Source organism: Mauremys mutica, chromosome 6 (genome assembly GCF_020497125.1).
Source record: "Mauremys mutica isolate MM-2020 ecotype Southern chromosome 6, ASM2049712v1, whole genome shotgun sequence".
NCBI classification, from domain to species: Eukaryota; Metazoa; Chordata; order Testudines; family Geoemydidae; genus Mauremys; species Mauremys mutica.
The window spans coordinates 54,572,667-54,633,614 of record NC_059077.1 but is presented as its reverse complement, the minus strand read 5'-3'; the positions used below and the strand labels follow the sequence as shown (position 1 = coordinate 54,633,614).

General features: G+C 41.5%; 4 protein-coding genes across 8 annotated transcripts in view; 3 read left to right on the top strand and 1 right to left on the bottom strand.

The window, feature by feature from the left end:
* Window positions 1-10,477: 10,477 nt before the first annotated feature.
* On the top strand, window positions 10,478-14,650 carry LYSMD3 (LysM domain containing 3). The gene is given in 3 exon segments (XM_045022207.1): window positions 10,478-11,003; window positions 13,633-14,182; window positions 14,185-14,650. Coding segments are annotated over 3 exon segments (912 nt in total). The 5' UTR covers window positions 10,478-10,745; the 3' UTR covers window positions 14,289-14,650.
* An 8,108-nt stretch (window positions 14,651-22,758) lies between these two features.
* Window positions 22,759-40,039, bottom strand: POLR3G (RNA polymerase III subunit G). 4 transcript variants are annotated; one of them, XM_045020190.1, is made up of 7 exons: window positions 39,720-40,039; window positions 38,664-38,793; window positions 33,923-33,985; window positions 31,509-31,559; window positions 27,287-27,357; window positions 25,266-25,443; window positions 22,759-24,523 (listed from the first exon to the last, which is right to left on the bottom strand). In XM_045020190.1, the coding sequence occupies exons 1-7, from the start codon at window positions 39,837-39,839 to the stop codon at window positions 24,495-24,497; spliced, it is 642 nt and encodes a 213-aa protein (XP_044876125.1). In that variant the 5' UTR covers window positions 39,840-40,039; the 3' UTR covers window positions 22,759-24,494. The 4 variants fall into 4 exon arrangements, with proteins under 4 accessions (XP_044876125.1, XP_044876122.1, XP_044876123.1 ...); XM_045020187.1 differs by having other exon boundaries at window positions 25,315-25,443; XM_045020188.1 differs by having other exon boundaries at window positions 25,315-25,443; window positions 27,287-27,354.
* A 140-nt stretch (window positions 40,040-40,179) lies between these two features.
* Window positions 40,180-49,826, top strand: MBLAC2 (metallo-beta-lactamase domain containing 2). Its single transcript, XM_045021849.1, has 2 exons — window positions 40,180-40,681; window positions 46,999-49,826. Exons 1-2 carry the CDS (start codon window positions 40,219-40,221, stop codon window positions 47,382-47,384), a joined length of 849 nt encoding a protein of 282 aa, XP_044877784.1. The 5' UTR covers window positions 40,180-40,218; the 3' UTR covers window positions 47,385-49,826.
* A 7,527-nt stretch (window positions 49,827-57,353) lies between these two features.
* Window positions 57,354-60,948, top strand: part of CETN3 (centrin 3) — a 20,342-nt gene continuing 16,747 nt past the window's right edge. The window contains exon 1 of one of the 2 annotated variants that reach the window (XM_045022015.1): window positions 57,354-57,519. In XM_045022015.1, coding sequence (XP_044877950.1) covers window positions 57,503-57,519 — 17 coding nt within the window. In that variant the 5' untranslated portion in view covers window positions 57,354-57,502. Of the gene's footprint in view, window positions 57,520-57,812; window positions 57,832-60,948 lie in introns of those variants that run through there. The other variant, XM_045022016.1, reaches the window with a different exon arrangement.

The following is a 60,948-nucleotide window of genomic DNA, read 5'->3' as shown; positions in this document are numbered from 1 at the left end:
GACATTTCGACTAGGCGCGCTGCGGCAGCCACAGCACGCAGGCAGGGAGGTAGGCCTTGGGCCACAGGGTCCAAAGTGGCAGAGAAATAAGCTACTGGGCGGTTCTTTTCTCCGTGCACCTGAGTAAGAACTCCAAGTGCACATCCAGATTGTTCATGGCAGAAAAGGGTAAAAGGCTTAGAATAGTCTGGCAGCCCCAAAGCGGGGGCAGAAGCTAAACCTTGTTTGAGGGAAACAAAGGCAGAGTCTGCTTCAGGGGGCCATGGCATGGGATTAGGCACAGAGAGTCGAGTGAGTTCCTGGAGAGGTTTTGCAAGGGAGGCATATTGGGGAATCCATTGCCTGCAAAATCCAGCCATGCCCAAAAATTTTCGGACCTGGCGTGGGGAGCAGGGTCGGGGAAAGCTAAGGATAGCCTGGACACGGGTGGGAGAGAGCATACGGGAACCCTGGGAGAGGAGAAAACCAAGGTATGTGACAGAGGCTTGACAGAGCTGTAGTTTAGAGCGAGAAGCCTTGTGACCTTTGTTTGCTAAGGCAGTAAGGAGCACTAAAGAATCAGTTTTTGAGGCAGATAACGAGGGGGAACAGAGGAGTAGATCATCCACATATTGGACTAGAGTGGACCCGGATGGGAAAACAAGGTCAGCTAGGTCTTGGGCTAATGCCTGGGAAAAGTAAGATGGGCTTTCCGTATACCCCTGGGGAAGCGTGGTCCATGTATATTGCTGTCCCTTGTAAGAAAAGGCAAAGAGGTACTGGGAGTCAGGGTGAACCGGAACAGAAAAGAAAGCAGAGCACAAATCAACAACAGTAAAATGAGTTGCAGCTGGTGGGATAGAAGCCAGAATCGTTGCTGGGTTTGGGACAACAGGAAAGGCGGGTATGACAATACGATTAATGGCTCGGAGGTCCTGAACAAATCGCCATGATTTGCCATCAGCTTTTCGAATTGGGAGGATAGGGGTGTTACAGGGACTGGAGCAGGGAACAATAATGCCTTGCTCCCGCAGGGCAGTTATGACTGGAGCAATGCCAGCCTCTGCCTCAGGGTTTAAAGGGTATTGAGAAAGGCGAGGCAGGGGTTTGGAGGAGTCCACAGTAATGCAGACGGGGTCAGTGTTTAAGCGGCCCACCTCAGAGGGATGGGTTGGCCACAGAGAGGATGGGACCTGCGAAATCAGGTGTTCAAGGGATGGGACCAGTGGGCAACAAGGGACTGGAGTGGAAAGGGAAGTTTCAGACAGCAGGGAGGCTACAGAATCACTCAGAGAGGACTGGGGAATTTGTAAATAGACCCCATCCGGGGAACAGTATATGGTGCAGCCAAGCTTACATAACAGATCCCGACCCAAAAGGTTTACCGGAGTGGAATCAGAGAGAAGGAAGGCATGATCCGCAGAAAGGGGACCAACCTGGACTGGTAGAGGTTTTGAAAGGGGATAAGAGGTTGGGACTCCCGTAATGCCCACAGCGGACACAGTTTTTCCGGAGCGGGGAACCGCAGGCAGATCAGTAGTACGAACTGCAGAGAGTGAAGCTCCCGTATCAACAAGGAAAGGGAGAGAAAGATCATTGATAGTTAACACACACTCACCCGTAGGAGTGAGTGGTAGTAAAGGAGTTAAAATTTCCTGAGGTTCCCCGGCATCCCATCATTGCTGTGAGACAAAGTAAGGCTGGGGACTGACTGGCTGTGCTGGCAGGGGGTCTAGCTGGTTATTTACAGAATTACCAGGCCGGCTGGGACATTCGTTCTTCCAATGTCCAGGCTGTTTACAGTAATTACAAACATCCCCATAACCCGAAAAACCAGTTCCTTTGCCCCTCCCTCGACCACGTCCCCGTCCCTGGTATTTTCCCTTTCCCCGGAACTGTTTGCCCTGCCCTGAATAATGCTGTATTTGCAGGGCCATTAACTGTTGAGCTGATTGTTCCTCCTTTCCCTTTAAAGTACGTTGGCAATGCTCTGCCACTGTTTGCAATTTGTCCATGGTTTCAGTCTCCCACCCAACACTTATTCGTTTTAGCATATTGCCAATAGCAGGTAGGAGGCCATTAACAAACGCACTAGCCAGGGCGCCCTGTCCATTTCTGTCTGGCTGTTGTATACCAGAATGTTGCAGAAAAATGTCAGTTAGCCGAGTGCGATAGTCGCCCGGGTTTTCTCCCTGTCGTTGCTTACAGCCATTTATGACCATCCAGTTGGTTTTAGGAGTCCATACCTGAGGGATGGCTTCAAATAGATTTTTAGCTCGCTCTTTACACTTTTTCCGGTAATCAGTATCAGGACCAGTGTCTGGTAAAGTAGAGTGGCGGTCAGCAGTGAGCCAATTTGCTGCTGTGAGCCATTTTTCATGCTCACTTGGGGCTGCTACAAGTAGCTTGCACAGCTGCAGGAGGTCTGCCTCAGAGGGTTCATAGGTGTCACATACTAACAAAAATTCCTCTGCAAATTTGGTAGGATTTTCCCGGGGCTTTGGAAAGCCTTTTACAATTGAAAGGAGCTCTGTGCGAGTCCAGGGTTTATAGCTCCAAGTGGGACCCCCTTCTCGGCCCCCAGTATGCAGGATTCGGAGGGGAGCCTGGACATTTTTAAGGCCCAAGCGCGAGCTTTTACGGGGCAGAGTGGGTTCAGAGGAATGGGCCTCAGCCGTACTAGATGATCCAGACAGGTCTGAACTGGAGATCTCTGGGAATTGTTCAGGAGCTGAGAAATCTGGTGACGGTTGTTCCTGAGCTGGGGCCGTGGGTGGCTGTCTATTGATCCGACGCAAGGCTGCCAGGCCAATTAGTGCGTCTTCCTCATCATCGTCCCCGGAATCTAGCAAGGGGTTTTCTTCGTCTTTTCCCACCCGGAGACAGGAGTATGAAGGGGGGTCTGCTCGGAGAACAGGATAAAGGGGAGCGCTCGGTCTAGTGGTGGGAGAGGAGGTTTCCAATAAAGCTTTTAACTTATCATTTGAATCTTTGAGAGAGGCGAGTTTCGATTCTGTCCATCTACGATTTGCCTCTTCCCACCATTGCATGAAACAGTCAACCTCTCCTTTTGCCAATTTAGTTTTAGATTGGCCGAGTTTGTCTTTTAAGACGTCTACTCGGTCCTTGTCCCAAGATCCTAACAGTGGCCACTGAGTTTTGGGATCTCCCTGAGTTAGCCTAGACCATTTTTCCAGAAATTTACAGGAGTCCGGACCCTTCCTAAAATGCATAAAATGAGCCGGGGTTCCTTTAGGGAACTGCCCCGACTTAGACGTCTGGTTACCCATACAGGAGGACTTTACACACCAATCACACAAGAAGGAAATTCGGGTTCGTCAGAGCGATGCCCGGTGCCACACACAAAAGGAGTCCACAGGCTACTGCCTCAATCGCCCTTGCTTTCACACCAGGGGCTTTACCCAAGGTGCGGTGCGGCTGCGATTGTGCAGATTTCACTCACTCAGACCGCGGGGACAGGAACCCCTTGGTCGGCCAATCCCCGGACGGAGACGGCACCCAGACTCAAACACTCCACAGAGAGGACGGATAGACACAGAGACAGGACAGTCCTCAGTCCGGACAAAACACAGATATAATTACCTGACCAGATTCCTGATGCCAGATCCTGGGATCCCTACCAGAACAGAGTGGGAACCAACAGGTTCGATGGCGTAGACTTCACTGTGGTTGTGCACCCTTCCGTTCAGAAGGAGGACCGCTTGGGCCAAATGCCCAGGTGCCGGCTGCCACGGTCGTCCCACAAAACGGTCAGGGATCACACAGCCCCAGTGAAGACGGTTGCCATCTCGGTGGAACCTCCAAATTGTCAAAGTTAGAATCAAGACTCACAATTTGTCAGACCACTCTGTTTTTATTAGCGCAGCGCTCCGCCAATATCATGCAGATAATGTGAGTGGCCATGCAAGACCCAAACAGTCTTATTTATACAGATAAAAGAGCGGGAATCAAACAAAGGGACAAAGGAGAAAACAGCAAAATTCACCTGGGGCATAGCATGCATATCCTACTTCCTTACTAACTCCTATCGATCTAAGGCTAATGCTTCACCAATTGCCCTTAAACGGTGCAATTGTTCTATGTTAATGTCTGTTTTCCTGACACCTGGACTCCAGCATTCCAGCGACTTTCCTTAAAGGTACAGACAGCATTTCTTTAATCCTATCTATTTTTGTAACATAATTCATTCTACTTTCACAACTCCCAATTTTGTCCTGAACATGCACAATTTTCCATTAACACTGCTAGCATATGACCTCTGCAGTGTGCCACTATGCTTGCTTTAAAATGGTGCAGAATCACTCCTGCACTGCCTGCGCCCTTCCTTGGACCCTACTCATATTTCTCCTATCATACACTTCCACAGTGCACCTGAGAATATGGCCCATTATATTTATGTTCTTTTCCACAATCTCTCTCTTCCTTGGTATTGTACCTTTACTGCTCTGGATAGAAAATCTCTGTTGATGCTTGCTACTTCTGATTTTTCTTATTGACATAATTTATCTTAAGAGTTTCTAAATGGCTTAGGATTACTATAGAGAATCCAGAATTTTGTCTGAGCCATCCTCACTTTCCTGAGGCAATTTCACATCCTTTAAGCAATGCTTCCTGGAAAAATCTATTGTCAAAACATCATTACATTGTTGTGATTTAAACATCGCACTGTATTACGACCTTATTTTACAATTCTGATGGTGCCCCCCATAAGGCTTTATGGAAATATGCTTATGAATATATATGACATAACAGGAATATGTTCTGTGCTACATATGCATGTAACATATCTATGTAAAGGTTATGATCTACTGAATCTATTAATCCTCTTTGTATGCATGCATCATTTTTGTATTCAAAGTTATGAATATTGACTGTGTACTGGCTTGAATTCTAAATAACCTTAGTAGAGCATTTGGTCAGTTCCTGGAGAAAGGAATTTGCAAAGTTAAGTGCCCAATCAAGAAGCACTTAAGGAACAATGCATCTTTGAATGCTCCAATCCACATAAGAAGTCTTCCTGGAGACATTCAAGATACCATGTGGGCAATGGCTTCTGCCTGTAAAAACTGAGAGTCATGCATGGACATGTGACTTCCCCAGGTGACTCCAGAACTCCATCTTGGAGCTGGACTTTGCATAGGAGAGAGGCATGGGCGCCAACTTATATGGGCTCCTGGTGCTAAAGCACCAGGAATATTCACAGTCGGGCTCTGCTCCACCAATATTTGGAGCTAGGTTTCTCCCCTGCTTGGAGCGGCCCCCCGCCGCCACAGCCGGAGCTTCCCTGCCTGAACGTAAAGAGCAAGCGTGTCTCTCCCTTGCTCCAGCTGCTGCTGCTGCCTAAGGGCTACAGCATAAGAGCAGTACTAGCTGCTGCTGCTGTAGCACCTCAGGAGGGGAAGGGAGGGGAGTGGAGGGGAGAGGGCCGTGCTTGGCAGCCCTCCCCTCCCCCTACCTGGAGGAGACGCGAAGGGGACTTCCGGCCAGGAGACAGACATCACTCACCTTAGCAGCTGCTGGGGCTTCCGTGAGTGTTTGACCCTATGATTCCCCTCCTGCCCCCGCCCCCACTCCTACTCCTGCCCAAAGCTGGGGAAGGGGCAGCCCCATCCCCTACCACCGTCCCCCAGTGAAGCTATGGTGAGGGGCAGCAGGCTGCAGCAGGGGTCAGGGAGGCAGGAAGCCATATGTGAAGGCAGTGCCCCTCCCCTCCAGCACCCACCCACCACAGGGCAGATGGAGGAGGGGGTTCATAGACCTACCTGAGCAGCTGGGGCTTGGGTGTATTTTGTGACAACTTGCCCTCCCTGTCCCCCCACAGCCATCACCCTGCAGCCCCCCCCCACTCCTGCCCCACGCTGGGGATGGGGAAGCCCCATCCCCTACCCCCAGTGAGGCGCAGCAGGCTGCACAGGGGAGGAAGGAAGCCATATGTGAAGGCAATGCCCTCTCCCCCAGCACCCACTAACCCACCCACCACAGGAGGGATGGGAGAGGGAGGCTTCCTAGACCTGAGCAGCTGGGGCTTGGGTGAATTTTGTGACACCCTGCTCCCCCTCCCCATAGCCACCAGCCTGCAGACCCCACTTCTGCCCCATGCTGGGCAAGGGGCAGCCCCATCCCCCATCCACAGTGAAGTTATGGTGAGGGGCAGCAACACGGAAGGCCACCTGTGATGGCAACCCCCCCCAGTACCCATCATAGGGGAGGTGAGTGAGCTTTCTGGACCTGAGAGGGGCCCTAGGACCATGTGCAGTGACTGTGGTGCAGAGTGAGTGTGCTATGGGGGGCAGGGGAGGAGAGGAGGGGTCCCTCCCCTGGAGCTTGCTGCTGCCAGTGGTGGTGGTGGGGAGTCCTCTTTGGCCCTAGCCCTGGGGCAGCCTGTCTGCACCTCAAGGTCCTCATCCTCAGCCCTGCCCCACCCCAAAGCCTGCACCCCCAGCACCGAGCACACTCCTGCACTGTGAACACCTCATCCCCAGCCCCACCCCAGAGCCCTCACCTGAGGGGAAAAACATGCAACTTAAATTCGGTGGTCAGTTTGGAGTATCATTGTGTTTAGCACAATACTTGATTATTTTACACCCTTCAAAGTATATAACTGGTTGTATACAGGTGTTACGAAGTGGGAATGTGCTTAATGTTTTCTCTGAATACTGTGTGAGTGCCTCCGTTTCCCCTATGCATTTCTCAAGGATCTAGATGGTGGGATAAGGGGGTGTGATTGTTGTAGAGCCCTAGAGTGCCAGTGTGATGCTGTCTGCACAGAGAATGGCCGAAACCCTGTCTCCGGGCAACTGATGGCCTGGGCTGCTCTCCTGCAAGGTGCCAACTGAAGGTGTTGGAGAACAAAGAGATCAGGTGGCCTCCTAATGCCTGGAAAAGAGACAAAGGCCAGAGGAGAGAGTGTCAGTGCCTGTGCGGACTTCCAGGAAGCGCATGGTGTGGAAGGGGATGCTGGGATGCTTTGGAACTACTCCATACAAAGCCAGTCAGGAGTCAGGGAGAGCCTCCTCTCTCTGAGCATACTATCTGCAGGGCAAGAAGCTTACACCTTCCTGGGTCTGAACTCAGAGCATTCAGCATGCCCTTCCACACTGTGCACTTTCCGCAGCGAGTGTGCTCAGGCAGGTCCTGGGGCAACCAGAGGTCCCTGCATCCCAACTCTGCAGTCAACCGTGACTCTCAGCCAGCCGGTAAAACAGAAGGTTTATTAGACCATAAGATCACAGTCTAAAACAGAGCTTGTAGGTACAGAAAACAGGACCCCTCAGTCAGGTCCATCTTGGAGGGTAGGGAGCCTAGACCCAAGTTCTGGGCCTCTCCCCATTTCCCCAGCCAGCTCCAAACTGACACTCCCTCCTCTAGCCATTGTGTCTCTTCTGGACAAGGAGGCCACCTGATCTCTTTGTCCCCAACACCTTCAGCTGGCACCTTGCAGGGGAAACTGAGGCACCCACACAGGATTCAGAGAAAACATTCTTCTTGCATCCGAAGAAGTGGGTATTCACCCACGAAAGCTCATGCTGCAAAACGTCTGTTAGTCTATAAGGTGCCACAGGATTCTTTGCTGCTTCTAGAGAAAACATTAAGAACTTTCCCACTTTGTCACAACAGGTGCAACAAAATATAATACCGTATATTGAAGCAGGCAAGTGCTGCTTCTGACTTTCCACTTTTAATTGACCCTTGTAATCTTGTGGTGCCGACGCGTTGTAGCTTCATTTTATATCGGCTTACAGGGCGGGAGCTGGAGGGCGGGCACCACCACTTTTGGCACCACCAAAAATTATACAAACCTGCCGCCTATGGAGAGAGGAGGGGGTCTCCACCCACAAGAGAAAGTCTATTTAAGCCTGTGGGAGACCCCTCCATTTTGGTCCTCAGCTGGCTAAAGAGAGAGCCTCCCTACCCCCAAGGATACCTGAAAGAAACTGGAACAAAGGACAGTCACTACAGGGGGTGTGTGTGATTGCTGGACCCAGACTAGCAGGAGACTAGTCTGTAAAAGGAAGCTTACTGGAACCGGTGAGGTGTTATTTGTATTCAGTTTTCTTAGACATAGACTTACGTGTTTTATTTTTATTTTTTACTGGGTAATTCACTTTGTTCTGTCTGTTACTACTTGAAACCACTTAAATCCTACTTTCTGTATTTAATAAAATCACTTTTTACTTATTAACTCAGAGTACCAGTTAATACCTGGGGGGTAGTATCTCTCTATCAGTGTTATAGAGGGCAAACAATTTGAGTTTACACCGTATAAGCTTTATACAGAGTAAAACTGATTTATTTGGGTTTAGACCCCATTGGGAGTTGAGCATCTGAGTGTTAAAAACAAGAACACTTCTGTAAGCTTCTTTCAGTTAATTCTGCAGCTTTGGGGTAAGTAATTCAGATCCTGGGTCTGTGTTGGAGCAGATGGGCATGTCTGGCTCAGCAAGACAGGATGCTGGGGTCCTGAGCTGGTAGGGAAAGCAGGGGCAGAAGTAGTCTTGGCACATCAGTTGGCAGCCCCAAAGAGGTTTCCGTGATTCAACCCATCACAACAATGTACTACATTGCAATGTATTTTATTTATATTTAAATAATTAAGACACCTATACAAGGCTCTAGATGACCTAATATATCATTAGAATTCTAATAAAATAATGAAAATGACCATTTTAACAGGAACTCTGCTAATCAGTCACCTACAAAACCTCTTTTCCCACCTTTAACTAGGACCCTCAGCCCTCTCTAAAAACCCTATAAAATAGTCATGATGTTGTGTCACATTGGTATTATGCATTGAAGTTTATTCTGCAAGGCAAATTCCAAAAAGGAAGCAACTCCAATTTGTGGACATGTTCAAGGAAAGAATAGCAATACATTATTTTTGTTTTGTGCATCATCAGACTAACGATGATGAAGCCACTTGCTGGGCTGGGCCTGACCTCCTATGTGGCACTCAACACTGACTACATGTTGCCAACTCTTTCAATTGTATCATGAGACTCAAACAACATTTTTCTTAAAGACCTGTGTCTGAAGTCATGTGACTACTTGAGAATTTCACTTTTCTTTGGAAATTCCTAGCCCTCCTTATTTTCCTGCAGAGAAAAGCTTGAAAATGTGAACCTTAAAGGCTCAAAATGAGAAGACAAATCAAAAGTTATTTTATTGTTATCCAAAATGTGTTATTTTTAAAAATCTCATGATTCTTTCATCAGCATTTTTGAACACTTGTGGCTGGCAACATTAGATTGGTTTAACATGTACCTCCAATGTCTGGCCCAACCCCAATCTTGCCAACTCTTGTGATTTGAATAACACAATTTTGGCCCCCGCTGAAGGCACTTTAGTGATATAGACCAGAATCTCCTACCTTGGTGTCATTTGGGAACATGGTCTGTCTACCCTTCCCCACTTTTCTACCTCCTGTGCAAAAGCAGCCAATCAGAGCTAATGCAGGAGCTGGGCAGAGCTTTCTCTCTCTGCAGAGGAGTTTTTGGGTAGGGGAGAGAGCAAAGGGAGCAGCCAACACCATTTTCACAAGAGAGGCAGAGGGAGCTGAAAATATCCAATAGCTCAGGGAGGCTTTATTCCATTTTTCTCACCATAATAAACTAGTTGGTCATCTTGATGCCCTCCATCTTCACCCCTGCAATCCCAGGTCTGGGAAAGGGGAGAAGAGCCCCACAATCTGCCTCCTTCCCCAATTCAGACCCAGAAAGGGATGAGAAGCACTAGAGCAGGGCTTCTCGAACTGGGGGGGGGAAAAGACATCTCAGGAGGGTCACAAGGTTCTAAAATGGGGGGTTGCAAGCTGGCAGCCTTCACCTCAAACCCTGCTTTGCCTCCAGCATTTATAACAGTGTTAAATCTATTAAGAGGTTTTTTTAATTTATAAGGTGGAGTTGCACTCAGAGGCTTTCTGTGTGAAAGGGACACCAGTACACTGTACAAAAGTTTGAGAACCACTGTACTAGAGCTGCAGACTAGAGGAGCAAACGCGTTACTGGGGCATTGCACAGTTCCCGGCTGGGCTGGGGCACTGGGCAGACCTGGGACCCCAGGTTAACTCACTCGAATCGTTCAGGGCCGGGTTGAGGCTGGAGACTCCGCACCATCCAGCAGCATTTTTTTTAACATGGGCATAACTTTGCACTTTGCTCTCGGGTCCAGACAGCGCGCCTGCTTTGGGGCCAAAATCACCCCACCCCGACTGGTAGTTCCTGCAAACCCCCAGGATCCTGGGGCCAGTCTCGTGAGCTCTAGGCGCTCGCAGTGGGCCCCGCTGCCAGGCGCCCTGTCCCAGCGCTGGGCGAGGGGAACGCAGGCCCCCCGGCCCCCGCCTGTTCCAGTCCTGTGGCGCTGCGCTAGGTGTACGGTCCTCACTCAATGCGCATGCGCGGCTGGGCCCGACGCGCAGGCCCCTTTAAGAGCGCCGGGGGCGGGGCTGCTTTGCAGACGTGGCGGTCGCGACAAGCCGCCCCGCGCGGAAGGCGCCGATGAGCGGCCGCCGCCCGGCGCCATTGCCATGAAGAGTTCCTGGGGGAGCGGCAGGTAAGTGCTGCCGCCCGCGGAGAGGGACCGGCACGGCTGCCCTGCGCCCCCCGACCCCTGGCACCGGCGGGGGGGGCAGAGCCTCCGCCCCGCCCCCCGTGTCGCGCCACAGGTGGGCGAGGGGCGCTGGGCGCGGCTGAAGGCTCTGCCCCGGGCGGCAGGTGTTTCTCTGCTCTCCTGAGAGGCGTCCCGGGCGAATGGCCGGGCGGAGCCAGCCCCCAGCCGGAGCCCTGCCCGCCGCGGGCAGCAGCCGCGCGCACCCGTTCGGAAACGGTCTCCAGGCGGACGGCGAGGCGCAGGAGGAGGACGGGGAGGTGTCGGAGCTGCGCCCCAGAGGGAGGGAGAAGGTCCGGCGCAGCACCTCGCGGGACCGGCTGGATGGAATTGTGCTGCTAACGAAGGACATCCAGGCAGGCGAGACTCTGAACGCGATAGCGCTGCAGTATTGCTGCTCGGTGAGTCCCGTGTACAGAGCGGGTCCCAGCGCGGGTTGTACTTTTGCCCACGAGCCGCTCAGGCCCAGCGGGACACGCCGAGTGTTCCCGACAGAAACCACACAACACGAATGCTAAGCTGCGTGATAGTTAAGCCCCCGGAAATCAAGAAATGTCCAAGTTAAGGCTGACAAGGTGAGCGAGGTAATATCTTTATTGGACAGCTTCTGTTGGTGAGAGAGAGACGCTTTTAAGCCATACAGAGCTCCTCTTCGGACCTGGAAAAGGTACTGGGAGCATTAAAGAAATGCTACAAAATATTAGTATATGCCTTACGGTGTAGAAAAAGGTTTTAGTGTTTTCAACTATTGGTTTAGCTATAATCTTGAATGTATGTATAGTAGCACCTTTCATCCAAATGGAACCTAGAATGTTTAAAAACTTTACTATGTGTAAAATATGCTGACATTTCACATCTTTGAACTATAGCTCCCTCTGGGGTGATATGTGACAGCTCTTCAGCAGCACATAACACAACAAAAGGATTTAATGTTGTAATACGTGTATTGTCACGTTTTCATTCCAAATCTTCATACCACATTTTACAGATTATATTCTTGAAAGCATTTCCTGGATGTTATGTATTTTGGAAAAAAGTGTGGTGTGTTTGAGAGAGAAGGTGAGGCTGCATCTGAAGTCTATCACAGTGCATAGCCACAAGTGGGCAGACTTATAATAGAGTAACCTGTATGGAGACATTTCTTGATTTGGATGCCGAACAGCAGTGCTCATTAAATGTTTTCATATGGTACTTTTAATTTTTTTCTAAGAAAAATAGAGAAGAGAAAATAAGTAACTTTGCTCTCCAGGACTCTGAAATTCTGAAGACCAGCCATAAATGGGTATTGGCACATGTAAATAACATCACTAGGAGCTTACCTCCCTCCCTGTGCACCTTAGGAGGGCCAAGAGAACGCTCTTCTTACATGAGCTGTAGGGTGCTGCTAACTTTGCAACATCTCCACTTTTAGGATTTTTACTTGGATGAGTAGTGTTTAGCTTCTTGGCACTCTTGCATAGTCTACTAGTATTGAGCCAAGCCAAGGGTTTCTGCAGAGCTCTTGCCTCAGCTAAAGTGAACCTTCAGTACACTTCTCACTTTGTAGTTAAACTAGCTGTACATGTGTGGTAGTATAGCCTTCTTGACCAGAGTAGAGAGAAACTTGTACAAAATCTGAGCTACATTTGCTCATGCAGCTTTCAAAAGCTCGTAATTTGGTCAATAAAAAACAATTTTCTAAGGAATGCTCAGAGGTGTTCTTATATGGCTTTTTCATGCAAAATGTAAACTTTCAATTCTCTAGCCATTTTGACTGTAAAACAGTTTTAAAAAAAACTTGGTGAGTGAAGCAGAAACCTTATTTACTTGTTCTCAGATGTTTTGCTCTTATTCTGGGTGGGTGTGGGGGGCAATTGGTGGGGAGGGAAGAGAGCCTGTCTACAGAGACCAAGCCTGTAAGATGAAAAGCTTTAAATCAAATGTTCAGATACTTAACTTTTTAACTGAAATCTTTCTTTTTTTTTTGTTTTTAAACTACCCCTTCTTTAATCATTTTCTCTCCTCTCCCTCTTGTCTCTACCCTTCACAAGCTTATTTTTTGTAGCTGTTTGTAATGTAACCTGTACTGGAATATTTTTTGTGAGAGTTAATAAGTGGAGCTCTTAAATCTGTAGGAAACCCTGCCCTTTCTCAAAGGGGGGAGGGGGAATAGGAAGACTTAATGCCCTGAGTTATGCCTATTGTTGCACTTGGGAATACAGAGGCAGAGATGGAAGAACTATACTAGATGAATGAGGGTAATTTTGTAAAGTAGGAGAACTTCTATCTACCTAGATGTTCCCGAACACGGGTCGGCAACCTGTCAGAAGTGGTGTGCTGAGTCTTCATTTATTCATTCTAATTTAACGTTTCGTGTGCCAGTAATACATTTTAACATTTTTAGAAGGTCTCTTTTATAAGTCTATAATATATAACTAAACTATTGTTGTATGTAAAGTAAATAAGGTTTTTAAAATGTTTAAGAAGCATCATTTAAAATTAAATTAAAATGCAGAGCCCCCCGGACTGGTGGCCAGGACCTGAGCAGTGTGAGTGCCACTGAAAATCAGCTCACGTACTGCCTTTGGCACGCGTGCCATAGGTTGCCTACCCCTGGTCTAGAATAACCAAACCACATCTGACAGTAATAGTATGTCTGTTTGCAAAACACTTCATAAACTAATGGTTATCATTTCTTTGAAAGGGAGGGAGGAGTATTATTTCCATTTTTATAAATAGTTATTGAGACACAGGTTGAGTGACATTTTTCCCCCCAAGTTCAGAGGGAGTCAGTGATTATTTGCATTAGAATACAGTTCCTGCCTTCCAGTCTGTACTTCAGTTCTTGTCTGTTTCAAAAATTTAGCTTGTATTTGGAACTCTTTGATTCCATGTCTTGCATCAAAATATTTTCGATTGGGTTCCATTTATAATGTGGGATTTCCCTTTTTAGGGGTGTACACTGTCACTCAGCGAGGCTAGAGTTCTTCTTCAGGTTTAATAAACCTTTCATGTTGTTTAAACTACATTGCTTTAATTTTTTATTTCCAGGTTGCAGACATCAAGAGGGTTAATAATCTTATCACTGACCAGGATTTTTTTGCGCTGAGATCTATCAAAATTCCAGTGAAGAAGTTCAGTGTATTGACTGAAACGCATTGCTCTCCAAAAGGCAAGCAAGTTTCAAGACCTTTATCATCTACTCAGTTTTCCCCAGAATTCCAAGAAACATCCCCAGCTTCTGATTCATTTTCCTGTAATGAGACTGTTGGCAACTTCTTGAAAGAAGTGGATCGCGATATAGAACAAATAGTAAAGTGCAATGATACGAAAAGAGAGAATCTTAATGAAGTTGTTTCTGCCTTATCCGCACAGCAGATATGCTTTGAACCTGATGCTAAAACCAAAAAGCGGAAAGATCCCTATTACGGAGCAGACTGGGGCATAGGATGGTGGACAGCAGTGGTGATAATGTTGGTGATTGGCATAATAACTCCAGTTTTTTATCTCTTATATTATGAGGTTTTAGTGAAAGTGGACGTTAGTCACCATTCTACAATGGAATCTGCCCACTCACTAGTCACAGCACCATCACAACAAAAACAAATGGAATAAATCCAGCAAACATCATGGATGTTGAGAGTGAGGAGGAGCTTCAGCATTACAATGGAAAGTCCCAGGAGACTGTTGTTCATAGACATATATAACATAACTTTCACATGAAGAGAGAAACAGTATAGAATGCAAAATGCATCTGGAATGGAATGCAAAGAATAGATATTACTGATGTATACATTCCTTCTTTTTGGGCAGTATTAAAGTACAAGGATGCTTTGCTTCCTTTATTTAAATAGTTGTGGGAACCTGCCATATTTACATAGGAGATAATCCTTCTGTGGGTCACTTAAACTGTCAAGCATGTTGACAGATGACATTACCAGGTTTAATGTGAGATTGTCATGGTATAAATGTGTATGTAAACAGGTATTTTTGAAAGGCTTTGCACTTTTTTCTATTTAAATATAACCTGTTTTTGTTTTGTTTTTTTTTAATTAACGATTGCTGTTAAGATGCAGTTCTGACAAACATGAGATAAATGAGTACAATTGACTATAATTTGCTATCTGAAAGCATCTGCTTCAGCATGTTTAATTTTAAAAATAAATATTGTTTCATGCTTTATTTATAATATATTTAATGGTATATCCCAGTTTGGCTGTCAACTGAAGAGAACTACTTCCCACTTCATAATGTATACCACTGAATACATATTTAGTGTATGGCTGGTGTAAATTCTGTGTGTAAAACCTTTTCCATATATAAAGTTCAAACCACTTTTTTCCTTAGATCAGTGTGAAACTTTCTGAAAGGAAAATGAATGTTGGGCTGAGAACTACTGTTGACTAGAAAGATGTACCAAATTAAGCTTAGTAGACTGATAGAGCACTGCTTATGTTGGACTTTTTGCACTATAACTACTGTCTTATGTAATAGACATCAAGTGGTGAGATTGCAAAGACATTTAATAGAAGTTTGTGAGGTTTTCACAATCAGTGCACAACCAAACAGTTTATTAAATTCCTCCTTTGAGTATAAGCAAACTTACTTTACTACAAGTAAGGCCCAGTGTTCAGACTGGGTCTCATTTTCTGCTGCAATCCAGTCAATAGGCTCATAAGCCCTCTTTTTAAATGTACTTCAGAAGCTTGTTTGAGGTCACTTTGTGTATAAGTGAGCTGTGCTCTGATGCCTAAACACAATCCAGTTGTTGAGACAGAAGTTCTTGTCCTGTGTAATAATTAGCTGCTTATATTTGAATAACTAGAAATTTGGCTAAATAACATGCCTTTTTCTGTTCAACTACTTGTATGGGAAAACAATCCAAGGGATGTAGCATTTCCTTCCAGGGCTCCTTACCTTTTTTGTATTATTAAGAAAATGTCACTCTCCTAATTACATCTTACAGTGCAGAAAACTGGTTTTCCTTGGTTGAAACAGCTGGTGTTTTCAGGTGTCTGAGTGGATGCATATGGTAATATGTACGAGGGCTTCAGAAGCACCACTCTTTTTCGACTCACTCCCACAACACTTCAGAGGGAAACCCTGTGGAACCTAAAAGAGAAATTTGGCTTGCGGTGACGGTGCAGCTGCTGGCAGTGCCTTACTGCCCCCATGATCCTTGTCAGTCTCTTGTGTTCTTAAATTTCTTCCCCTGAAGAAGGCTAGTCCCTGCATTTAAGCAGTCACCTAATTTTTTCCTAAGAAATATACAGCTAGAGAAGAGGAAAATTAGTTTTGAACTTCCTAATTTTTGTTTAAAGAGGAAAGGGAAGCTAGTTATGTATTCCTTTATAGGGATTTATTAAAATATGAATTAAGATAGTGCCTATAACTTACACTAAATCTCATTATTTGCCCCTGAAGCAAAGTTATCACTGTTATCCTCCACTCATGATTATTTCACCATGTGAGTAAATGGATAGGCTTTGGCAGCAAAAGAGACTTGAGTGAAAAATACTTCTCTTCGATGTTATATTTTGTATTTAAAAAGCATCTTGTCCAAGTGTACAGCATAAACAAGTGACTCTGAGAAACGGACATACCTTTTAAAAGATGGAGTACTTACAAACACTTTATTTAGAAATTCTGATGTCTTACAGATTTTAAGGAGGGCAAATGCAGTTTATTGTTAAATGAGGCAAACATGGTTAACTGGCTGTATTTTTAGTTAAAAATTGTAAAACTTGACAATACAAAAATTGCATTTTAAGGCTGAAGTGGTCTAAAGTTTGATGGCAGGTGGAAGTACACTTTGATCCTGTGAATTTTTATTTTGGAGCTATTCTGAATTGTTTGATAAAGTGGCTGCGCTCAGAAGAATTTGATCATGCAAAATTTCTTCCAGAGAAGACCAAACTAGCTATACAAGTAGGAATTATTTAACATTTGTTTTAGGAATAGTTCTAAAATCTTTTGTTACAAACATAATAGGTCAAAACATTAAACAGTTGAAGTTTAAAAACAGTTGAGATTGCTTTAATCTAGGATTTCAACATTACTTTGAAGGTGCCTTAATAGAAATCATATCTATGTAGGATCTGGAACTCTTTAAGCATAGAATACAATTCTGTGCTCTGAGCAAACTTAGGCTTGCTCCTTTTGCTTGCCTTAACTAACCTCTTGCCCCTATGGCAATGATTACTTTTGGAATTACAAAATGTTAATGCTTTATGATATCAGAGATTGGTCCTTTTAACGCAATAAAAAACTCAAGAGAATTATTAACAAGCTGAAAACATGAAATTAGCTTGTTTGGGATTTTCAAAAGATACTGAAAATAACTAGTATGCAATGTAAGTGTGACTGCATACACACATGAGCAGACAAAAGAAAATGTTAAATTGCTAATATTTTGGTAATAGATTATAATCAGATTTGGTCATATTCTAATTCAAGATATGAATGGGTTCTATACTGTTAAAATATAAGAAAAGAGACATTGCTACTTATGTTGCTCTGTGGCATTATATACTAAGAGCCTTTGTTTAGCTACATCTCACACAAGTCAAATTTGTGTTTTTTATTTTAAGGTCTGAGAAGACTTGTGACTTATTGTCAATGAGTTCTTAAAAAAATGTGTACTGCAGCAAAGGTATAAACTTTATCTTTTAAAGTATTTTTTGAAAAAATACTTAAGAAAAAACTGTTTTGAACAACATTCAGTTAGCTTATATAACATTTTTAAGAGCAGAAAGTTAATTTGATCAGAGTCTGACATAGGTTTCCCTTGAATATAGGACTCCTGTTTAGTACTAAAGGGAGTTGCTTGCATGAATTTGTTTGCTTCTCTGTGGGCAGCCTTGTTCTGTTGCAATTGTACTATCTTTTCGAAACTACGATGACAGATACTGCAGTATCAGTTATTTACCTGTAGCAGTAAACTAGCTGATTGCTCTTTGTGATAGAAGTGAAGTGGTAAAGCCAGATTCCTGTCAAAACTGTTTTAACAGCGAAGTTGGAATTGTAAAGAAATTTATTACATGGTGCATTCAAGTGAAGAATCATGCTTTAGATTAAATACAAAACATGATTTGCTCAGGAAGTCAATTTTTAATCTAAGTGCATATTGCACTGTTGGCACATATGTAAATGTTTTATTTAAATCTGATATATTTTTGGAGTACACTACCACAAATGGTCTTTGTATAACAAAGTATTTTATACAGGATCAAAATGTAATTAGATGTGAAATAATGCAGTGCTGAAGATGTAAGCCTCTTATTAAACCTTTTGTTCCTTTTACTTGCTTCATAGTTTTGGGAGAGCTCTGAGCATTCTAATAAAATATTTTTGTGTGCAGCGAAATGTGAACTTGACAGCATGTTCTTGTCCCTGCATCTGCTTTCCTGAGGAACTTGCACACTTGTCTCTCAAGCTGATATTGGTTAGCCTATATAAAACCTCAAAGTAAACTCCTTAGGTTGGTTAATATCTGTGTTTATATGTTGTGTAGATCTCAGTCCAATATTCACATCTATTGGTATGACATTACAGTATGGTTATTCACCCTCTATTGTATGAGTAGACTCTCAATTTCAGATAAATGACTGCCTTTGACCTACCTAAAAACCATGAGGTGAGTGAGGCAGTTTTAAAAAACAAGCCCAAGAAAAGTAACCCCAGTTATTAATGAAGCTAATTTTCAGATGCCAACACTTTCACAGGCTGGCAAAACTACCTTTCCAGTGGTATACTATGCTACTTTCACCTGCCACTGTCCTAGGAATTTGCAGCTGAAATCCTATTTAACTTTGTACAATTGTTATCCAGAGTCAGAAGTTTTCTTAAACCCAAGTAAACAATGTTTGTTCACTCTGCTAACATTGGGGAATATTAATCATGTTCTAAATAGTTAAAGGGACTGTGCCAATTTTGGAATGCTATCTGAAAAGTAGTTCTAGGTTTCATGCAGACCCTGAATAGTATAGTTTAATGCTCTCATCTTCATCTTTCCCTTTAAGAGGTAGACATTCACAGGTATGCTGCTAAGTTCAATTCTTGTATCAGACCCTGTTCAACAGAGTAAACAATCAATATAATTTTACCAAACTTTATTCTTAAAGGGCTGTGCTAAGGTATGGGCATGCTTGAAGTGGTTTGCTGCATCGTTGTCTGTATTCACCACCAGCCATGGTAGCTGCTATAGCCATATTTCTCCACATTGGGGGGGGGGAGTTTGCAACATCTCTCCTCCCCCCCCCCCAGTTGTGCAGGGATGGGATGGAAGGAGGCCTGTCTAAAGGGAATGCCATAAATGGCTCCAGGATCATCTGAGTACATGTGGTACAATGCACAGATAGCAAAAAGCTACCACTAAGTTATTGGTGCCTTGAGACTGGTCACTGAAAGGCAGCTTTGGGTTCAAGGCTTGACTACAGAAAAAAATGGAAGGAAGGGTATCCTTATACTTAAATTGGCTAACAAAACATCCTTGATCAGCACAATTATATTGTTTTCTCCAAGTCACTGGGACCTGAGCAGTGTGTGTATGGGAGATATTTGCCTGTAACATTACACCTCTTCTTTCTCCACATTCTGAAAACACACTTTTATAAATGCAGTTTAAAGTACTATTTCCTGTGTGTCTTCTTGTTGGTTGACACTAGTGTGATTCCTGGTTGCTGGCAGAGTCTGGAATTGTTAGGAAATAACTTCTATCTTCATGGTGATGTGCAGGAGACAATGGTGTTGTAGAGTACATAGTGACCTTTACTGATGACCCCATTCCTGTACACTCAGAGCCTCAAATACCCTCTGGCAAACCTGGTACCGAAAACACCAAGAACAAGACAACTTACCCTGAGCTGGGTTCAGCTAAAGTCTATAAATCAAGACTATCTTTTTAGAAGATACGTGACAGCTCAAACAAAAGTTATGAGCTTGATCTGGTAATTAGTGGATTAGATTCCATGGTCTATGCAGAAGATCAGACTAAATCATAATGGTCCCTTCTGTTCTTAACTGTCCATGGAAATGGGGGAACCTACCTGCAAAAAGGGTTATCTGGACAAGTATGAATTGATGTCCCAAACATCAGAAGAGAGCTGAAGAAGCTCAGCTGCTGCCTCTTGAAGCCATTCTCTGCTCTTTCTCTTGACTAACCATATATTTTTTGGTGGAAAGTCATTTTTGAACATGTTAAATCTTACTGCCTTGTGTTGGACAATGAAATAAGGTGGTTTCTTGGGGTTTGTCTCGCCCATTATATTTGTATACTCTCTTCTGATTACATTGTATCTCACTATTTCCTTATTCTGTGATCTTTGACTGCATTTGATAAAATCCTACCTTACTTTTTTCACATTTCACCTAAGGAAGTAGTAGTTCCTGGCATAATGGTTTCATAAATCTACCTTAACAGAATAATAGGGCTGGAAGGGATCTTGAGAGGTCATCTAGTCCAGTCCCCTGCACTCACAGCAGGACTAAGTATTATCTAGACTAGTGGTTTTTAACCTAGGGTGCATGCACGCTCTAGGGGTATGAGATGCCCTTTCTGGGGGTGTGAGATATGCCAGCTTTTTTTAGAAAACACAAATTAAGCACAGGCACATAAGTACAACTACTTAGTTTAATCAAACCTATGTATTTATTAACATACATTTTTAACAATTACTGTAATATACAAACAAAATTTTTTTCTAGTTTTTAAGCTAATTGTAGTGAAATTATTTCACTATAAAATAGTGTACGGGGGTATTTCTTGATGCATGCGCCAATGATGTGGCATATGTTTATATATAGTTATGATACATCTAGGTTTAAAGAACTGACCTACTTCAATGATTTTTGATAAGGGGTATGAGAACATATTTTGAGAACCAAAAGGGGTGCAGGCTCCAGTAAAGATTCAGAACTACTGCTCTAGACCATCCCTAACAGTGTTTGTTTGTTTTTTTAAGAGCAGGTTAGACAAACAAAAAAACTCCAATGATACAGATTCCAGAACCTCCCTTGGCAATTTATTCCAGTGCTTACTCACCCTGACAGGAAATTTTTCCTAATGTCCAACCTAAACCACCTTTGCTGCAATTTAAGCCAATTGTTTCTTGTCCTATCCTCAGAGGTTAACTCCCCTCTCAGTCTTCTCTTCTCCGGACTACACAAACCCAATTTTTTTCAATCTTCCCTCATAGGTCATTTTTCTCTTCTCTGGACTTTCTCCAGTTTGTTCACATCTTTCCTGAAATGTGGCACCCCGAACTAGACCCGCTACTCTAGTTGAGGCCTAATCAGCAGAAGAATTACTTCTCGTGTCTTGCTTACAACACTCCTGCTAATACATTCCAGAATGATGTTTGCTTTTTTTTACAACTGTGTTTAGGGTGACCAGATGTCCCAATTTTATAGGTACAGTGCCGATATTTGGGGCTTTTTTTATATGGGCTCCTATTACTCCCCACCCCCTGTCCCAATTTTTCAGACTTGCTATCTGGTCACACTAACTGTGTTACACTGTTCACTCATATTCAGGTTGTGATCCACTCTGACCCCAAGATCCCTTTGTGGAGTACTCCTTCCCAGGCAGTCATTTCCTATTTTGTATGTGTATAACTGATTGTTCCTTTGTAAGAAGAGTATTTTGCATGTCTTTATTGAATTTCATCCTCTTTACTTCAGACCATTTCTCAAGATCATTTTAATTTTAATCCTATCCTCCAAAGCACTTGCAACCCCTCCCAGCTTGGTATCATCCACAAACTTTAAGTGTACTCTCTATGCCAGTGGTCCCCAACCTTTTTGTCTGGCAGGCACCAGACGAAGGACCATTGTGGCGGTGGAGCATCCGCTGAAATGCCGCCAAATTTAAGCGGCATTTTGGCGGTGATGCCTCTCGATGACCCCGCTTGCCGCCTACAAGCGACGTCATCTAGAGGCGTCGCTGCTGAAATGCCGCAGAAATTCGGCGGCATTTCGGTGGATGCTCCACCGCCGGCCAGGACACGGGTGCATTTAATGCCCTCACAGGCGCCATGGTGCCCGCGGGCACCACGTTAGGACCCCTGCTCTGTGCCATTATCTAAATCACTGATGAAGATATTGAACAGAACCAAACCCAGAAGTGATCCCTATGGGATTCCACTCAATATGCCCATCCAGCTTGATTGTGAACCATTGATAATTATTCTCTAGGAACAGTTTTCCACCTAGATATGCACCCGCATTATAGTAGCTCTATCCAGGTTGTATTTCTCTAGTTTATTAGGATCAGCTGCAGAACCTCTGGAGTGTTCCAAAGATGGTGACTTTATTATGGCATCTGCTCAGCTTCTCTCTTCCTGAGTTGGTGCAGGAGCCCACATGCAAGGATGGGTAGAGAAATAACTGGACAGGCCCTGGCCATATAGAGGCAGCCTATTTGCATAAATGCAGTTTGGGTGCAGACCATACTATAAAAAATTTTAAAACCCACAGACTTTAGTCCTCAACTCTTCATTATTAGTTATAAGAAAATTAACTTCAATACAAAGTCCTAATTAATGACCAGAGTAAATTTCTGTTGCCATACAGCATAGTATTTAATACAGAAATAAGTTGTTATACATTGTTTTGCTATATCTTCCTACATAGCAATTTAATATTTAAAAATAATCAAGTTTAAAATATACATTTCAGGTGTGCTCTGCATTGTATTTAGTTGTCTCATCCTTTGGAATTGCTTCACATTTTGTTTATCAGAGCATTTAAAGTAACACAAGAAAAAAATACAGCCATGCCCTAAATTACACAACTATTAATACAAGTAAATAGTTTTTTCTGGATTTTATCTCTCTATTGTTTCAGAGTTAGCACTGAGGTAAAGTATTGTTTGGCAAATGTGTGCCTCAGCCATCAAGAAACAAACTTTAAAAGCTTACAAGATTATTTTTTTTTAACTAATAACCAGTTTTTCACTGGATGAGAACACATTTTAGTTCTCAAAAGCTAAAGAGCGAAAAGAAAGAGGACCAATATGATCAGCTAACACAGGTTCCAATTTGTGCAGAGGGACAACAAAAGCATAGGTTAGAGCCTTTTAGTGACATTTCCCAGATTAATAATTATAGAGGAAAAAGTTTATTTTCAACTTTTCATTCATTTTTATTAAATTTTAAATTAAAAAATCTGAAACCTGCTTCCCCCGCCCCCCCAATCCTCAAGTCAGCTAAAATGGTAGATTTATCCTCAGCATCTCCATCTTTGAGAGTAGTTGTGAGTCCAGCTGGGAGTACTTCAGAGAAAAACAGAAGCATGAAGGAAACAAAAAGCAATAAGAATAAGCTTTACATTTCCTTGAAGATTGGCAGAAAGGAAATTTACAGCCTATTCTATAAAACCACATGCTTCTCCTTTTATGAAGACAGCTCCTGTGGCTACTTCAGAAAGGCATCAAAGGCCATAACTGAAACAGTGACAATTTCAGCTGATGCTGAGATTTTAGGATCCAGTGCTTTCTATTCATTTTGAGTGAATTTAAGCAAAACATAACAGTTTTTAAAAAATTAGACCTATTAAGTTGCTTAGGAACACAAAAATATTAGTGATACATTTGAAAATGTTGTACCTACCAACTATTGTTACAAATAACTCCTAGGATTACTGTAATGGAAAGATTAGAGTCACAACATATTCGTCCTCAAATATAGAATATTTATAGAATTCATGGTATTGTTTTCACCACCATCACAGTTTACCGTAGCATATTACTCTTCTGTTATATGTACCTTTCTTTTACTATCTGATTTTTTGGCTGTGCTGGGAAGTAAATTAAATAAAAACTATTTCAGATTTACGTAGCAGGTATTTTTACGAACATCGACTCTCAACAGTACTATGAGGTAGGAAGTAGTATTTTCCCCCATTTAACAGCTGGGGAAACTGATGCAGATATGTTAAGGGACTTGTCCAAGGCCACAGAGAAGAGCCAAACCTAGAAATCAGAATTTTCTGGTTTCCCACTCCCATGCTCAAACCTCAGTCACAAACCCTCTCTAAATGAAGCTACTAATTAGCCCCAGACCTCACTTCCAGCAAAAAGTAATTCATAAAACACAATCTAATCTCATTTATTAAGTCTCCTTACACCCAGCAAGCACTGATTTGAAAGATGCTCCCTATTGGTCGAAGTGCTGAATTATGAAAGTCTGTTTATTAGAATGCAAGAGCCTTTCAAAATTATCTCCTTACCTTGTTAGTCCACAGTACCAAAGTACTTTTAGGCTACTTTGTTCATGAAAGTGCTCAGTGTTCAGTTATATTTCAATCCCCTGATTACAGAAATTATTATAAATTCCTTTAGAAAGTCAGCAGCTAAGTAGGAACAGCTTGTGTTCAGAAAGGACCAAATCCTGGTTCACTTAAGTCAATACAAGTTTTGCTACTGACTTTAGTATCCTCTGAAGTATGACTTCAAATCCGGAACAGGATTTGATTCCACCCATGCATAGAATGGAGAGAAGTGCAAATGCTTAGGCACAATTCAGTCAAAATGCATATTCTTTTCCAGTGCAGCAGAGGCAATACAAAGGCATATATAGTACTCTATAGAACCATGAGTTCTAGAGAACCTTGCAGTGATAAACACCTGTCTCCAAAGCATTTTGGAAGAACAGAATATGGCAGCTAGGTCTCCCATTTTTCAACCCCGTTAAATAAATCAGAAAAAAAATGCCCTTTCATCTGAGGGTGAACTCAGCACTCCAACTCCAATTAGCCGCATCAAGAGTTGTGAGTGCTCAGCCCACCTACAACTGGGTCCAAATGGTTTAGTGGATGTATTAGAAGGCCAGGGTAGGACACAATCTAATACAAATAACTAATAGGTTGCTTCATCCATATTGTCGTCACTGCCAGCACCAAAGTCATCGCCATCTTCAAAATATGAAGCAATGTAGTCGTTTTCCTAAATGAAAATACATTATAGATCAAAATACTTTGTTACTACTGATGTAGATGAGACAATTAAATGCACCATTACTAAACAAGGCACATTGCCTCATAATGCTAATCAGGAGAATACAGTATGATTTTGAAAGAAGAATATGCAGGGGTACATCCTCCTTTCCAAGTTTGATGAGAAAGGAAAAGACCTACATTTTCGGATGTTTAAAGTTTGATTGTCTATACATGGACACACCCATGGTGCCTCTAACACTTTCTTTCTTGGAGGAGCTACAGTTACCTAAGGCAATGAGCCATTTGGGTCACACGCCAATGCAGCTCGAGATACAATCTCGAGCTTGTTTTATTATTATTTTTTTTTAAATCTTCTGTTGTTTTCAGATGCCAACAGCCACCATAATATTGGGGAACTAAGACAAGCATGTCACGAAAAACTGTCTTAGGTCTCTGTAAAAGTATCACTATAAACTTGCAGCACTTTATCAGTGATACAGATAAATAATGACATCGACTGTTAGTGACAGGACTCACTCCTAACTGCTGAAACAAGATTTTGCAATATTTTGGTGATATTAACATATCTAACAGAACCTATTAAAATCAATCACAGCACTAAGCAGCATAATGTGCAGCTTGTTCACGTAATAGTGCCTCTCTCATACCAACTTTTCCTCTAATGCAGAACAGCTAATACCTTTGTTGGTACACTTGGTTTCAGTCATCATTCGTATCATCATATTTACCTCTAACAAATAGGGTCTGTTTTGTTAGAGCTGGAAAAGGAACCTGTACCTCTTCATGTTCCTCTTCATCATATTCTTGTTCATTTGCTGCTGCTTCTTCTTCTTCTTCACCCTCTTTGTCTTTTTCTTTCTCCTTTTCCTCATCAGATTTTTCTTCATCACCTTTCTTTTCCAACTCCTGTCACAAGTTAGAACATGTTAAGGAATCTAGCAACAACATATCCTCCATGCTATCAAAATGCAGAGTTTAGTTTTGTTGTATTGAAACTAATAATAAGGCAACTAACCAAACAATGGTGTAGAAATAACAGGCAATCATGTTGCTTAACTAAGTGCCAGGATTTTCCTAGGACTTATTAGACCAAATACTAGCCATTATGTTTTTAGCACATTTGGTGCAGTACTCCAGTGCTGAGTTCCCTTCCCCGTTATCATAGGGTAAAGTGGTAATTATTTGAGCCAGCATACATGGTGCTTTATAAGACAAAGAACACCACATAACATCTGCTCCAATGTGCTTATGTACTAAATCAGACAAAAAAAACACAGCAACTCTGCTTCTCAACTTCTTAATACCATTGTGTTCAACACATACTTCGACAATTATGGTCAAAATTTCCTCCCAATTTGCCCAGCCATTGTGTCCCCTCCACACTCCTTCTCTTCTCAACTCACCATATGGGTTTATTTGCAACATTGGTAGGTTGAGAGGGCACTGATAGACCTCTCCTCCCCTTTGGGGAAGGCACTTCAACCAAGTTCTCTTGTTGTCTCTTCAGAGAACCCTTTTGTTCAATTAAGCCACATCCCCTCCCAGTGAGAATGAACAGCCAGACATCTTGTTCAAAGGGCCAAAAAGCAGCACTGTATAGAGGGGAATCACCACAAAGTTTGGTGACAGAGACAGTCCTCATCCCATCTCTTCAGACACCATACAGTCATGTGTCAGCAAGGCAAAACTAGGCCAGAGAAATGGCTAAAGTGTGAGATGTCCCACCCAATGTAGGATGATTGAGATGTAACCGCTATTGAATTCTCTTCCTGCAGCTTTACTCCTGGGAGAATTCTGTGTCACTGCACATACACAGAATTTATGTCCCCCACAGATTCTTTGTTTCCCTGCAGAAAAGTGACTTCTGATGAGGAAGCAAAGGGAAGCCAAAAGAGCGGACAGACACCTCTCCCCAGCAGTGCAGGCAGGTCAGTTCAGGTACCTGGAGCAGCCAGTAGAGATGTAAATCACCGCTGGGAGGGGGTGTGGGTCTGGCCAGTCATGCATGTGAGAGTGGCACACTGTCCCTCTTGCTCGCTATTGCGGCATGCTTGGTGTGGAGGGGCAGGGCTTTGGGGTGTTTCTGAGGAGGTAGGCATGGGGCAGGCTCTCTCCACTCAGGCAGAGCGGAATGTAGCAGCCTGCCTGCTTAGTGAATTGTTGCCATTGTCCTGTGAATTCCCCCCAGGAGTATAAAAGAGGTGTAAAAGTTTTAAGGCTCCTTTATATTGCCAGAGTGGTGTAAAGGACAATCTGGCTTATAAATGCTTATGCTTATGGTCTAAATTTTGGACTGAAAAAAATTTCCTATAAAAATTTGCTCCATGAACTGTTTACTACTGACCTTTTTGGAGATGGTCAGAAATCAATATAAATTGTGAATTTGATTCCCCAGCTTCACTTGCTCTTCAGTTGCCTATGATGTAACACTGAGCATATGGCTACATCTATCTGTTGACTATTAACTAGAAATAAAGGATCAAACCTAACTACATTACTATTAGGCAAGGGGCTTGGGGATTTCCTCCAATGCTCCCCACTCCCAATCTCCATCCATTGCGGTGTAGTTTAAATAAATTACCTAAATAATTGAAACCAGAGTGTTTTGACAGACAAAACATGCAGAATTTTAAAATATTGTGCACAGCATTTTTAATTTTTTGGTCCAGAGTTCCCTCGGTAGTAAGCCTGTATTGCATAACAGAGGCTATACAGAGAAACTGCATCTTTTGCATCAAGTAGGTCATACCTCAATTTTTTTCAACACATCCACATTACTTTTGGGTGTGGCAACTTTTGCTTTTTTCGTTTTTCCACCTGCTGAAGTAAAATAATAAGTTACCTAATGCACCTTCTTAATTCCTACGTAGATAATACACATTGCTGACTGTTAGATATTACAACACTGTTAACATCTCTCATGGCAAATTAATGTAATGTCTGTGCTCTATCCTTGCTTTACAGTTGCAAATCCTTTACCCTGCACTGAATTGCAATAGCCCAATTTATGTAAATGTTGCACTTTTCCCTAATTAGGGCAGATCTGAAACTCAGCTTTGAATAGGCATTTGTCCAAATTATGATATTACACTTCAGTCAAATAATTTTCAAACATATATTCAAAGCTGGTTAAGAACGTACAGAAGAAAATATGTATTATTGTCATTTTCTATCATCTTAAATATATTAGAAATCCCCTGAATATCATTTTAATTCTTGTTCAGCATATGTAGCTTTGAGATCATAGTAGGTGTTTGTAGCAGACTGGTAGTCCTCACCTTCAAACATCTTGCCATCTTAACAGCTGTTGATCCAGCTGAGAAAGGGCTAAGTAGCTTCCGCTGACTCCAGGTTGCTTGTTACATAGATATAAGTGAAGTAGGTGTCTCTCTATAGGGAGAAATAACCTAGGGTGTTGGCTAAGCAATCTTGACATATAAATCCTAGGCCAAGCCTGTAAAAAAGGCTTGAGATGACCTTTACTTTATTTCATTCTTTGTTAATAAAACCAAACCCCAAAAAGGAGTGAGCTTTTAATTCTACGTAGGTACGTGGACTTTGTTTTAAACCAGGCTATGGAAGGGCCTTGCCTACAGTATAACTGTAAAATAATGACTCCTAAGAGGCAGGTCCATTTTTGGAACGACAATGTAGACACCGAGCACTTTAGGCCCTAATTTTCAAAAATGTCAAGTCCCATGTGACTATACAAAAGTAATTAGGATGTCAATGGAAAAGCCAAGAATAGAACTCAGATCTTTAGATCCCATGTCCTCTGCATTAACCACTAGACAAGGATTTCTCAAATGGGGATATAGCATTAATTCCTCTTTATGTGATAACCTACAACAGCCAAACTGCAAAATTATAGCGATGGCAGTCATAGTGCCATAGTAGAAAAGGAGAGGAGATTTGTAGTAGGGATTAAACCTCTTTTTCTTGTAAAAAGAATGCAACATAACCTCCCTAGAATTACAAGACTTATTCTTCACTTATTGAATGATGAGGATAGGAAACTTATATAAAGTGTTGGAGGCTGTGTGGTTTTTCAAGTACACTGGAACACAACCGGATCTTGTTTTATCTGGACTAGCTTTTGAGAAAAGACTAAAGACTGACAGAAAGATATATATTCTATTATGTAGGAAGCATTTGTTGTTGACAGTGTTGATGCTCACTTGAATATTTTATCTAGATAGGGATGCTGTGGCAACAAGGAAATATTATTTTTAGCATATCTCTTACAATCCAACACAATACATCTTTGATGCAAGTGGAGCTGCTATGTAATAAATTTATTAACTGTATGTTTACATGATTATGAGGATGCTTGTTTCTGAATATACTGGTTTAGTTTTATAGAGGGCTATAAGGAAAGCAAACAGGAAGGGAACAGAATGGCTTAAGATAAGCCACTTCTCCAAAAACATTTGAGGGCTGTTAAAAAACAATGCCACTAAGGAGAAGGCCTGGGAACCAGAAAATCTAAAGGACTATCGCAGTTTAAAAAGAAACTCTCAGGAGAGGGTTGTTGGAGTTTTTTTTGGTTCTTTTGGGGGGGGTGAGAAAACGGGGGAGAGAAGGAGGAGAAGATTTGTTCAGGAGAACCAGGTGGACACAGACACTCATTGGGGGGGTCTGAAGCAGTTAGGTCTGCCTAGGTCACCATCAGGATGGCAGGGTTTTAGGCATGTAAAACTATTATCTTACAATCCTTTTTCTCTAAATACTTTGTTCTTTCTGTTAAAATAAATAATATGTTGGTTCTAAGGTGACTGGTCACTACATACACCTGGTCACAGTTTCTCAAAGTGCAGAACCAAAGATGCCAAACACAGTCGCACCTGCTGGGTACGCATGGTTGAAACACATCATGATGTAGCAAAGAGCAGGATCTCAGAGGGGCAGAACTGCAGAATTCCACCCCTGGGAGATAAAGGCATGAAGCCTAAAACATGACGGAGTGCTCTCAGACCAGAAAAGGAATAGAGGTGCAACTGCCCTTTAATCATGGCAATGTCATTATCCAGAAGTAAAATCACTCCCAGCAACATATATAGTTAGAATGGGCGAAGCAAGTTGGGTTGGATTCCAAGATAGAAAACTGACTTGCACTAAGAGGGGAAAAACAAACAACCCAAAACTACCACCCTCTTCTAAAAACACACACATTTGACTTGATTATAATGTGTTATCTAGATCAATGGTTCTCAAACTGGGGTCCTTATTCCAGGGATCTGTGAGTCATGTCTGGGGCCTTCACCCTCGCTAATCAACCCCTCCCACTCCATCCTAGTGCCTCTTGCATGCCACAGAACAGCTGTTCAGCGGCGTGCAGGAGGAGCTGGGAGAGGGAGCGGGGACAGGGCGTGCTCGGGGGTGGGGTGAAAAGAGGCAGGGAAGAGGAAGGGTGGGGTGGAGTGGGGGCAGGAAGAGGAGGAGCAGGAGTGGGGCCTTGGGAAAGCGATGGAGTGGGGGCGAGGCCTGGGGCAGAGCAGAGGAAAATTAGAAGCCAGCTTGTTGGTCTGCAAAAAGTTTTAAATAAAAAAGGGGGGTCCTGCTAAAAAGTTTGAGAACCACTGATCTAGATTATTGTTCTCAGAATATGCCAAGATGATATAATGTACTAATGCGTTAGTGGCCACCTTTCTACAAATCTCCGCAGTGTATGTTTTCTGAAAGGATTCTATATTAACTTTGGTACTGTTTTTTTTTTTTTTTTTTAAAGGAATCTGTATCTTTCTTATGCTCACAGAAGTTAAACTGTTCAACTGATTTTTGTTGTTGCTATTAAAGAGAAAAATGGTCACTTTTGGTGTGAGATCAAATGAATAAAAATATGTCTTAATAGGCAGTGACTTTGAGCCTATGTTTATGGTCATCATTTAATGTCACTCTAGCAAAGGAACAAACCAGCAGCTGATTTTCTTAGGATCTGGGAGAGCTAATTACTGGCTCAAAGTCTGTATAAATACAGCACTAATTACACTTTTGAACAATAGCTATATACTGGTTATTCTTCTTTGACGATCTTGACAATAAGAATTTAATTTCCAGTAGAATGCTTGCACTCTACTTTTAGTACCATGCTTCTCAATGAGGCTCTCAAAAGGAAGAAAGCTTCCAGATGAGCCAGTCTCCATGACTACTGCACATTTAAGCTTTGGTGTTCTATTTTATCCTTGAACTGAAAGATGACACACTAAAGACTCGGACAAGAGGTAATGAAAGTAAATAATTATACATAACAGACATCTAGGTACCAGTCAAAGGGTTTCTTTACATCAACAAAACAATAGTTCTCTAGAGAAAATCAGCATAATGGTCATGCATACTAGGGAACACTGAAAAATAAATACATTTCATGACATTTTGTAGTGAAAATTAAACTCCTTTCTCTTTAAGAGCAACCAATACCATCTCTAACTGCTGTTGAAGGATCTAATTCACAATTCTGTCAAAGAGAGCTGAAAATAAACAAAAAAGGAAAAATGGGGAAAAACAGAAGTTACGTTAAATCACATACAAAAACTAAAACAAACAGAAGAGCCAACCAAATCACAAGCAGGAAAACAAATCATGGAGTATGGGAAAACAGTGGTTAAAGATGTTTGTAAACTTCTGAAAGCAACAGCAAACGCATACAAGTATTTTTTAAATCACTCAGTGTTACCCCATCAGCATTCAAAGACATATTGGTATGAAAAGCAGGAAATGCAAGTACACCAGCTCCAATAAGTTCACTATTATTTTCTTAAAATATCAAAATTTAATTTTTTGGTAGTTCTGAAAGCATCCTATAAAACAATAAATAGACCAGTCAAATGTTTAAAAAAAAATACCAAAAAAAACCTAATCAAAATGTTTCAAAAATTATTACCACTGTTTTATTTTCAATCAGCTCTAACAATAGTCTCTCTCACACCTAATTGCTAGGTATTGTGAATGCTCCTTAAAACTACATCAGCTACCTTTTTTGGTCTTTTTCCTTGGCTTCATCTCTCTTGGGAGTCTTCGCCAATCTGCATAAGAAATAATTTTACTATATAGGAACTATTATTTATTTGTATTAGTGCCCAAAGGACCCCATGAGGGTTGGGGTCCTATTGTGCTTGGTGCAATATAAATATAGACTCTGATACTGCAAATAGGCTCAAATCTTTGGTATGCAGCTAGTCCCACTGAAGTCAACACACTAGCTGTGTACTTGAAGTTTAGCCCTATTTACAGAATCAGACCCATATAACAAAAAAGAGTTTCTGCCCCAAAGAAGCAACTGAAGTTCAGACATAAGTGAATCTAATAACCTTTAATTTACATATAGATAAAGCTGAGCTGATCTTTCCATTGCAAACCCTAAATCTTCAGGTCACTGATACCACAAATTTTCGTTGATTAAATGTCTCATGTTAATTCTCAGCCCAAGCTTGAATATTTTGAGGAAAATGTGATGCAAGTCTGAGACACTGAGTTGCAAATAAAGGGGAAAAAATCAGATTTATTTTTTCAGGCAGCTCAAACACAGGTTTGTCAAGTTTGCAGTGGTAAAACATGTCTACACCTCCACAAGGAATACACAATTTAGAAAGGTTGCAAATGCCATTTGACTGGCATTGTTTTAAAATGGAGAAACTGGGTGTGACACATGACCATTCTTTCCAGTTCACTTTAATTGAGTGACCTCAGTTGGCTCCCCTGGGACTCCAGTCACGGTGGCATAGTCTGGCTTGGATACACATTACCACACATTAATTGGGTTTTTGGATCAAAAATTAATTTTGACATTGGAGAGTTTAAGGGTTAAAAATCAGTTACAATGAGTGAGCCAGGATCATATGAAGATCTTGACAGAAAAACCTTTGAAGAACTGTGCTTACAGAGGGGTTTGGGAGCTGTGCCGATACAGGACACAGGGTAAAAGGCATCCCACTGCATATCTAAGCAAAAAACTGACACCCACTGAACAATACTATGCGATGCTAAGAACTGTGTGGGCAGTAAAGCAACTCAAACCCTCGTTGCATAACAAGAAGTTTACCATGTTCAATGACCATGCTCCCTTTGTGGTTACACAAAGCAAAAGGAACCAATTCTAGGTTACTCCTTTGGAGTTTGGCCTTGCAAGAGTTTGATATGGACAAAATTCATATAAAAAGGAAAGAGAATCTTGTGGCTGATGCCTTGTCAAGCTTGGGAGATCCTTGAGGTGTATCCAGGAGCTCTAATTAGCTCCCTTCCACATCAATCTTGCATTGGGGGTCTGATGCATGACCAGAAAGTGTTAAGTGTCCTGCAGGATAAATGACTCAAATTTAACCCGTAAAAACATATAGGTAGATAATGTTTGTGTTTTTACATATATATTGGTAGAGAGAGCAACAATGTAATCAAACAGTCCATGTCTATGCTGTAATCTGTTAATTCAGAGATCAAGAGAACATCTTAACATTTAAATGAACTGTAAACATAGGATATCATTGTATTCATCTCTCTTTGAAACATATAGCAAATCATCTGTGAATGGTGGAAAAAAACAGGCAATTGCCTTATGTTAATCTGTGTGAATAATTACCAGTGATGCTTAGGAAACGGGTCCACTTCATAGTCCACATGAATGCATATTGTTTGCTAAAGGACTACAGGCAGTCACAAGAAAGCCTGAAACTGTATAAAGATGTTTGGGTCCCAATCCTTTTTATCTCAGATATGCTTGAGGCTTCATGCAGGGGAAGCCTGAGCCATACGAACTGAGATCCTAGTCGTGACTGGACCACCCTGAATATAAACCTTGGCCTATGACCTATGAACTATTTCTGAAAGAACTCTTTGCATCTACAAAGCTCACCATCTCTGCTATGAATCTGAATCTCAAGACTGACTCATGGTCTGTCTGTATACTGATCTCTTAACCAATACTCTCGCTCTTTTCTTTTAAAATAAATTGTAGTTTAGTTAATAAGAATTCTCTGTAAGCATATATTTGGGTAAAATCTGGAATATTCATTATCCTGGGAGGTAATGTGTCTGATCCTTTGGGATTGATAGAACTTTTTTATGATGAATAAGATTTTCAGTAATCCTCATCATATTTGACTTGTGTATCTGGGGGGAGGCCTAAGGCTGGATTACTTCGAGGGAACTGTGTTGTTGGGGTTTCTGGGTAACCAGTGAGGTATTATAGAAGCTGTTTTGTGCTGGCTTGGTAAATCCAAGTATTGGAATATCCATCAGCTTTGGGGATTGCCTGCCCCATTCTTTGCAGTTCACCTTAATTGAGTGACCTCAGTTGGCTCCCCTGGGACTCTGGTCACACTGGGCATTTAAGAAAACTGGCAGATTATTCAAGATCCACCCAGAATTTCACTGTTGTAATTTACATTATTACCTGGGGTCCATTCCATGGATTCTTTTCTCATCTGCAGGTACTTTTTACTATATTTTTCAATTCCTAGATAAGAAAAATGTGCAGTTATTGAATTCTATTTCATTTACATGCTATTAACCAAGGCAATCCAAACACTGTATTATATGCTTCTCTTTATCCAAATACACACACACACACACCTTCCTTTTATGCAGATGCACTTTCCATTGTGCTGATGATGAACATGCTTAACTGTACTACTATGAGCATTTCCTTTGAAATCAATGGGACTACTAACATGCATAAAGACTTGTCTACACTTTTCAGCAGCACAACTGCGCCATGGTAGTGCATCAGTGAAGACGCTACCTACACCGATGGGAGGGTTCTCCCATCGGTGTAGGTTATCCACCTTCCTGAGAGACAGTAGCTAAGTCAGCGGGACAATTCTCCCATCAACCTAGCGCTATCTACACTGGGGGTTAGGTTAGTTTAATAGCATCACTCAAGGGTGTGGATTTTTCACACCCCTGAATACTTACCTAATTTCCTTGTAAAGACCAGGCCTCAGCGTAGATGAGGATTTAGTCAGTTAGACCTCGCCTGCATGGAAAAGTTTTACCATTTATACTGATCTAGTATACAGGTATGCTACGTTGGCAAAAGCTCTACTGTCAACACAGTTATACTAGCAAAAAAAGTCCTTTTGCCAGTATAGCTTATTTTATTCAGGGAACTGGTATAAGCTATATCTAAATTATGCCTCCATTAAGAAGGTTTGCTGGTATATTTATACTATGAACCCTGTCTAGTGCAGACAACATCTTATTCTGGTATGTGGCTTTTTTTCAGTATGGCTTAATCCCTTTCCCAAGCAACATAAATTTAACTAAAAAAAAAGCACTCAGTGAAATAAGAATGTCTACATGAAGAGTTATTTTAAATGCAAACTTTAGATTATAATGAAAAACAAGCCATCCCTCAGTAAAAAAAACAAAAAAAAACCCCCAAAACCCCCCACAACACCTGGGACTGGAACTTAGGCATTCTTGACTGTTAGTCCTTCTTTATTACTATAAACCATAATGCCTCAAAACAAAAAATAAATACCCATTCAATACAAAATTAATTTCTACTGCAGTAATGCCTAATGATCCCCAAAAGGGATTGCCCCTTGTATACTAGGTACTGTACTAACAAACCACCCCAGAGAGCTCAGAGTCTAAGATTTACACAAGGCACAGAGTAAATAATGAGACAAATTAGGATGGTGGGAGGTGGAAAGGTAACAGTACATGAAATTCTAAATCAATTACAGACATCCCCTGACTTATGCAATTGTTCCATTCCAGAAAGCCTTGCGTAACTCGAATTTTGCGTAAGTCAGAAACATATACCCGTACATTATGCAAAAAATTCCGAAACTCAAAAATCCTGTTTCTGGCTTATGGAACTTTTTCTGTAAGTGCAAATTTGCATAAGCCAGGTCTTGCATAACCCAGGGAGTGTCTGTACATATATGACTCCCCATCATTTGGGCTTCCAGTCTGTTACCAGGGCAAATGCAATCACTAGAGCCAAATATAGTGGAACAAAAGCTCATGTTTAAAATGTGGAGCCTCAAAGGGTACCTAAAGTAATTGGTGTTGGGTATTTTTTGTATGAACTGTCAATGTCAGGAGAGGAAAAACCAGTGGCTTTGATTTCAAGATGAAGCTCATTATAGAAGAACATTATTGCATCTGTTAACATCTGGGTGGATTTGATTTAAATCACGGTTTTCTACATAAAAGTGCATTCTTGTTGGTTGTTATAACCTTAATACATATTTTTCGCAACTCAGAGATAGATGTAGGTTTCATTTTTAGAAGGCACACAGTTTACATTTTTAAACAGTAATGTATTTTGAAAACTTTTCAGATTAGTTTTCCAGCTATATCAGAAAATTAATGATTGTTTGGTTATTTCATTTATCAAAGGTAACTGAAGCAGATATTTATGAAGTCATTGGGAGGTGAACTAGCTCCAATTCAACAGGTTAACCGTTAATATTTGGAGGATTTTCTTGCCATCTGTGTTAGGAGGAGAACATCACCAGGCAGATATTTAAATTGTTTTATTTAACTAAAACAACATTAAATATTCTGGATTTTTTTCTTCATCAGCAAACACAAACACAAGCATATATCCCTCACTTCTCACATTTATCTTCAGACTTCTTCTCCTTGTCCAGATCTATTCTGCACCCAACAATCTTCTATTCATTGAACTTTCTGAAACTTTTCACTTTTAGAGAGAGGTAAAGGATTGACTCTGTGTACACAAATTTGCAGAGGGACAACAGAGTTGAGATCTGTTATTTCTCACCTCTATATATGTTACCTCTGGAGACACAAATCCACAGTTTGAGAACTGCAAAACTAAGCAGCTGTGATGGTATCTTCTAGACTGAGCACTGAGTCCCATTGGGTAGATAGAAAGATTAATCTAAATCTATACAGAAGCCTGTGGAACCCCATAAGATTGGGTCCCTAATCCATTAACTATTGGAACTCATTTACAAAATGTTTCTTAAACATTATGTCAATATATTGTCTCATACTACAGAATTAGAATTTATAATCCCTATTCCACAATGAGATATCTTTGAGTTATAATGTATCTTAATTAAAACCATCTTTAGATAGGTTTTTTCCTCAAAAAGCATTTTATCAAAAAAATCCGATTTAAATTTAAAAAATCCGATGTTTTTTATTTAAAAACAAAAAACACACTAATGATTTTTATCCACCCTGGCTAATAAATGCAGTAAAATCTGTGTGCACCAGTGACTGATCTTAACCAACCAAAGCTACTAGGCAAATCCAAACGCAGCAGCACAGCTGCTCTTATGCTCTTACTACAGTGACAAGAGGCGGTAGGTAAGTCAATGGGGTTTGGGTTGGCTTAACTACCATTTTTCATACCCCTGAGCAACCTAGTTAGGTTTACCTAAGTTTTAGCTGTAGACCAGGCCTTCATAGTTTGTAAAGGCACCCATCTTCTGGCTAATTAAACTGTTTCAAAAGTTATCATTCATTTTAATATGGATGTACTAAATTCAGGAGAAAGCAGACTGGACAATATTTTTCAGTATGACTGATAGTAATGATAAATAGCAGCCAAGAGAATACACTTGTGTTTTAGTAATATCTTCTCAGTTCAGTTGAGAGATGTTACCCCAGTTCTTACACATCATTGCCCACCATATCCCAAATAAACAAGAATTAAAATTAAGTTCCTGAATCCAACAGCTCAAATCATGTATTCCACAGGCTCAAATGTATATTAACATTACAAAAAATAAAAAAATCATACTAAAAAAAATATTATCCACGAGTGATATTGCCAAGATGCAATATCCTCTCCCACATCTTTCTTTTGCCATCTTTGCCATTTTAAAGCATTTCATAAGAACATTTGATCATTTTAATCCAAGAAAACAAAAAAAGAGTGAAATACTCCTTTCACCAGTTAACTACTTAATGATTGTGTATTTGATAATCAGGGTCAGGTGTGCTGATGGGTCTAACTTCTGTAAGGAGAAACAGATTAGATCATCTGCTACTGCAGGATTCTTACAGCTTTGTCTGTAATATCTGGTGCTGGCCTCCATCAGACACAAGATACTAAACTAAATCGGCCTTCAGTCTGACTGAGTGGGTAGTTTCTGTGTTCCTTAAAGTCCCCAACCAACATCATTTACCATGCCTGGTAGTCAGGCTAGGCTCACAGGAAGATGGTGGAATTGACAAAAAAAGGTTGAATAGAGAAAAAATCCACTGTGAATAATGAGAGCCTTCTGTGATTGCTAGATTTTTGATACTCCTGCAGTGAAACTGGGGGGTACTTGGGTCCTTTGTTTTCCCCAATGCAATTTTCAAACAAACACTTAGAAGCTTTGATTTAAACAACACTAATCAACAAACTACTGAAAAGATAAAAACATATGTATTGGATGTCAAATACAATATGTCAGCCAACACTGAGAAAGACAACAAATATTTTCAAAATTAAATTGCAGTTTTATAGAGGTTTAAAAAAAAGGGGGGGGCAGATACTATGGTCTAGCTGAAACAAGCATAAAGCTGGCAGTCAGGAATTCCTGATTTCTAATTCTATGTCCACCACTGATTCAAGCATTGGTAAATCTCTTCACCTCTCTCCTTTTCAGCTTTCCCATCTGTAATACTACTTATCATATCTACCTATCTTTAAGGGATGTTGTGAAGATTACAAAGGAGCACTGACTAATTTGGGCTGTGATAGAGTAACCTTTAACTGATTATTTACAAATTTAAAAATAATCTGGCTACAGTTTAAAGGGTCCTTATTAGAACCTGGGCTTTAAATATATATATATATAGAGAGAGAGAGAGAGAGAGGATTCTGTGCTCCACTGTTAATGATTATAAGGGCATTTTAGGCAAGGAAGAAATTGACTGAATAAACAGTATTGTGAAATACACAAACAAAACAAATTGAGAAGAACAGACTTCTCCCAAACACATACACTACTTTTTAGTTACAGCAAATGTAGGCATTACTTGTAACTCTCCTAGGTGCAAAAGTTTCATCGCAAAATGTAGTTTTCAAGTTGACATTGTCCCTTTCACTATTCAGTGTCAGTACTACAGATTGAACATATAAAGTGCTAATTATTACATTTTTCATACACAAATACATTTTGCTGTTCTAAAAATTACATTGATGCAGAACAAACCTTGATTTTCATCTTCTTTTTGCATAAAATAAGGCATTTTTTTCATACTTGCTCTAAATTCTTGCTTTAAGGCCAACATATAATCCTCTTCCTCTCCCATTTTCAGAGGCACTGGCTTAAAATCTGTTGGCTGTGTAAATTATTAAGGTGCATTATTATGCTAATATCCATTACATACAACAACACAAAAAGCTGCAGAAAAAATGCTACTTATAGAGGAGTGCAATTATGTATTATGCTAGTTTGCAAATATGTTGTATTGCATTCTGACAATATGTTCAGAACTTTATATAGCATATTTTTCAGTTAAATTGTAAAAAAAGATTTATTTCTTTTTAATGTACCCATCCATGAAAATCTCTATTAGGAAAAGAAGAAAACAAGTATCTAAAACATTTTCTTAACTATTAAAAAAACATAAAATTCTAATTCATCTGACTTTAGATTAGTGAAGCAAGGTGCAAATCATCATCCATCCCACCCCCCACCATCCCTCCAAATGCAGTGCCTCAGGCTGACTTAACCTGCTCTGAACCCCTTGCTGCTATCAGAGAACAACTTCAGCAATACCTCTTCCCAAAATACAGTTGGATCTGTGCTAAACATGATTAATCTGAACAATGTGGACCGATTATTTTGCTTTTTAAAGTTATGTTAGTTACCTCATGGACAGTCTAATACAACTTAACAAATCTGTTGTCAAGAATAAAAAAAAAGTATCTTTCCACTGTGGCCTTGTCTACATTAGAGAACATGGGATCTGTAATCCTCTCACAGTGCAGCTGCACTGGTGATAGCAACAGTGAGGCTGTAGTATAGACAAGACTGTTTATAGTATCATCAGACAATTGTAAAACACCTGAATCCTGCCTACATAGTCTTTGCTGTTGAGGTTTCTACCACTGGGAGCACATGATTACATGGACTAGTTTCTTTCAAAACTGATTGATAGTGTTTAAGTTTTTTCCACACATTTAACCTCATTACCTGAATATGAAAATGAAGCACATTACACAGACATGCAACACGGTCTTAAAATTAAGCTTCTGTACTTACAGGAAACAGTGGAGGGGGCTTGAATGCTACTTCAGGTAGCGTTTCACCTTTGGCAAAGCCAATAGCCTCGATGTTGAAAGTAAATGCAGCACGTCCTCTTCCTTTCCCTGACCCAGCCATTTGGAGTTACTAAAAATATTACACCCTTGGTTAGATTCTAGTTGTATCACAAAAAATAAAGCCAAAATTAAGATTGGAAAAAAGTCAAGGACTAAGAAAAGGTATTTTTAAATTGCAAGACTCATACTAATTATGATCTCCAGCTTGGGAAAAAAATACTTCTGTCTAGAAATCAAACTGGACTCAAGACTCCATTTTTCGTTTTTAATCAAAACCGTGAGGCTGTTTTAAAACTGAGAACTTAAAAGAGATGGGAACACGTGTCAGCCAGCCCCGCCCCCGGCTACGCTGCCGCAGCCCGCAGTGGGTCTGGGCGCCGCGCAGGCTCCTCCTGGGGGGCGGTGGCCTCTCAGTGCGGGGCTGTGGTGTGCGGCCCGGCATGTCGGCGCTGGAGTGGTTCGCGCACAAGCCCCTGGGCGGCGGCATCTACTGGATCCAGGAGCGGTTCTACGAGTCCGGCAACCGAGCCAACATCTGGCTGGTGCGGGGCTCGCAGCGCGACGTGGTGATAGACACCGGCCTGGGGCTGCGCAGCCTGCCCGACTACCTCCACTCGGCCGGGCTGCTGGGGCCGGGCGCCGAGGCCGGGGAGGCGGCGGGCGGGGGCAGGAGGCCGCTGCTGGCCGTGGCCACCCATGTACACTTCGATCACGCGGGCGGGCTGCACCACTTCGACGAGGTGGCGGTGCACAGCGCCGAGGCGGGCGCGCTGCTCCGCGGGGACAACTACGAGACCGTCACCTGGCTGTCGGACAGCGAGGTAGTGCGGCCGCCTAGCCCCGGCTGGAGCGCCCGGCAGTTCCGAGTGCAGCCCGTGCAGCCCACCCACGTCCTGCAGGAGGGTAAGGGACCGCCGGGCGGCGGGGTGTGTGTGAGGGAGAAGAGTGGGGCTTCATGCCGGGGGGAGGGCGAGCCGGGGCAGAGACCGCGCCATAGGGCACTTGCGCTGGCGTCTTTGTAGGGGTGTGTGTAAGGTGGGCTGGGGTGAGTTGTGTGTGTTCTGTTGGGCGTGTATGTGAGCGTGTGCTTGCACACACGTAGAGGTTGTGCTGGACACTTGTGTAGGTCACCAGCACCTACGTGTCTGTCTGTGTGGAAGTAAAGTGGGGCTAAGAGGGTGAGTTGTGCATCACTGTAAGGCAACAGGATGTAGGTGCATCAGTGTGTCTGTTGTATCTGTATAGTACATCTGTACTGATACCCAGCATGTGTATGCCTGGAGAGATGGGCTCTGGAGGTTCATCTGCATGTGCGTGCCTGACTGCATGTTTGGGGAGTATAAAAAAGTACATCGGTGTGTCTGCACTACTGTATGTGGGAGGTGTTCATATGCTGTGTTTGTCTTTAATACACGTCCATGTGTGCACGTCTGTTGTATACCTGCATCAGTTCACCAGTGTTTAGTGCTACCAGATTAAACATCAGCTTATATACAGTGCATCATGTTTATATGTATCTAAATATATACCTCACGTTTATAGTGTTAGTATATTGTATGGGACTCGAATATAAAACATTTTTTTAATATAAAGGGCATCAGTGGATGTGATATGCTGTGTCTGAGCTATATTCATATATGTTTGTACTACATATAGTAATCAGTCAATTTATATGAAGTGAATCATATAATGCATCAGGATGTATGTTTATGGTGCATGTCTGTATAGTACCTGTGCATCAGTGTACCTCAGGTTTCAGCTAAAAGGGCTTGATTCTCTGCAGCCTTGGCTTTGTCAGTCTTCTACACCTGTGCAAAGGTGTATAATGCTACTAGCAGAATGAGTCTGAGAGAATTCTGATTTTGGTATGTTTTAAACCCACTTTTCACATGAATGACTGCATAGGGTGCAGGGTAGTGGAGAATCAGGTCTGTGGTTTACTAAAGGAAATTATTGGTTATCAACTGAATAAGGCAAAAATTATTCTTCCACATTGGTTACAATTCTGACTTTCCTGCATACCACTGGGGAACAGAGGAAAAAAATTATAATGCTCCTCTTTGATCTAGACAGATCCAGTGGGGAGCAGGCAAATCATGAGCTGATAACACTGCCAGGAATGGTGTCACCTCTCGGTTTTGTCTCTTCTGTTACAGGAAGTCTTTTCACTGAGGGTGAACAGAATCTGGATCTAAGGCGAGAATTGTCTATCAGTCACCAATAATTTGGAGAAGATGTGATGATGCATTCTTCCATCATGTACAGCAGGGGTAGTCAGTAGGCAGCCCCGGGGGGACAAAAGTGGATTGTCAGATGCTTTTGAACAGATTTCAAAATCTTTGTATTTACTACTTATTTTCATTACTGGTTTTGTATTATTTTCTCTGGAGTCTGGACCTTGACTATACCTTGACCAAGAAATTTGGACCTTGACAAGAAATAATTGATTACCCCAATGTACAGTTTCATGATGGAAGTAATAATTCAACATTATCTGTTAATATGAAAATTTCATGGTGAATTTTCTTTCAGAATCTCTTTTGACCTGTGCTAGCTTTTGTATTTGGAGTTTGGTTTGTTTGTTGGATGGTCATTGGAACTGACTTACAGATAACAAAAGTGGGGAAGATCTGAGATTCAGAAGCCTCAACTCCCCCTCCTTAATTATTTTATACTGAGAAATCTCCCTCTATCGCATTAACAAAATGACTAATAGGTATACCTATATTTTTTCCCCCATTGATCTCAGAGCAAAGGAAGCGAATTTAGCTTTATTCATTCCTCAGCAGCAAAGAAAACTGGTAGCGAATGTGCAGTGAAAAAATAAGGTTTCAAATCTGTGATAAACTATATCACAGATAGAACAGGAGTATTTGTGGCACCTTAAAGACTAACAAATTTATTTTAGCATGAGCTTTCGTGAGCTTTCGTGAGCTGCAGCTCACTTCTTCGGATATCACAGATGATTGTCAGCTAGGACTATCCTCCTGATGAGGTTTGTTTGGGCTGCAACCTTCACTTTGAAAGAAAATGGAATCTAACCAGATGAAAAGCAAGGAGCTGGTAAATATCTGAAACCAGGGGGCTTCTGAATTGAATACTTCAGCCTACTGAGTATAACTATTTTTCATTTCTGCAAGTAGTATTTAGTTACTGTGATATGATAGTTCTTTCTTAATACTAATAGCAAATGTCTAATGAAATATATTGCCTAGTTTTGTAAAAATTTAAGCAGATTGGAGATCTAATTGGATTTAATTCCCAGACTGTTCTTGAACAGAATAAAAGGAATTGTGTGCAATCTCGTTGTATTTTAATTATGAAGTTTTCTGAAAAGTCTGGATATTATTTTTTCTTTCTCCTCAGGTGACTATGTAAAAAACATACTTGTGGTAAAATATTAAATAAAAAAGATATTGACCACTCTGGAATAGTTGTAGCAATAAAACATTTTAAAATTATTTGATTCTTCCACTGGGTGAAGTAGGGCACTATGTTTCATTTAATAAAACATCCCCCTTCCCACAATGTATTTAGGCAATGGTTTTTAAAATGTGCAAAGGATGTATTTGTTTGTAAAGTTAAAATATCCCTAGTGACCTTAGAGATAATATTACTAGTTTTCCTCCTTTTTGAATACTTTATAGCAGAGAGGGAGAGACATTGGGTGAGTAATGTCTCTGCATAGTTTAATAAGAGAGCTGTTTCATAAAACAAGTGTGTATATGAAAATAATTAAAATTGGGGATTGATTTCTCCTTATTGGAGGTAATAGTTTAAACCATTTAAAGTGTTAAAATTGTAATAAATTATGTTTAGTTGGATTGTTGTGCTGCCCCCTCCACTCTAGCAATACAAACCCTTTATTTCTGGAAAGTGGTGAGTGGTACAAGGTTGGGGAAATCAACTTTTAGCTGTGTAATCACCTGTTGATTACATTGGCTAGCCTTTTCTTATTCTATACCTATTTAAAATCCCACTTAGTATAAGTTATTCAATTTCAACTGTTTTTCCTTCTTGTCTGAATTTGTTGTTAAAATGTGAACACTTCTCTTCTCCCTCTATTTGAATGATTTTAGTTTTAATATTAATAGGTACCATTCTCTTTTTAAGAAACCAGTTCCATGGTATTTGGATTATTTGAACTCCTTGGCCCTAGAACTGTTTGTGATCACTTCCACGCTGATTTTGTGCCTTTATGAAGAGTTGTGTTTTTTTGTTGATTTACAAAAGCTGAATTGCAGATTTAAAAAAACAAACACCCCCCTCCCCCAAAACATCAGAAGCACTCTGCAAAGTTTATTACACTCTATACAGATGCGGGAGTATAGTAAGGCAAATTAAGGGTCTTACCAGTTCTGAAAATGTTGACAGAGTCTCAGGGCAGGTCTACACTTAAAACAAGGTAGCAGTTGGAAACCTTAACTCTGATTTTTCTGAAACAGCATCAATTTAGCCATTTTACATGTATGTAGTACTTTTTATTGATGTTTGTGTAAAATAGCAATGTTATTGTCAGATAACAAATGTATACCATAATATACAAGGTATGCAACAAGGCAGAGTTAACATTCTGTTAGAAACTTTAGCTCTGAATTTTGTGACTTATGTAATTTATCAGTCCTAACAATTAATTGAGGTTAGCTTTTCCATTTACATTAGTCATATGTAATCTCTCAGACTACTAATGCCACCTTAATTTGTTCATCCTGTCTAAAATCTCACTGATTTTTAGCCTGAATTATCTGTTTTATCCTTGCACTTTTTGTTCCTACACTCCTAGTGTACTTCATTTTCTTCAAGCCATTCTGATGATTGTGCCTTAATTCTGCAAGTGCTTTCCTCCTCTTTGAATTCGGGCTGTTACATGCTGTTCATTTCTTTAGCCTCTTCTTTCAATTTTCTTTCTAGTATGATGTTACTTTGGGTCTGGGAAGCCCATTGGAGCACTTCACAGCTCCAACTTCCTCATAGCCAAACTCCCTTTTGAGGATATGTATGTAAGGCCTAGATAATAGTTTAATAGCATGAACACTGATGATTTTATATAGAAGATACAGAACAGCCGCAGTGGTGAACCAGATAATAGTGGCAAACGCCAATAGCCCCCCAAATAACTTGAAACTAACTGGGTAGCAAATTTTCACATAGAGATGATACTATTTCCCTATGCTATGGAAGGTAGTCAAATCTGCTTCGAGTTTTAATGTTGTAATATTGGTGAGATCTCAAACCTTTGGCCTGGCATAGCAACAGTGATAAGTAGGGCCCTACCGAATTCATGGCTGTGAAAATCTAGTCTCCCCCAGGAAATCTGGTTATTGTAAGGGTGTCACGGTATTGCCACCCTTACTTCTGTGCTGCCTTTAGAGATGAATTGCCAGAGCATGGCGACTACTGGACCAGGAACTGGGTTTTGTTCCAGTTCAAGCCACCAAACAAAAATAACGGTTCAAATACTGGTTTGAGCCAGTTTAAATAAAATTTTAGTCTCAGTGGAAATAAATTAAAAAAAGAGTTCAAACTTAAAATGGAAACTCTTTTGAATTTTGACCATTTATTTTTTTAACTTTAACTTTACATGCGTTTTCCTAGTGGTTTTTCGTTGTCAACTAAACAGTTTTTTTTATGAACAATTTGTTTGAGAGAACTAAAATAATATCTTCTAATATTTGCCCGTCCATATTGGATCTTTTCAGTGAAAGGATAAATTTGAGTTTGGGGTATTGGCCCTGCCTCAAGTTGGGCATCTGGAGGGGGGAGTTGCCCCAAAGTTGGGGATGGGTGGGAGGATACCTGGCTAAGGGGGATAAGGGTTGGGTAGCCATTAACTCTCTTCAAGCGCAAGGAAAAAGGTATTATTAACTTCTGAGACCAGGGAGTATTCCACATCTCTCCTCAGTGGACAGTCCCAGAAATGGACCTTCTATCATTCTCTGGATCCACTGCTTCCACATGTGTTGTGCAAGCAGTTCCTAAGCTTCTCATCTTCCTTCCCACTCTTGTGGGCCTCATTCTCTTCTTGTTATACTGAGGGATGCCTATTTGTTATCTCGTTGTCTTGTTTTATAAAGTAAGATCACAGTAATTTTTTAAATATTAAGCCTAAAAAAAATGTGAAACCTTTATTTTAACCAGAAACCCAAATAATTATTTTAAAGTTCAGGTTCAGTAGGTAGGACAAATCCATGGTTCAGGTTTGGTTCTAGTTCAAGTAAAAATACTGGTATGAACTGGTTCTTCCGTTCCCATTCAATTCCCTGGCTAGGACTAGATGTTTTGTAATTTCTCCTTGGTCTTTGGACTACCTAGTGCATGGTGGCATGTTAAACATCCTTCTTATTTTAAATTCGCTTCATCACTGTCATTACAAAGGTCCTGTATCATGATTGCCATCCTTCAGGTTGTGGAAGATGATGGAATTTCCTTTAGAAGAATTAGTTAATGTCACTCTTTAATCAGCAGCTTGTATGGAGGTATTTGTTGAAGTAAGTCATGTCTGTCCCTCCTCTCATAGTCTAGGCTTTGAAGTTGTAAATCTTACTTTTAACCACTTCTTTTAAATTAACTAGAGATTTTTTTTTAAAATGAATAGAACATCAAAGTTCAAATGCTGAATTAGCTATACTGTCTGACCTGTTCTATATCATCAACCTGGGCTTCTGCTGAAACTATCAATGCAATAGCTATTTCACTGAAAAAACATTCATAGCTATGGTGATAGTGAAACAGTTCTTAAAAATCTGTTTCAGTATGAACTAAAATATGACTACTGCAACTTTCCTTTAATTTCATATATCTTAGTCAATACTGGTATTCTGAAATGTAGTATGTTTGGGAGCCAATCTTTCTTCCATTGTAATCATTTACATTGTTCTGTCACTGCAGATCTCAAAATAACTGTGTTGGAGTCCAGCGAGACAGCTCAATAACAATAAATTTTGAAAGACCATACAATCCTCGGTATTGAAAATGCAGGAGAAACCAAAGTTGGGAAATCAGTAGATTTTTAGAATGTATGTTTCTTTCTGCCCAAATTTCTTCATAGTTCAGATCACCTGATTAAAAATTAAGTCTCATTCCATGTTTTCTTTACAATGTTTGGTCTTTTTAGAGGATATATAATTTGCTTACTGCATAGACCTCTGTATACACTTTGGATTTGGCTTACAATGCATAATAAATGCCTGTATTTTCCCTTAATATATTTAAATCTGTAGGGGACGTGATCAACCTTGGTGACCGACAACTGACTGTCATGCATATGCCTGGTCATTCAAGAGGAAGTATTTGCTTACACGACAGAGATCAGAAGATATTGTTCAGCGGAGATGTTGTTTATGATGGATCAATGATTGACTGGCTTCCCTACAGCAAGATAAGTGATTACGTCACAAGTTGTGAGCGTCTTGTAGAATTAGTGGACAGAGGTCTTGTGGAGAAGGTGCTTCCAGGGCATTTTAACACCTTTGGAGCTGAAAGGCTGTATCGTTTAGCTTCCAGCTACATTTCAAAAGCTGGAGTTTGTCACAAAGTTTCTACCTGTGCCATGAAGTCCATTGCAAGTTTAGCTCTTCATGTGACAAATTCTAGAGTCACTTCTTAGTGTCGGTTCATTTTGTTAATATCAGCTATTGTAAAACCAAATGGCTTGTGAGCTAGTGTTGATAGAACGCAAACAAAAGCAGTACGTGTTATTAAAGAAAAGGCAGACTGATAATGAATGAGTCGTAAAGATTCTTATTTTTGCTTGTTTTATTATTTTATAAAATTAACTTCAGCTATAGCTATGCGAAAGCCACCATCTATCTTTTCTTTCTGTTTTTCAAGGCATGTTTGCAGTTGGATTATGAATGCCATTAGACTGCGGTTTGAAATATATTGTTTTATTTTTTATATTATTCTGATGGATACGTATGATATGCCAAAATGAAAAGTTTGACATTCATGCCTGAAACTTAGCTTTTTTTTTTATGTGGTGTTAGGTTAAAGGCTCAATTTGTGTTTAAAGTGTATTTTTAAAATGGCTGAAATGTAATTTAGCTGTTAGTGCTATATTTGAAAAGATAGCTGTAACAATCCGTTGTCCTATTATAAGTACTGAATTCAAAGACCAGTACATTTAGTTTTACTTTTAAGTGAATGTAACTTGAACTGTTTACTATTTGTTTATAAAGTATTTCAGTACATATTGTTGCTTTTTGAAGAAGTAAAGTGCATTGCATTTGAGTCTCTTTTGTTCCTAAAACAGATTAAATGCATCCATGAAAATTGCTAAGATATATAATCATTTCTTCATTAAAATTGAAGTGTTATTTTAAATGATGTTAAACAAGTTAGTTTATAGGTGCATAATTATTTAACAATTTAAACGGACACTGTCTGATTATTTTTATATATATATTTTACCTTCCTAACAAGTTTGACAGTGTTTTGTTTTCAAATTTTGTTTTTCCAGTTTAGCAAATTTATTTTATCCACTTTGTTTAAGTGGAGTTTAAAAATTAACCTACTACTTTGTTTGCAATTGACTTTATATGAAGAGATGGTTTTATGTGATCATATCAAATTATATTTTGGGCTCTGTTCAGAAGAAAATACCTATGGCCTTTCTGACCTAACATAAATTTTGGGAGAAAGAATGATCTGCTATGGAAACTAATCACAAATTAACAAGCACTCTTGCTCAGAAGTTATGGAAGTGAAGATCTTGCGTAAATCATCTCTCCTCTCGTGACTGTTTACTTCATATATTCTTCACCAAAAGCAGCACTGCAAATAGAGTTTAATAAAGGCATGACACATTTATTTAGATTTTAACAGTGCCTATTTAATGTAAGCTGGAGCAAAATTGTAAGTGGGCAGGACAGATCCACCAGACTGTGGCTAGTCAGAGGACAGGTTAGCAATTATATATTCTGGTTTTTGAGGGTTTTTTGAGGAAGAAATCTAAATTCCTTTGTGATTATGTGAAGGAATGTTTACTGTGGATGATAGTTTTTCCCGAACTAACCTCAGAAATGAAGCTATTTAACTCAGTTGCTACTTTTCTTTAATACCAGAGAAGAGAGGCAAAAAAAGTGGGCCTGAAAAGAAAGTCACTCAGTGAAGGGCCACAAAATGAACTTCAGATCATGGCCTCTCTTCTTTTCAGTTGACTGACATTTTCTCTTACCCACATATGCTCATGGCAGTTTAAATATTATTCTGGAAAGCAGGCAGGTGGTCAGTTGGAGAACTGTTGTGTGAAGCAGAAAATTCAGAATGCCTGAAGAAGCATATTGTAGCTACCAAAGAAGGTTGGTTTTACATTGAATTGTCTGGGTGACTTGCAGCAGCTGTTGGAACAGGAGGCTTGTGGACTCCTTGATTAATTAACTGCTAAGAAAGGATGTTTTGTACTGTTTAAACACAGAATTTGTGCTCCAGCATCAACTATTTCATACTACAGAGTCCTTAAATTCTGACTTCACTGGGTGTTTTGCCAGTGTCAAAGAGCAGTAATTATCAATAATATCAGTAATTGTCAGATTTTTTTCCTCCATTAACTTTTGCCTAAATCAGTAGTGGACCCAGTATAAATACAGTCCTTGGAATGGTGTTTAGTAGTCACAGAAAATCATAGTTTTGTGGGTCTTAAAATAGCAACTATTTTTATATTCTAATAAATAACTTGTTAGGCAAGTAATATCCTCTCTATAAAATATCTGGAGGCCTTCCCCTCTCAGACTATATATATTTTTTTTAATTGTCAGAGTTTGATCTTAAGAATTTGACAGTGTCCCTTTCACATTACTTAGATTAAATATATTTAAAATCGGTTAAGTTTAAGTATAGCAAAATTTGGGGTGTTTAGAATTGTTGTTTGTAAAAAGTCTGAAGCACTGTCTTTGTTAATTAAGTTGTTTTCAATATTGTGGAGGTTTTACAGAAAATATTAAACTTGGTCTGTTGTCTGTCAAAACTTTACTGATGTTGACTGTTTTAGGAAAAACTGTATTGCATCTTATTTAGCCATGGATACTCATAATAAAAGTGTTCTATCATAGTGTCCAGTTATAATTTCCATACAATACAATTATATTTAAGAATTATGCAATAAAGCGGTGCAGCAAAATAAAAGATAGGTATCTTATGCAGTCTATAACACATACAGAGCAAAGGTTTTCAAACTGTGGTCTGCAAGCTCCATTCAGGTGGTCTGCAGATAGTTCCCTCTAAGGTGCGTGCCTGGGTGGCTACACACAAGAGAATGAAGGGCCAGCCACCTAATTAGTGGAGCTGTGCAGGCGTAACTCCACTAATTAGGTGCCTGTACCCTGGAGAAGACACACATGTAAGGTGAGGTGGTGACCTTGGGGGGAATAGGAGGTTGGTGTGAGTGGACAGTGGGGTGAGAAGAGCGGGTGGGGGGAATTTGGGACATGCAGGGCTGCGATGGCCAGAGAAAGAGGCGACTTTCCCCACTCCAGGGCTGTGGCTGCCAGGGAGAGACAGCCCTCCTTCCCAGCCCCGCTCAGGGGCTACCGTGGTAGGGGAGAGAGGGAGACACCCCTCCCCACTTCCCAGCCCAGTAGCGACCCCCCTCCTTCCCAGCCCCAGCTTGGGGGCTGCCATGGCGGGGAAGAGAGGGCACGTTCATCGCATTAGAAAGGTAAGACTACTGATATTAAAATGAGTTGTGTGCTTTTACTTGTAAAACAAAAAGTTAATTAAGGTTTTTTTTATATAGCACTTTTATCCAAAGCGCTTTACAATAGTTAGCTAATGGTACAAACAACATTTGGAAAGATCAATAAGTGGTCTGCTGAAGCCCTCAGCAATTTTCAAGTTGTCCGTGGGGGGGGGGATTGAGAATCACTGCTATAGAGAATATAGTAGTTTCAATGTAACATGCATATAAAGATCCCACATACAAAGGCTTTTAGTCTTAGTGTTACAATCTAGCCCTGTACTTAATACAATGTAGTATACATGATCTCTATATACACATAAAAAACCATCATCATATTCAGATTTAAAAAGAAAACATTTACTTAACACTAACACTTAACATCCAGTTAGCACAGGCCCAGTGGGCAGGGGAGAACCCCAGGCACTCTTAAAGAAAATAATTTAAAATTACTGTTACACTCACACCAAAATCCCTCTGACTCATGTTAGGTCTTTCTGGTGTCAGTATAAAAAACGAAGATGTCTGTGCCTGGAGAAAAGAGTCTAGCTGATAATGACATTTTCTTCTGTCTTTATTTAAATGTATATCATAAGGCTGAATTGCATCATTATTACAAACATATCCAATTCCCTGTTCTTCTATACAAGCCTCAAGTTCAATGGTTTTCCAAGTCTGCTTTTGTTTTATTGCCCAGAATTTGTGCTCTATTGATTGAATCACACTGGTGTTGACATTTAACCCAAGTGATACAATAGGGGATATCCATTCAGTTTGGGCATCAGACATCATATATGCAGTTGCTTGGTTCAATTGAGCATTGTATGTGAAGTTTACCATCTTCCACTGAGAATAAATGTGGTTTTTTTTCCCAGCCTCAGTGGCATATTTCCACATTGTTTCTTATTTCTAGAGGTAAAATTCCACTCATTCCATCTCCTATAATATCTTGAAAGCATTTTCCTCTTTCAGTTACCAACATTTCAGTCTCAGGGCTTGTCTACATGTGAAAATTAATCCAGAATAAAAGGGGGTGTGAATATAAAGCAGATTAACTGGTCCTGATTAACTCCATGTGTGGAGGTTTTTAATCCCAGAATAAGAGTGTATTATTCCAAATTACATAAATTCAGTGAATTAACCTAATTTGGAATAAGAATGTCCCCCATGGAACTAGCCTGGAATAATTCCCCATGTAGACAAGTTTGAGCAAGCTGTCCTTGTCACAGAGCCAGTGTGTCATGTTAGTGAGGGTATCAGTTGCATCTGTAATAAATCAGAAATAATGCTGGGTGTCTTGTGTATTTTTGTCAATGAAATAACATGTCTCAGCACCTCTCCGAGTGGTCTCCTGGATTCTGAAGAGGAGGGAGAACAGAATAGTTCCTTGGGGGGGGCCCACAAGTGAAGACTTTGCTGGAAGAGGAGCAGCTGCCCATCGTTACTCTCTGAGCCTGTTGGAAAAGAATGATTGGAGCACTATTGCTCTGATGTCTAGTTCAGCAATGTCTTGCAGTTGACAGTCAAAAGTTGTGGAGAGGTTAGGTATTATGAGATCTGAGATTGTCCTCTCTTCATCCCTTAGTATTACTAGGGCTGTCTCCATGCCATGTTCTGGTCTGAAGTTGAATTGCAGGGCATCCAAGGTGCCAGCAAAAGTCATATCTAGTTGAATCTCACTGCTAAGGATGACATTTTCAGGAGCAGGAAACAAGGCATCTCCAGTGCTGGGTCCTGAACATGTACCACTAGTGATCTGAATGAACCTTAGAGCAGAAAAATAGCTGCAATCAAAGAAAATGAAGATGTAGGAGAGAAGGAAAAGGCATAGGCAGGAAATTATGGATGAAGGAAAATAAAACTTTTCAAAGTTAAATTAAGGACAGAACAGAGTCCATTTTGACTAATTTTGTGTTTCTTAATTATTGTACGTACTGCCTAAGTACTACAGTGATTTCAGTAATATCTCTCATGTCTGAAAAATTGTACTGTGTGGTATTTCAGCATTTCACTTCCAAATGGAACGAGGAAGTGCAGAAGCATGGAGAACTGAAAAATAATTGGAAAACAGAAAGTTCAAATAATGTTTAGTTAAACTGATGTTTGGTTCCAGTTATGGTGATGGTCAGTTCATATTTTATGTAAATCAGTTAATACAGCCTTAAAGAAAATACAAGCAAATTATAGTATCTTATCACTGCTATTCCTTGCCTATCTTCCTTTATAAACACAGTAATTTAGTGTTTATTAGCTACTTGCATTTACACTGGTTAGGCTGTTCACTCATTGAGGGTATTTGTTCACTCACTCATTGAGGGTACGTCTTCACTACCCGCCGTATTGGCGGGTAGCAATCGATTTCTCGGGGATCGATATATCGCGTCTCATCTAGACGTGATATATCGATCCCTGAACGCACTCCTGTCGACTCCGTAACTCCACCAACCCGAACGGCAGTAGCGGAGTTGACATGAGGAGCCGCGGACATCGATCCCGTGCCGTGAGGACGGTAGGTAAATTGATATAAGATACTTCGACTTCAGCTACGTTATTCACGTAGCTGAAGTTGCGTATCTTATATCGATTTTCCCCCATAGTGTAGACCTGCCTTAAGATTCACCAGTCATTTCATAACAAGTGACTGAATAAGTGACAGATACATGCCATCTGGTGGTTTACCTGCATCTGTACAGTTTAGAGCTCTACCATCATTCTCCTTTTTTTAGGAAATATTTTTCCAGCGTTGTCCTTTGATAAGTAGCAGAACAACAGTAACATTTAAAAAGATACTGAAAGGGAGCAGATCCCTCTGAATAATATATCAAAATAACATGAAAATGAAACTACATGTGAAGTTAGAAATTTCAAGATTTGACTAAATAGCTGAAGAATATTTCTCTTCATTTTCAAACCATCTTATCACTGTGGTATCCAAGAGCATTTTCAGTGATTTGTTCTGAAAAATTAATATATGGTTCCTCAAGCTGCTCTCTTTCATTGGCTGCCAACAACAAGCAGGGGCTATTCCAGTAGTTTAGAGGTTAGCTTCCATTCTGTGTGTAAGAGTGCATGAGTAAGGGGGGAAATATTAAACAAGGTAGTAGAGAATAAGGAAAAGGAGGAAAAAAATAGGAGAGGGCACAGAAAAGGCCACACTCAGCAGGGAGGGAAGGCTAGGATAGAGGGCAAAGCAGAGAAAAGCAAAGTGGGGAACAAGATAACAAAGACCACAAAATATAAATGGAAAAGAGACAGGAGCAGGATTTGCCTACAAAGGGAAGGGAGGCCATGCCCATGCAATAGTAACAGAGATGCTCTAGGAACACAGCCTGTGGTGAGTATGTGATGTGGGAGCTGGAATGGAGATCCACTACGCACATCCCATATACAGTCCAGCAAAGATCCATTAGCTGGAAACAAACTTATTTCTCTACTGAGCTGGGCTGGATTCAGACTGGTGACCTAGAGGGGAAAGGCTCTAATATATTAGTAGTGTTCTAAGGCATTGAGCCCTCCCATAAGTGAATACTTAAGAAGGGGTCCTCACTATTGCTGACCTCAACATTTTAAAAATCATGAATATAAAAAAATGATTCCGGTCTATTGTTTGATTTCTGAACTCTTAAAATTGTCTCACATGCATTGAGGATGGGCAGGAGTTCAGAAATCAGAAGATATATATGTATAATTTTTGGAGTCTGGTTCATGACTTTTAAAATGTTGAGGTTGGCAACAGTGATTACAGTGTTGCCAAGTCTCTCAATTTTATAGTGACGAGGACCATTTTGGTCCCCACTGTCAGAGCTTTTGCTAGAGGACCCAACTAAACTAAATCAAGACCCCATAAGCTAGGCACTCTTCAGCCACATAATAAAAGAGAGGCTTGGTTTATATGGGGAGTTTAAACAGGACTAAACTGAGTTAATCTGATTTGAAAACACCTGTGTACACAGGATGCAATTCATTATAGCACACTGACTGCATTTATCACATTCTGGAGTCCTTTTGAAGTGTACTAACTGCTGCAAATCAAGTTAATTCGGTCTATTGTTCATGTGTAGGCAATGCTGCTGCAAACTGCTTGGGCAGTCTTCCAATTCTTATCCTACCCTACTTTTCAGGTAACCATTATTGGCCTCTCTGTTTACCTGCGTGCCCTCCCCTGTTCTGGGGTCAAGTTGACCAGATGTTCCCTCCCCTGTTTATAAGTTGGAGTACAGCCAGATTTTGCCTATTTGCTCCTGGATTCCATTTTATCACAATAGCTGTGATAATATTCCAGGAGCCCTAAAATATGCCTCAAGCAGCTTCTTGAAGCTGTGTTGAGACCCTGACCAAGACTGAGTAGGCAGATCCTGTGAAGGGAACCTTGGCATGTCTTTTTATAATTTTTGTAATAATTTAATATTTATTTTTTAATTTATTATGTTATAGTGTTGTACTAGCTTCTGTTCGAGGTGCCCCATAGCTGCAGCTATTCTAGGTGGATGCGAGCTAGAAGATTTTCTGAGGCCTAGGTCCCTGCCTCGCTCGCTCTATCAGCCCATGCTGTCTATTTGTCCCTCGGTCTTACATTCACCTTTTTAAAATGGTGGATACGCTGGCCAATAATTGGCCTCTATCTCATGATGAAGCCCCAATTAGTGACCATTTTCAAGACCCCACTCTGGAAGGCACATGCCTATGTATCTATTTTTATTTCCCCTTCCCTTTGCTTGGCAAATGATATCTTCACCTCCCCCATTTGCCACCTCAAAATGGTGGCTGGCAGTATATCACAGTTGCAGCTTTTATCTCCTCCCTCCCTGCAGGGGATTCAAATAAGGAAAACATTCTTTTGTGAAAATTGTAATGTTAACTGAGGCAGTGGTTACAGAAAGAGAGTTTGGTTAGTGTTCTCACTTTACATGAGGTAGACATTGACATTGAATGTCTGTAAAAGTGACAGAGTACTGATCCCCTACAAATGCCCTGTAAACACTCATTCTTACAGACTGGTAACAGTGAATGCTTCAGGCAATCATTGCAGAACGCTATTTTTCTCTGCACATTCAACATGTCTATAGGGGAGATAAAGCAAAAGGTAAGGCTGAAAAATTGTTCAGAGATTATGAGGAAGAGCTGCTTAGCCACCCCCTCCACCCCTCTCCGGGGACAGCTTGCAGTCAGAAGGCTCCTTCTTCCACTCCTCCAGCACTTCTAGAGGAACCATCTGTGATGAAGTGGGGCTGTTCTTAATGTTTCCTCTGAATACTGTGTGGGTGCCTCAGTTTCCCCTATGCACTTAAGTCTCTAGGGGGTGAGATTGTTGTAGAGCAAAGGGCCAGTGTGCATAAATAAATAATATTTCCCCCCTTACTCATGCACTCTTACAGTGTGGCAACTAATGGCCGGGGCCCTTTCCCCCTGCAAGGAGATAGCTAAAGGTGTGGGAGGACAAAGAGATTAGGTGACCTCCTGGCCCGGGAAAGGAACAAAGCCCAGAGAGGAGGGGCTGAAGGGGGAGTCAGTTTGGAGCTGTTTGGGGACGAGGAGTGAGTGCAGACGTGGGTGTTTGGCTCGCTGTCCCCCCCACCCCCAGGATGGACCCGGCTGAGGGGTCCTGTTCTCTATACTTACAAGCTGTCCTCTAATAAACCTCTGTTTTACTGGCTGGCTAAGAGTCACGTCTGACTGCAAAGTTGGGGTGCAGGAGCCTGTGGCTTCCCCAGGATCCCACCAGGGCGGTCTCGCTATGGGAAGCGCACGGAGGGGCAGAGGATGCCGAATGCTCCAAGGTCAGACCCAGGAAGGTGGAAGCTGTGTGAGCTCCTTGCCCTGGAGACAGTCTGCTCACAGAAAGGTGACTTCACCAGAGTCCTGACTGGCTTCATAGGGAGCAGTTCCAGAGCATCGCCTGGGAATTCCGTGACACCATCTTGGTGAATAACTTCACAGCATCTCTCATTGGTCTGTCCTTTGCCTTTTTAAATAAGGTCACTCCTTGCCTCCTACTCACCTGCCTCAAGGTAATGTCATCCAGGGTCAGGACAGCCTAAATGTTTAAGGGATTACTGTATAACTCACCCCTAGATTCACCCCACTAACTCTTCTGATACTATATAAGCCCCTCCTAGGCACAGGAAAACTGCAAAGCCAGACCAAGAACATATCTCCCCTCTCCCAAAATCTCCAAGGTACAACTGCAAAGCCAAACAGCACATACGGAATGGACAAAAATCCCAATTCACCACTTACCCTCTCTGAGGTTCCGTTCCCCCCCCCCCAGGCTGGGAAGAATCTCAGGGGCATAAAACCAGAAAAACATGTAAAAACATGTTCTCAAAGCACCTCCTCCCCCCCTCCAAAAACATGAACAATAAATGTCTTTTTCCTAATACCCCACCACTAGGGCACCTGCGCTGGCCAGACCCTTGAGGTCAGGGACTTTGCCAGTGTTGGTGCCTAGACGGGCTCCAGCACTTGGTCTGTGTTCAAACGGTGCCTAGACGGGCTCCACCCAGGCAGGGTCCTGAGCGCCGTCCGGCTCCACAGGCCCCGCCCACCTCCACAGGCCCCGCCCACCTCAGCGTTCCCTTCTCCTGGCTGAAAAGACTCCGCCTCTCCCGGCAGCCTCCTGAGCGTCACAGGCTGCCTCGCAGCAAACCCCGGGCAGGGGCGGCCCGACGCCAGCGGGAGGGCGGAGCCTCACAGCTACATCCGGCATCTCACCCACATTCCCACCGCTTTTGAAATTTAACCGCCGCTTCCCCAATGCAAAGCCTGAGCCGTGAGGCATTCTGGGTAAAATCGGCAGCCGCACGCGTCAACCAAACCCCTTGGGTTGACAAGCATTTCAACCAATAAGAGAGTATCTCAGGAAGGAAGGTGGGAGGAAGCTGTTGCTCAGCCACTTAGATTAGCGGTAGCGGGCCGATTGGCTGTTTGTGCCTAGAGTGTATCGCGTTTCCAAGGGGAAGCTGGAGCGGCGGTGGCGCCGTTGCTGGTGCCGGTGACGGCAGGGGAAGCCCAGTGCGGCTCAGCCCGGTCTGGCCGGGGGTGGGGACGCGACCATGAGTTTGGCCTTGAGGTCGGTATGGATGGAGCGAGGCGCCGGGGTCTGAGCCTGGGCTGTGACCAGCCGGGACCGAGCGCGCTTGCTGAGGCCGCTCCCCTCCAGGGCTGCTACCCCAGTGGGCGGGCCCGGGGCGGGGAGGAAGGGCTGGCGTTGCTCAGTGGCTGGGGCGACTCGGGGCCCCCGCCCAGCGCTGGGGCTTTGGAGGCACCTGGGGGCCCATGTATCCCAGCTCTTTGCTTTGCCGCCAGTAGCTGCCTGCCACAACCTACCCTTGTGTCAGGGCCCTTCGGTTTAGCGCTTTGCAGGACTCCTGCCGGTTTCAAGGTAGCAAAACAGGCCCCGTGCGGAGGCGTGAGGCTGTGGGGAGCGCCTGGCACAGAGCATCGCAGCAGCCCCTCGGTGACCTACAGCCCTCCCTGCACGCTGTGTCCGCGCCCCTCCCCGTCTGCCTGTGACGGCAGCCCACACCGAGCAATAGTCATTAAGATTAGCTAAAGTATTTAGCCGCTCAGGGTGATCCTTCCACAGGATCAGTGCGGACCCTTTGGACAGATGGGGCCTTAACACTTTGGTTAATCTGTACAGACTATTATTTAGTAAGGGCTGTTGCCATATGTATGTACAAGACCCATAAAGTTCAGCTTTTTTGGTTCAGTTTTGCTTCAGAAACTTCATTGTTAGTTTTAAATAATCATAACTTTCAAATGACTTTCAATAAGTTTGTTTTGTCTGTGAGAGCAGCTAGGCATAAAAAATAAATAAGATTTCAGAATCTGGTGTTAAGACAGCATCTTTCCTGTTGCATTTCACATACTATCAATACAGTAAATAATGGTATACGTGTGATTAGAGCTTTGTAAAGCACATATTTGGCCAAATCCTGCTTTTTGTCTGTATAAATTAATATATTAATGTACCTGGTTTTCAATTTTCAGATATACTGAGTATATACTCAGTGCACCTGCAGAATGGGAGGGAAAGGTGGTGCTAGTAATTTTTGATTTGCATTTCAGTATTGTACTAAGGCCCTTTTCAGGATCAAACTTCCATTTTGCTAAGTGTTAAACAAATACTTGGGTAGACACAGTACTGTCTCCAAAGAAGACAGGTATCTAATTTATTTAAGATTTTAAAAAATGTGAACTTTCATTCCTACAGCTGAAGAAGTGAGTGAAGTTGGAATAATTTCTCAAGGTTTATGGTTGATATTCTATCACTGACAAACTTTAAATCAATTTTGGATCCCTAAAATGGATGCTCTAGGAATTATTTTTTGTGAAAGTTCTATGGCTTGTGATAATAGAAGATGTCGGACTAGATGATCACAGTGGTCCCTTTTGGTCTTAGATTAGAATCTATGAAGGGTGAATCTAAACTATTTTCCAAGTCCCCACTGAGGGCTGTTTTAGCCCTTTCATAAAGTACAGAAGCCTAGAGGATGGAATGCACAAAATTTCAATGGCTGGGATAGGGATAAGAAGAGTGCAAGGCGGGTTCAGCTGGTGCCAGCCTTAGTTTTTCTTGTATATACTTTGTTTGCACTGGTACAGCTACACCATGGGCTGGTTGCTGATGATGGAATCCCAAGTATAAATGCTTTGAGGTAGCAATTTGAGGTACGATGCCAAACCCAATGGGATTTTGGTGCATAATGGGCTCCTAGATGCTGTTGCAATACATGTAATACATAATTATAATAGAAGAGGTCTAGAGTTTTGGTGAGAGTTCCCGGTATAAGGTCACCATGGAAGAAAGCATGGAGATGTTTGTGTGAGAAGCAAAGAGTTGTCTAGGCTGGTGTTACTGACAAAGTAAATGGGGCAAGGAAAGGTGAAGGCAAGTAATTTCTGATAGGGTACTCTGTCATCCATCAGAATTTTCTGCTCGTTTTCCAGGGGATGAAGAGAAGCAATTTCTGTAAGACTATGCAGTAAACAAATACTCAGTGAACACCCATCACAGGCAACTGTCCCACCTACTCATTCAGTAACAGTCCTCTAGCACAAGGTTTCTCAAATGGGGTCAGGACCCCTTAGGAGGTCGCAAGGTTATTACATGGGGGGTTGCAAGCTGTCAGACTCCACCCAAACCCTGCTTTGCTTCCAACATTTATAATGGTGTTAAATATATTAAAAAGTGTTTTTAATTTAAAGGGGAGAGGGGTGTCACACTCAGCGGCTTGCTATGTGAAAGGGGCACCAGTACAAAAGTTTGAGAACCACTGCTCTAGCATCATGTCAGTAGCCCTCATTGAACAGCCACCAATGCATGCACCCGCACGCATCCCAACACCAGCCAGTCCACACAGCGAACTACCTCTGCAAAGAAACACCTCGCATGCAGCAACAACTTGAGTGAATACACTCATCTGCAATCCAGCATTCTTACTGCAAGCTAACACCTTTATCCTGAACAAACACCCTCAACACGTATCCATGTCTCCAATAACACCCCAGTAAACATGCCAATATGTTCATGTATACACAGAGAATAACAATACCTTGTAGCTTCAAGACTGCTAAAGCAAACATCCCTGTGCACAACCTGACATTCCCATTCTAAACAGATACCTTCCAAGCAAATTTCCCTAGGGTCATCCATCAATATCTCCAAACTGTACTCAGTCCCCCTTAGCAAACAATCCTCTATATCCAAACAACACCTGCACCCCTTATCCTGAATCAACACCTCTTCCCTTTAACAAATACCCTTGTGAATGCACTATACAGTAATCACCAGGGATCTACACACTCCCATAATCCTTTAACATCCAAACAGCCTTACTACTGGGAATGAGTGATGGGATGAATCACTTGATGATTACCTGTTCTGTTCATTCCCTCTGGGGCACCTGGCACTGGCCACTGTTGGAAGACAGGATACTGGGCTAGATGGATCTTTGATAGGGCTGTTCTTATGTTATCTAGCACATGTATCCCCAGCATACAACAATTACTCCTTGCACGTGGACCAGCTGACCCTTTATGCATATCTTGTGTGCACATGCTTCCAGTTCCACACTGTTGACAGTTCAGCAATAGCCATCAGCCACTATCATGTTCACAACATCCTCACAGCTCTCACTCCCTACATGCATGCCATACAATGTACTGTATCCATATTTTTCAAGAACTTCATTTTTCCTCACGTGCCAAAAGTAGGAGAGATGTACTTGCACAATATTTGCAAATATTTTCTTTAAAAATGTGCAGGGGAGCAGAAAAAGCCTTAATGTGTATGTTTTAAAGGATTTTTAAAAAAAATCTTTTGTACATGCTATTTATCTAAAGAGTACTCTATTAGAAATTGGAATTTATAGATACTAACCACTAGCATTCTCACTCCTGGACCTCAACTTGCTAGTGCAAGGCTTTGTTTACAGTAGGGTATATTTCCTAGAATTTCCCACCATTGCTACTGGCACCATCATCTCAGCTCTGT

Excerpts from the sequence above, each read along its gene's own strand:
- POLR3G (XM_045020187.1), bottom strand. The coding sequence starts at position 39,839 with ATGGCTGGGTCAGGGAAAGGAAGAGGACGTGCTGCATTTACTTTCAAC. Across the intron at positions 31,560-33,922 it reads ATCCATGGAATGGACCCCAG|ATTGGCGAAGACTCCCAAGA; the intron begins GTAATAATGTAA and ends TTTCTTATGCAG. Across the intron at positions 25,444-27,286 it reads ATGTGTTGAAAAAAATTGAG|GAGTTGGAAAAGAAAGGTGA; the intron begins GTATGACCTACT and ends AACTTGTGACAG.
- MBLAC2 (XM_045021849.1), top strand. The coding sequence starts at position 40,219 with ATGTCGGCGCTGGAGTGGTTCGCGCACAAGCCCCTGGGCGGCGGCATC. Across the intron at positions 40,682-46,998 it reads CACCCACGTCCTGCAGGAGG|GGGACGTGATCAACCTTGGT; the intron begins GTAAGGGACCGC and ends TTAAATCTGTAG.